At 45.8% G+C, this 71,445-nt stretch overlaps 2 protein-coding genes and 2 long non-coding RNA genes across 25 annotated transcripts; 3 read left to right on the top strand and 1 right to left on the bottom strand.

Annotated features, from left to right (window-relative positions):
• Positions 1-34,491: 34,491 nt before the first annotated feature.
• LOC135366631 (uncharacterized) lies at positions 34,492-38,182 on the bottom strand. 22 transcript variants are annotated; one of them, XR_010414238.1, is made up of 18 exons: positions 37,687-38,182; positions 37,009-37,080; positions 36,877-36,948; positions 36,745-36,816; positions 36,613-36,684; positions 36,481-36,552; positions 36,349-36,420; positions 36,217-36,288; positions 36,085-36,156; positions 35,953-36,024; positions 35,821-35,892; positions 35,689-35,760; positions 35,557-35,628; positions 35,425-35,482; positions 35,293-35,350; positions 34,764-34,835; positions 34,631-34,703; positions 34,492-34,571 (listed from the first exon to the last, which is right to left on the bottom strand). It is a non-coding gene; the product is annotated as an uncharacterized LOC135366631 (long non-coding RNA). The 22 variants fall into 22 exon arrangements; XR_010414242.1 differs by lacking the exon at positions 35,293-35,350; XR_010414244.1 differs by lacking the exons at positions 34,492-34,571; positions 34,631-34,703; positions 34,764-34,835 and adding an exon at positions 35,028-35,099.
• Positions 38,183-39,248: 1,066 nt separating this feature from the next.
• On the top strand, positions 39,249-42,867 carry LOC135379069 (uncharacterized). The gene is made up of 8 exons (XM_064612326.1): positions 39,249-39,287; positions 39,423-39,506; positions 39,712-39,873; positions 41,567-41,838; positions 41,971-42,036; positions 42,094-42,150; positions 42,209-42,557; positions 42,691-42,867. The coding sequence occupies exons 3-8, from the start codon at positions 39,802-39,804 to the stop codon at positions 42,865-42,867; spliced, it is 993 nt and encodes a 330-aa protein (XP_064468396.1). The 5' UTR covers positions 39,249-39,287; positions 39,423-39,506; positions 39,712-39,801.
• Positions 42,868-44,123: 1,256 nt separating this feature from the next.
• LOC135379063 (uncharacterized) lies at positions 44,124-45,041 on the top strand. Its single transcript, XM_064612317.1, has 3 exons — positions 44,124-44,223; positions 44,297-44,542; positions 44,839-45,041. The coding sequence occupies exons 1-3, from the start codon at positions 44,124-44,126 to the stop codon at positions 45,039-45,041; spliced, it is 549 nt and encodes a 182-aa protein (XP_064468387.1).
• A 20,211-nt stretch (positions 45,042-65,252) lies between these two features.
• On the top strand, positions 65,253-70,867 carry LOC135366624 (uncharacterized). Its single transcript, XR_010414234.1, has 5 exons — positions 65,253-65,341; positions 65,766-67,238; positions 67,372-67,468; positions 67,592-67,710; positions 68,902-70,867. It is a non-coding gene; the product is annotated as an uncharacterized LOC135366624 (long non-coding RNA).
• Positions 70,868-71,445: the final 578 nt, after the last annotated feature.

The raw sequence follows: 71,445 nt of genomic DNA, 5'->3' as shown, positions 1-71,445 counted from the left end.
TCTCAACTTTCTCCAAGAGCGTCTTGGAGTTCGGGAATCAATATAAATCACTGACATAAAGGGGGAATATTTGCAGGTATATTACTGTAGCCGGTCCATAAGGCAGATGATGACGGATGATGGCGAGTCAGAATGAGATTGAGGTCTGAGGGGCAGGAGCTTTTCTGAGAAAAGTTATTCTTGATGGCAGCCATCGCACTAGTGCCGCAGCTGTGGCGACTTACCAACACAAAGAAGCGTTCCTTGTCTGACTTGAGGAGTACCATATTTTTGTCGCGAAGGTCCTTGATAGCACGTATGTGGGCTTTGTCGCCACGAGCTACGTTTGAACCTTTCCAGAGTATCCCGTCAGCAGCACCGATCTGTGGTAATGCCGTACTTGCACGGTGTTCTCACACCCTTAGAATAGACGCAGCGCAGCATTGCAATGTTCCGTTCAGCTGTACATACAGGCCGTCACATATGATGCCGGCGATACACAGGCCGAGAAACAAGTGCCCCTTCTGCACAGTAAAACATAGGATCCCCTTCGTCCCGTTGGATAGGAATGTGGTTTATTCCATTCCACATCAGTGCAGAAAACAGTGCATAGGCCAGACGGACCAAGGTCTCAATGAATGGGTCGCTCGGCACCGCTGCAGATTAAACTCCAATGAACCACTTCCACTAAAACAACACCTCAGCTGGTGCCCTGGGTGCTTCCCTCTTTTAGAAAGGACGTCTGTAATGGACAAACATCGCAGAGACATGGGAGGGAGCTCGTGGAATCCCCCGGTGTTCAGGAGGCTATAAACAAAGTAAGCAGCAACTCTCTCGCCAGTCGGGAGAACGAGGTCACCTTTCTGAGAATCGATTTGACGGGTCAGGCAGTGTAGTTTGCCTTTGTAATATAGGCCATCTGAAGTTGGATGCTGTGTCCGTCTTGCTGTCGCGTTCGTGCACTATGTGTCAAATAAATGGTAATCGCCTGAGGCTAAATCAATCGAAACTACGTCAAGGTCACGTAATCCAACACGCTCGACTAGTCCTTTCTTTGTCGTTTGTTTGGGCCCCTTAAAGGCGCCTTGATAAAAAAAAACAACTTGGAGGGAAGACCTTCCACAAAGATGACGCTCTCCAGAAAGATGTCTTGCAGTGGCTACGAGAGTCATCGCACTTCTTCCTACGTCAAAGATGTCAGTGTCGCTGCAGCGATGGCAGCAGTGTCTGGGTGCCAGACTTGTGCCGGTTACTCGAAAAAAAGTAATTGATTACCGGTGCCGTTACTTTTACGGAAAAAGTAATTGATTACCGCTACCAATTACAGGACTTCAAATGTAATTGAGTAACGAGTAGAAAAGTAACGCGTTACTTCTGTCGTTGCTCTGCATTCACGCAAATTATACCCGTCTTTGTGTGCCTCAACAAAAAGAAAAAGAAACAGTGGAACAGCAGTTCAACAGTGGAACAGCTGAAATAACCCAAAAATATGTACGTCTACTGTAGTTATCGCCCGGGAAGACGTTGACCCGATTGTGGAAGATCATGCCTGGAACTTCCACATGACTCACTAAACCTCCAAAGCTACCACAAGGGTACCACCACACTGGTGTAGGAACAGATTAGGGGGAGAGACCCTGAAATTCCAGAACAAAGGCTGATGGCACGAAGATCTTGACTTGGGGCAGAACATCTAAAAGATGAGTTAGTCTCTGCCGGGAAAGTAATCAGTTACTGTGTAATCGATTACTCAGAAAAGTAATTGATTACTCGAAAAATTACTCAACAAAGTAATTGATTACAAGTAACGCAATTACTAGTAACGCGTTACGCACAAGTCTGCTAGGTGCGCACAACGAGTACTTTGAGAAAAATTCACTGGTCGATTACGATTGTCGGTACTGCAAAATTTGAGCGCAGCAATTGAGATTGAGTTTTACGAGCACACAACTGTTTTCATTTTCCACACATAGTACTCTCTCCGGGTAGCATCCCTATCCCAGTTTGTGAACAAATACCTTAGCCACACGGCGAACTTATGCATTAAACGGAATGGCATTTAATCACACCTCCTAACCAACAATCACCTCGAATGACAACGTTCTCTCCCCTGATTTGATGAAAACTGGAGCCGTACATCTTTTTTTGTGACAAATATGCAGGACATAATTGCAACAGAAAAGGCATTCGCCTCCTGTTTTCAACTAATCAGGGCAGAGAACGATGCCTTTCGAGATGATGTTTGGTTAAGAGGTGAAGTAAATGCCCTTCCGTTTAATGCATGAAGTCTGCCGTGCGGCTAGGGTATTAGTCCTGCAACTTTGCCGTTCCAGCCGCAAGTTGGAAGCCAAGCCCACCAAACTGGAACCATATGCGTACTGCCTTCCAAAGCATGCCATGATTCTTCGCTTTCCTCTTCGCGCCGTACGCTTCCCCGCTGTTTTCCCCTCACGCTATCCCGTACTTTCACCCTTCGCTTCGCTCCTCGTTCGCTGTGCCGGTTACAACGCCGACGCCGCTCAACGCAGGAATTGGGACCTAAGAGCAGCGCTCTAAAACTTTCGAAGTTTGGTGCTTCCCAAATTTTTCATATATTTAAAGAATTACAAGTCTCAGGCATCCTTGAACGACCGTTTTATTTGAGTTAACTTGATCAAATTACTTGGTATTTGGTAAACTTTCTTTGCATGTGAATGCCCTTGACAACATATTGTACCGTAGCATACTTTCTTATTAGAAGTTTACTGGGACACCCTTTATACACAATAATGGAGATATTTCTCAATTTTCTCCACGAAACAAAATCTTCATTAATAAAATGCCTTGTGCATTCAATACTTCCGAAATGAGCCACCTTCCATTTTCAGAATTTTTGCCAACAGTAGGGGAACCGTACTAGCGCCTCTGAGAAGTTCTAATACGATTAGGTGTCATGCCACGGGCTTCCGTACCGAATTCAGTTTCACTCATGTTACCACCGCAAATAGGCGCTAAACCCAAGCCTGCAAAGCACCTCACGTTTTGGCAACATTTAGAGGGGTCACACACCCTCTGCGAAAGCGCACTGTCTGCGTCCATAGAAATGACTGCATAACTACATTCAAGTAGTTTACAAATGGGAGAGCTCTAGCTCTAGAGAAGATTGAAGCACATTGACTGTAAAACTACAACGCTTTGGGTGAAAAAAGGTCGTACCCCCAAGAACACGCTGACATCCCTCACTTATCCTGAGGATGTCATTGCGGGACAGCGGTGACATCCTGGGAATATCCCCACATGATCCTCAATTTGTTAGAAAAGTGTTAGAATGAGACTCCAGAGATGGTCCTAGGGACAACATCTGGGGACAAGACTGGGATACTCTGAGGAGCACTATAGGATCATGTCCAAATTCTACAGTAAATCTGCTTTCATTTCTCACTTTTAGCAGTGTGCAGACGTTTACAGTGGAACGGGCTCCCTCTCTTGCAGTTTTCAACCTCGGCCAGCAGCTTGTCATTTTCCGTCTCTCATTTTTGATTGTTTTTCGATAACGAACAATGGGTGTCGTTGTATAAAAAGCAAAAAATATAAAAGGGTATGTGCCACTAAGTGTAAGACTAAGACAGCCGACTTTGAAAGGAATATCCAACAGTGGCATTTCCTTTCGCAGATATAACATATACTATGTATTGCTTATCTTGCGAACTCTCGCATGTGCGAGAGTCCTCCTAGCATCGCAGTCAAAACCAAGGGTGAGGTACCTGTTTAATTCAATTTCATGTATAAGTAACACACCAGTGACGAATTCCTTGGAGTATCAGGTTACAACCAAGGTAGCGTCCGTGTTTCCTACTTAGTTGATTTAAAACATCCAGCGAAAGTCAAGCACGCGCTTTAATATGCCATCACTTTTCTGTATCTTCCACGGAAATGCTCCGTGCAGAATCCTGTCAGGGACCCTGCACGGATGTTCATGGCAACAAGATCACAATGAAATGTGTAGCAAGCTATATTTTATCGCATATTGAACCCAGTGCATGAAGTATCCGTTGAAATCATTCAGTTTGTATCCCTGTATTTTTGTATTTTCTCTTTCTATTCTACTATTCTCTCTTTGTGGTATTTTGTAGTTTATACATGATTACTGCTGATTTGGTAGCATTTGGTTATGAGAAACAAATCGAAACACTAATTAATGGGCGCAGGCATAGAAATGCACATCGCATTATTAAACTAATTTACTTTTCCTATATATGTCCTCCGGCTGGCGGCCGCAGGATGTACGCAAATGACTATCACTGGAAGCTCCCATGATGACACTCTCGGGATCTCCTCCGTACATCCCATCACGGACGAGGACGCGATGACACTTTGAGGACGTCCTGAGGATCGCGAGTGTTGTTGGGGACGTATAGAAATTCCACTCACGTATGCGTACTTTTCTTGTAAAAGCGTATTATTCATCAGCCAGTCAGGATACCCTATCTTGCTTCCCATTCTAGCAACCTACACAAAAATATAACTGAAGAGGACAGCGAAGGAAATCATTAACTCCACACACCGTGTTTATAGCCTCTGCTCTTGTCTCGTCGTCCATCCAGATCTTATTGTTAACGAGTGCGTGAAACGTTAGCTTTAATTCTGTGACCAGAAAGTCCATCTAAAAGGAAAGCCGTACCTATATACAGGCGTGTGTGTCTCGCCCAACTTCGAAATGCCAATGCGTAGAGTGCAAGACAATACGTAAATTCTAGCTCGGCTGTTTTCCGTTCAATATATTTATGATCGCGTTGTAGCTGAGGTAAATGAAACATACAAAGTCGAATACACCACTGTAGGGTCTCATATCATCAGACACTGGCACCACTACATTAATAGCAATTTTTTCATCATCATCGGACATACAACATTTTGAAGCTAAACACTTTGTAGTTTCTACACTCTAAGAAAAAAAGGTATGATTTTCTACCCATTTCGGTAGAGCTGCATTGCAACCACATTTCCACTCCAACCAGTTTTAGCTTTTGGGTATAACTGCAGAGCAGAAACAAACTACAGAGTAGAATCTGTCGTTCTACCAGCTTGGGTAGGAAATTCTACCATTTTCTCTTACAGCAAACGTGAGAGAGAGGAGCAAGGGAAAGGGACGCCGCCGGTTTTACCCGCGGGGGAGAAGTCGAGTGTGGATTGGCACAGTACTGTCCTGCTGCAACTTTGGGTAGGAAATTCTACCTTTTTTTCTTAGAGTGTACCATTATCAACCATATGTTGCTAGGGGTAGCTAGTTGCCAATCCTGTACGTGCTAAACCCAGGCAAAATTCAGGGCCCCAGAATGGTTACAGTTGAATCTGGACTGGTTCCAGTTGAATGTATATAGTCCCAGGTTAATCCCCAAGACGGGTGGCTCGTTCCACTTTGGTGAAGTCAGTTGTACCACTTTGGCCTCGGATGGTTCCAGAAGTTTCATCTGGAGCCTCACAGGTATCATTTTGCACCCAGAATGGTGAATTAACCCACCTGAGATCCCAAGCTGTGCAGCTTCTCCCTTTGAGATCTCATGGTGGGAAGAGTCCACTCTTGCCGTACACCCTTCTGGTTTTGATTGATCTCTATTACTCTGATCTGTTTTAACATATGTGTGTTCTCCTTTTGTTGCTTTTTATCCATCTGCGTCTGAGATAAATATGTGCTGTAACTTCAATTCGTGTTCGTATTCTAGGTGAATATCACAAGCACCAGCGAAATACCAAAAGACATGTTCCAAAAATGACACAAACTAAACTAAATAATTCGGAAAAGAAAAAGCAAGAAGAAGAAAAGTAATTGCAGAAGCTGATGCACTGCTGATGCAATAACTATGAGGACGCCACGGTACAGCGGGCGGCTTTGAACTCAAATTCAAACGGCCAGAGGGCGGTAGTGACAGTTGGAACTTCGAAGCAGCGTATTGCAGCAAGTTTGTTTTGGCTTCGTTTGCCATGGCCGGTATCGTGTGTGTTTTGTGCAGTATTTGCGTGTGTATTAGTGCACTTTCTAAGGCGATGCGATGACAATGAAAGCTGCTGCAGTTTTTCTTGAGGGAGGCGCAGTAGGCATTTGAACAAGGTGTTGTAACTGTCCTTTCTGTCCACCGCTCTGAACATGAACGTGCCAGATAGCTCAGACCACGGCGACAAGTCATTGCAAATCGTCGACATCCTTGTGACACTGACAGTACTCCGTACAAGACTGACGGAAGCTCATGAATGCACAAGAGTTGCAGAAGTTATCAGGGTCAAGAGTTCTGTGCTCTCTGTGCATCTCGCGCAGTGAGAAAAGACAAAAGAGTCCCAACTCGAACTTCCACGCATGACTCATCAGGTTCATGGTACAGCCCACAGTCCAACTTACAGCATATACGGGACGGATTACGGAAGGATGGTTCACATGAATGAGGAGAGTACAGTGGACTCGAAAATACACTATGCGCGTAGCGGAAAAAAAAATCCTAGAGATAAGACGGCTGTCATTGAATTTGCAGAGGGCAGTTAGTTTTGTCTTCCAGAACAATGTGGGTTTTTGGTCTCAAAGTAATCGATACTTGGTAATTCATTACTGAAAATTGTAATTGAATTACTCAAAAACTTATTTGGGCACAAAAGTAAACGATTAAGTTACAAATTGCTCAAAAACGTAATTCAATACTAGTAACGCAATTACCCGTTACCCGTTACAACCAAGTCTGGGTGGAACCATCATGAAACCGGTTCCACATTCAACTGGTCCCAGTCACTAAATGGTGCCACATTCAAAGTGGTTCCTGTCCCATAATCCAATCTGAACTGGTCCCACTCCAAATTTTTGGCTGGGACTACATTTGTCGATCTCTTGTTCGAAATCCACAAGACATGTACGCTCCCTGTAATTTCAGGTCATGCGGTCACAAAGTCGTTAACCACAAAATGACGTCAATCGCGATTGACCACGATTGAAAGCGATCGCGTCAATGTTCTACCCTATGCATACAGCAATTTTGTATGAGCACATTTTACGTTGGGCGAAACAGGAGTGGGTAAGCTAGCTGGTGTCCTCTCGATGACGTTCACATTGCCCTGAGTTTGAGGTAAAACACAGGACGAGAAGCGTGTTGTTCTCCTCCTGTAGTTTACCTCAAACTTTTTTACAACGTTTTTGTTGGTGGTTAGTTAACTGTTAGTTCGGCAGGAGACCCCCACCCTTGTTCACCAGGCGTATAGTTGCCCTTGCGCCATAAAAACCCTCAATTACACACACGAGGCGTATAATTCTTTCGCGCTCTATTAGCACTCGAAATGCACTATTGTAGTAGATCTAGAACCAAACCAACAAGTCCAGAACACACATCAAGCTCGACCAGGGAAGCGATCAACGTTATAATCAACCGCATGAGGAAACATTTGAGGAGTCCTGTTATGTTACATCACGTGACTATCAAATCTGACAGCCTCTGCACACTTTCACGGGCTGACTACTGCCATGTTACGCAGTGGCGGTCGCGGTTCTGAGTATAAGTAGCCGTTTCTTACAGGCTAAGTCCTCTACAAGCCCGTAACGAAGCAAAAAGACAACGGAGCCGGTGGATGGGATGTCTCGGTAGTAGAACGGAACAATAAAACATGTGCAGGGAATAGCGCAAATCACCTCACCTCTTTCTTCGCTTCAGGACCGAACATTTTCTCCACGTAGATACGACCCAGTGCATGTTGTGCTGTCCTTTGAATGTCTTCCACACATCACACATTGTCCATCTCGCCTTTTGCCTTTTGACCCCCGTAGCAACCGTGTCGAAATTGAACAACAGGTCACGAAATTCGTCGCTCATAGTGGTCCCAGTGTGGAGACGACCTTAAGTCCAATGTAGTTATGCAGGGTAGTCCTGCACAGTTGCCTTTAGTTCATAGAAACGTAGCAGTTTTTAAAACCATACTTCATTAAACACACATGATGATTAAGTGCTTTTTCTGGGACACACAGTAGCATTCATAAGAGAAGACGTGAAATATAACTTTTCTTCCCATAGTTTCCAGGATGAACACTGTCATGTACTATCGCGTATTCATGACACAAACCTAACCTTGGTTCCTTTAGATCATACGGTATTGATATTCTGATCTCTGGTACTTGCGCATGCTGATTGAACCCACGATATCCAAGCTACTTCGCGCCTAGGAGGCGCCGTTTCTACACAGATGATGGTGTACTTCCTTCAAATAAGCAAAAATAATTGGCAAGTCGCCCTCGCCTCTCGTTTTTGTTATGTTTTTCTTTCTTTATTTATTTTATTTTTATTTATTTATTTAATAATATCACTTTGTTATCATATTTTCGTGTTAAGTACTTTTACTGTTCCACGTCAACGTCCACAGACCTCGCACACCGACGCTGCAGTGCTCAACAGCCCGCGGTTAAAAGAAGAAAACAGAAAAAAACAGAATCGGAAGTCGATCGTCCAAAGAACGGGTAAGGGTGTCACTAACGTCACCAACAGTGAGAAAGTGAACATCAGAGAGTTCCTTTTTCATCCTGGACTGCACCATGGTTGACCACAACCACGTCGCAGGCGACGATGGCAGCCATCGCCACGGCGGCTCTGTGTGGGGGCGCGTTGTCTCGATGCAACAAGGCCCGCTTATCACGTGGTTTTGCCTTCAATTGCAGTGCGAAGTAGTTGGTAGCAGTACGACATAATGTTAAAGCAGTAGCTTCGACGCATGCAGAAAGAATATGAGAAGACAACTGCCTACTAGCAAGTGACGAAGCTTAATATTGCGCAGCACTTAAGGGGCCACTAAAGTGCACAAATTTCTCTTCGTGATGTGAACAATTCCATCATCATGACAACAATGCAAAGGAACGAGATTGACCCGTTGCGCCATTTGTAATTAAAACGCGAATAAAGGTGCTTGTTTGGAGGTTCCTCTTTCCTTCCTCCGAATCAGCGCAAAACGTCAAGGGTACGTCATTCCCCAGCCCATCCAATTGTTGTGAAAGGAAATATATTTCTGGAACTGCCCCTTCCTGCATTCCTCTGTCCAGTCAGCGACGTACGAGGGGATTTCTACGTACGAGGGGACTTGGCTGTTACGCGTAGGGATACACTTCGCCGGGACGCATATCATACGCATATTGTGTAGTAGCGGAAGCTTTCGCTAATACCGTCATACACAGTAACAGTAACAGAATCAGCGCATCAACGTGAACAAACACGCTAATTACAGCCCACGCTCGAAAAACGAAACTTTACGAAGTCAGAGGCCACACAGTCACCGCGAGAAGCCAAGAACTCCCCTCCCCCCCCCCCCCCCCCCATGAGCGGAGATCACATTCCAGATGCGCGCGCAGCAGAAGCTAGAGCAGTATTGTGACGGTTATATTAGTGCCGTTATGTGATTAGGAAGTCCATCCCTTGTATTGTACGTTCCGCAATTCTACTGTTCCACAATGCAAATATGGTTTCTACCAGACAGTTCTTGAAAACAAAAAAGAGAATCGATACATTATCTTCATTGGCAGATATTTCATCATTACGCCATAATTCATTCGTCATTGTGATGTGAAACACCTCATTACACAGAACTCCCAATCAGAGCGTACCGCGAAATATCTTTCTTCCTACGTTGCATTGCCAGTGACATCGAAATAATGAGCATTGAGTACAGAATATGCCTACTTCTAGTAGACTATGAGACCCAGAAACGCAAACCCATACGCTCTGCAAGTAACCGAGCATTCTGCGCATATCTCCTCTCCCGGTTACTCCACTCGGGAAGCCCCATTGGCTATGGCGGCGCCATTAGTATAGTTTAAGACTGTATACGAACTGTTACGTACAACACTCAGTTTTTCTCATCCAAGATGGCCTATTCTAATCCAATTATAAGCCAAAATCCAGTTCTAAGCCAACACAATCCAGTTGTAATCCACCACAAGCCAAATCCAGAGCCATCTGATTGGCCGTCATTAGCTCCGCCCACTTCACCTTGATTGGTCCATGCAAAGCCTACTGACCATTGATTGGTCGATCGTAGCTTTGCTCCTTTATGCTGATTAGTTGGCTTGGCTCCGCCCACTTCACGGTGATTGGCGCATGCTAAGCCTACTGATCGTTGATTGCTCAATCATACCTCCGCACCTTTATGCTAATTACTTGGGTCCGCCCGCTTCACGTCGATTGGTTCACCATAGCTCCGCTCCTTTATGCTAATTACTTGACTCCGCCCACTTCACGCTTATTGGTGCACGCCGACCCTTTATGCTAATTAACCAGCTCCGCTGATTGGTCCTACTGATCACTCTCCCAGCGCTCTGATTGGCCCGCGCTGCTGCCTTCACCCGCGCGGCGGCAGCCCCGCTGCGCCTTTATCTCAGATGTTCAAACTTACCTATCTACTGGCTCTTGGATTAGTCTGTTCTAAGCCTACTGATGGCTGGCCCTGATTGGTCCACACTAAGCCTTCCGAACAATGATTGGCTAACTTGAATTTGTCGCTCCTAAGTCGGTCCAATCTCATACGTCCAAACTTACCTCGTGCCACCGTATGGCGCGACTCAAGTGCATCAACTCCGTGCGGTTCCGCTTCGTCGCGCCACACGAGCGAGAGAACGTCGTCTAGATGTGTTGCCACATATTGCGCTCCCGTTTCACAGCAAACAAGTTGCGGGACATCATACGCGAAATCTTTGACGAGTACCTGTCTGCTTACAGGGAGCAATCACTGCGCGAGCTTCAGGAACTATGTCAGGAAGAAATAAGAGTCGTGGAGACGATCATCAATCGCGCTAGGAGCTATGGATGAAAATAAAGATGCATCATACCTCGCTACACAGTCTGCTCCAGTTATTCCACGATGGGCATGCAGTTCCAGCACCCCGCTCGAATTCTCATCTCCGGCGCGTCCATGTGTGGCAAGAAGGTGCTCACGCAGAATATATTGAGACAGCCGGAGTTATTTAGCATTCCACCGCAGAAGACACTCTACGAACGAAAGTATGCAGCTGGATGGGAAAAGAATTTTGACGGTGTAGAGTTTATGGACAGGATACCCGCAGATTGGGATGAACAATATCCCACGGGATAATGTGCTAGTATATAGAGGGTAGCGAGTCAACCGCTCAAACATTGTGGCTCTCTTGAGCTACTTAGCACGTCGTAGCGCGCTCATCAAAAAACCCAGTTGGTACAAAAAAGTATCGAAAATTATAAGTGCTCTGAAAATGCCCGAATTGCTCACTGGAGCAAATATGGGGCCCTATAGAAAGATCAAGGAGAAAGGGTTAGGTGGAGTGGATCGGTACAGGCGTTATCACAAGCTCACGTGCCGAGAAGCCATTGAACAGCTGAAAAAAGAAGATGCTTACACCCTTCACAAGCCCGTGAAGAAAAAATTTAAGTGTCGCTCCATTATCGCAACTCACGTGAGGGATTTATATCAGGCAGACCTTCTGGATATGCGTAAATATCAGAAATTTAACAAGGGCTACAAGCACATCTTAACGGTCATAGATACGCTATCGAGGTACGCAGCCTAAGTTTGAGCGCAAAACTGTGAAGAAAGGAGGTTACATTGACACGCCACACGAGGGGGGAAAGGGTTACAAGCCTTACCCACGGAACAAACACCCGCGGTGAGTGCGGAATCAGAGCTATCTTATCAAAAATGAGGTCACCCGACGTGTTGGCAGGTAGGGAAGGAAATACATTTTTGGACCGTTTTGCACTCCGGTCTCAGTGAATGCAGTGAACAAGTAAACGGCAGCGATGGCAAGCACCGTGTATTCCAACCAAGAAAAGACAAGGATGATCATTGCTCTGGGTGCTGCAGGTATGGACTATGAGAGAGAAGTCCTCAAATACAGTGAAATGCTTCCAGGAAATAGGGTGGTGAGCTCTTGTACCATAAGGCGTGCATTTGTAAGACTGTCCACAACAGGAAGTTTCCATTCCGGTACCCAGAGCCGGTCACACCCAATCTCTGCCAGTGAGTCGATACAAACAGACCAGGCCCTGAAAAGAGTAGGAGATGATCTCCAAGTAAAGTCTGCGCACTCTGGCAAAGTGAGTACAGACATCAAAGTCAAGTGTGCTGAGGATACTGCACAAGCACAAACTCCACCCATACCACGTGAGCCTTCATCAACATTTCCAGCAGGGCGACAACCAGAAACGGCTGGACTTCTGTATCTGGATCCGATGTCGCACCCAGGAAAGCAGAAACTTTGTGAACAGGGTCATTTGGGCTAATGAGACACACTTCTGCCATATCGCTCAAGTGAATCGACACAACGCGCATTATTGGAGTCAAACAAACCCACACTGGCTACGGGACTGCAAGCATCAGTACGAGTGGGGATTGAATGTATTTATAACGGAGCCATTATTGGGTCAATCTTTTTCACGGGACCCCTAAGTGCCAATCGCTACTGTAGCGAAATTTTAAATGCCATGTTCAGCTTTATTGATGACCTGCCTCTTGCTGAACATACCCGCGTGTGGTTTCAGCACGATGGGGCTCCACCTCACAGCGCGCGGCGTGCAGTACAGCTGCTCCGTCACATGTTCCAGGAGAAGTGGGCTGGCCGATTTGATCCATGGCCCACCAGGTCTCCTGACTTAACGCCGATGGACTTTTACCTCTGAGGTCGCATCAAAGACGAAGTATATAAAAGCGAACCACGATCGCCGGCTGACCAGCAGTGGAAAATCACTGCTTTCTGCTCGTCGCTTTCCAGATCCGAAATAAAAAGGGCCGTGGAAGATACAATTCGGAGAGCCCACCTGTGCATTGCAGCAGATGGCGAACGCTTCGAACGCTTTTACGCTAATGATAACCTAATCAAAGTAAACAGGAAGTGTGTTGAATGTGAAGAAATCCGTAGCATGTTGAAACAAACGAATTGAAAAAATAGAGAGCTGACAGGCGTCCGTGCATACAACTCTCTCACACACACATACACAGGTTCATAACAATAAGGCGGTGCAGAAAAACCACGAGGCCGCTATCAGCGGTCATAGTGACAACTGCCGTGTACGCACCCAAAAGCAAACAAACACACTGAGCAAAACACGAATAAAGGAAAAAGAGCGCGACCCTGAAACTGACGTGGGCAAAGCTGATACCTGGCAGCGGAACTCTCCTGTGGGTTGGGTTTGTAACCCTTTCCCCCTCGTGTGGCGTGTCAATGTAACCTCCTTTCTTCGCAGCTTTGCGCTCACACTTAGAGCCGTCAAAAAAGAGGCGGTGCAAAGGGTGCCATTCCCACGATTTTCGGCGAATTTATTTCGGCAATTGCCATTGCATTACGAGTGGGGTTATGCGCTATACTGAGTAAAATGACGACAGGGAACCCATTTCCGCAAAGAATACGTTAGATTGCCTTGGAAAATTTCGGAGTTCAATTCAAGAAATTAACTTTCCGTCAATTTAAATGAAATAAAAATATTACAAATATGTGACAAAAGTTACTGGCAGAAAAAAATGCCTTCACCGCATGTCTCTCCAGGGCCTACGTTTTTTACTATAAATTTCTATCAGGGTTGGTGGACCACTCTGTATGAAGGCTACCATGAAGTCTCACTTCGAAGGGGCATGCGACTTTTTCATGAGTGACCATACAGATAAGTCATAACTCTCTTAGGCGGTCACGTTATGTTGTTGCATAAGGTAAAACCCCGAGAATAGGGAACACGATTTCGAAGTCGTGTTTTGAGCGCCACACTACCTCTTGTGGATTCGTTTTTCTGCCTGTTTACTGGAATAGCAGTCTCGTTTGGAGAGACCCTGTACCGCGTTTTCGAAAGCGCATGCAGCTGCTTTAATTTCGAATGACTGCAACTGGACACACGCGTGCTGTGTCGTGCCAAAGGTGCCATGTGCGGTGTTTTTGTATTTTCTTTTTAAACAAATGTTACCGCTGCTGGGAATGTCACGAGGCTTTCTTTTTATTCTGACATCTCTTGTTCTTAACAGCATAAAGCTCAATATAAAGCAGCCTTTACCGGGCTCCCAAAAGTCTGTGCGGCAGCAGTAATGAAGGAAGTACTAAGGAAGGAACTAACAAAGCAGAACAAACAAATAACAATCAAAAAGATCTATGATGAAACACCCGAGACTGGGGAAGAGACGAAAAATAGACGTTGAAATTGAGAGTTTCTGTGCGTCCTCTGTTTTTCGTCTTTTCCCCAGTCTCGGCTTTTTCATCATGGAGTTTTTCAAGAATTTTCAAAATCTTTCTTTCTCTCCTCAAAACGAAGCCAGGAAAACTGGAATCCCCGTGACTGTAGCGCGCCTTTGAAATGTAAAAGAAGGAGAAGCAAAAACAACAACAAAAAGGCACGACCTGATTGCAGCTGCGATTAAGTACCATCGTTGTGCCCAAACACTTCAGCTGTGAGCGTATCCTTCGATTCTGGCACCAGCGTCATACGGTTCTGAGAATCGAGTACAGGATCGCTTCAAGCACTATTCCCCGCCACCACCCGATCATTTCCGTAACGGTACATCTGCACTCTAGTACTTCGGGCTCCACTTTACTGATGCCAAACACTAACGTTAAACCTCACTGTGACAGTAACAACTGTCAGCACATTTATCCAAGCACAGCACGAAACCCTGTAAACAGTTTAATGCCGCGCAGTATCATTAGTACCAACTACTGACACAGTAGATAAACGCCGACGTCTCATGTTAACATGACGGAAAGTTCTTTGAGCCTCACGTGCACTGTAAAAAAATTCACCGTAAAAAAAACGAGCAAATGCAAGGAAAGTTGGCTGCCAAACATTGGCAGTATTTCTTACGGTGGCCCCGTATAAGTTGTGCCCGTGAAAAAATACTGCATTGGCCAGGGAGTTGCCTCAGGACAGAAGCCGCCGATATTTCGAACAGAGACTGTTCTTCTTCTGGGCACTGTCCTCATCATTGGCATGATATTTAAGGTGTGACGTGTTTAAAGGTTCGTGCGAATTGTGGGTCAACAGCCCGTCAAAGGTTCCGTACGGGCTTCTACGGCCGGAGTGTATGGCTGCTTTGTTAGAGTGTGGAGGGGATTATGTGAACGTAGTGATCTAGGCTATAGACCGGTTACAGAAAAATGGAAGGTTCACGAACACGCGGACGAAACGGGACAACAGGCAAGAATTGGCAAGCATAACGAAAGATAAGGAGGTTAGTGGTTACGTGGGGAAAATTCCAAAACGAGCAAAGAATTTTTTTTTAATTATATATTTGTAATACAAAGTTGTGGCATGCAATAAAGAGAGCAGAAAGCAGTGGCCATGCAGAACATAACAGATGATAATGAAGGTAGAAGGGAAAAGCATATTTTATTTGCGAAGTGTTTCTAGGGTGCCTTGTGATTTGTTGATACCGGACGGGTGAAGAGCGTTGAACTTGTATATGATCTAAACCCGGTGATAGGATCTAACCCCGGTTTCTAGAATATACGGTTTAATGTTGTCAAAATTGTGACCAGGAACGTTAAAGTGTTCGGCGACTGCTTTGGGGAGTTTGTTGGACGTGTCGGTTCTGTGTCCGTTAAGGCGGTTGTTCATTTGTTGGCCGGTTTCACCAATGTATTGCATAGAGCTGTCGCCGCATTCAATGCAGTATATGACATTGGAGCTTGTGCATGTGAATGCGTGGTTAACGGGGTGGGTGTAACTGCTCGCAGTGCTTTTGATGGAGTTAGCGTGTTGAACGTGCTTGCATGTTTTGCAGCAAGGGAGGTTGCAGGGTAGTGTTCCCGTGTACGGGGTGCTCGTTTTGCTGATTTTGGCATTGACCAAGGAGTCTGCCAGGTTTTTTGCGCGTCGGTATGTCACCTGTATGGGATTTGTGAATATATTGCTAAGTCAGTCACTGCTTTGGAGGAGGGGCTCGTACTTCTGTAGAATGGCTTTGATGTTTGGAAGTGCGTTGGAATATCTTGTGATGAAGCTTATTTGGCACGCGTCAGGATTTTTTCGGTTTTCCAGAACCTCGTCTCGATCGAATGTGAGTGCCTTGCGACGGAATTCGGTTAGGAGGGAGTCTGGATAGTCCCTTTGGGCAAGTGTACTGCAGAGTTCGTCAAGCTTCTCAGCGTAATCTGTGTCGTTTGAACAAATTCTGCGTAGTCTTACACTCTGCCCATTAGGAATTCCAACCTTACAGTGACGCGGGTGGTGACTCTTGAAGTGAAGGTATTGTTGTTTGTCAGTTGGCTTTTTGTACAGGGTTGTGATGAGGTTGCCGTTGTCTAGTGATATTGTGGTGTCGAGAAAGTTAATTAAGTGAGTTCACTGTTGTGATGTGAACTTTATGTTGTTATGCGCGGTGTTCAGTAGATGTATGAACTTTTGAAATTCATGTTCCCTGTGTTCCCATATTATCAGTATATCATCGATGTATCGAAGGTACACCGTGGGTTTTAACGAGAGGGCGCTGAGAACTTTGTTTTCTAAGAACCCCATGAAGATATTTGCGTATGTGTGTGCAACATGTGTGCCCATACCTGTACCGTGTACTTGTAGGTAGTATTCGCCATTGAACTCGAAGTAGTTCAGTTTAATTAGAGCGAGTATGGTTTCCGTGTCTTTTCTGGTGTTTGTTGTAGAAAGGGTATTGCAGAGGGCTGTGATTCCGGCGTTGTGTGGGAACATCCCACACAACGACGGAATCACAGCCCTCTGCACAACAATGTACAAACCACAACAATGTACAAATCACAACCCTGTACAAAAAGCCAACTGACAAACAACAATACCTTAGTAGTAGGTACTGGACTCTCACAGTGCACAACGCTCAACTGTCCTGAACGCGATTTAATTTGCAATTAGAGCTAATTGGGACCCCTACATTAATCAGCACCTCCAGGGAGCCACCACACTAATTGGGGAACGTCTAACTCGTGTCCAGACCAGCTGAGCGTTGTGCACTACGAGAGTCCATAAAAAATAAAAAAATAGACAGAAAATAAAATAAAAAGATAGAAATAGAGTGGAGAGAAACAATTTATTCGAAAATCAACGATGCCGCGGCGAAGAAGCCGCTCCGCAACACCCGAGTGACCAGCGCCCGACATGTTGGTAGTTGGCACCCAGCAGTTGCAGAGATCGACGACAGGTGGCCACTTAGTTGCAGGGCATCGCACCAGATGGCGCCACCATCATAGCTCTAGACGAGAAAGACAGACAACACTAGCGCCAGGTAAAAAAATCGCAACACTGCTGAACAAGTCTGGGCATGCGAGAGAAAAGGTCTACCCGCTACTGCTAAAACAGAAAACAGTACACATCGGGGAAAAAGGCTTACGGGGGCGATCGCTTAGGCCTAACCACAGCGTCACAACACTATGCAGCTAACACCAGGCGGGAACCACTGGGCACACATCGCTAAACATGCGTCAACACGAACAAAAGGCTTGCTCACCGCAAAACAAGTCTAAACATGCGAGAAAAGGCTTAACACGAGCGCGGTCAAATCACTCGTTGGTCACCGCTAAACACGGCAAACATACGAGAAAAGGAGCGCGTCAAATCACTCACCTTTTCCCCCGCGGCGACTGCCAGGCAGAAACTGAGCGAGCGCGGGGAACACACGTCTGCTCTCTACGACAGCCAGCCAGAAACTGAGCGAGCGCGGGGAGCACACGTCTGCTGTGCACGACAGCCAGAGAGAAACTGACTGAGGCGACGCGCAGCGGCAGCTATGGATGCGCGCGCGCGCCCTCTGCTTCACCCATCCGCGCATGCGTGCGCGCGCTCCTAGCGCCCTCTGCGCCGCCCGCGGGTGTTTTCGGTTTCGGCTCTCTGCTGCGCGCGCTCCTAGCGGCGACAAGTGGATTCTGAGTTTCGGTTTCACTCTCCGTTCTTTGCGCGCACGCGTTTATCTGTATAAAGGCAGCGCGCACAGCGCTCGCGTCATCACTACGTGAAGATGTTCAGCTACCACTCTTTAGAAAATTGTTCCCGCACCCACGCTTCTTGGGAAGAAGTGGAGAATGAATGTTTCAGCAGCGAAAGTCCCCGTAACCAGCTCGTCATCACTGCTTTTCGCTACGTGATAGACATGGTAGGCTTTGGCAATATAGGAGAGATCTCGCCGGGGCCGCTGCAGGAGATGGTGCGTCGGATCTACGCCCGTTACAAGAACGTCTGCATAACGGTTCCTGACGGACCCCTGGGACTGATGAGCGAATTTGTGAGCTTGTCCAACGCAGAATTCAACTACATCGCTGCAGACATCGTGGACCTTCTCGCTCGTGCCATCGCTCATATTAAGCACGCCCTACGGAAGCAGCGACATTTGCAAGCAGTCTATATCGCCAACTTTGTCATTCATTTATTGAAATACCGATTGGTTCTTGACATGCAACACATTAAACAGTCCGAATAACTTTGACGAGACTCTGTGTGTTCTTTCACTGAAACATTTTTATTGAATACAAACAAAAGAGTTGGTCAATAGATTCCTGCACCCTCCCTCCCTTGTCTGATCTCACGAAGAGAACGAGATGCTCAGACGTGCCAGAAAAGGGGAATCTTCATCGCAGCGTCGTCATTGCGCGGGTCACTGCACCAGCATGATGACAGAATGGTCATTCTTTTCGTACACCCATTCCGCTACCACACTGCCACGATGACCCGTGCTTCTCCTCTGCGAGAGAGAGAGAGAGAGGAGCATGTCTCGACTAGAACTTTTATTCTCGATTACATGCGCGTGCAGCTCTTTGTTCCACGGTTACTCGATGCCTGACGTCAACGGTCTCGGGCTCTCTTCCGGGTTTTCCGGTGCTGCACAAAGAGGGAGTACTATAGTAATGCGATACGCGTCAAAACACCAGTAAAGCTTACAGTATTCGCAGCTCCCATAAGGGAAGGAGTGTACGGCATCCACGAGATAGCGTTTGTCGTCGTAGGGGACCAAGCTCTTCTTGAGTCTCGAAATGGTGTACATCGTTTGCTTTATACTCTGGATGGTGCACTGCTTCTGAGAGACCATCTTTTCATTGAACAGAGAATCTCGGTACACTTCGTGCAATAAGTGTTTCCTCACCACGTCTTTCTTAACTCCTTTCGCACTCGCGATCTGTTTGTGTGACCCAGCCAAGAGAATGCTGTACATTTTCGCTCGGATGGCTACGACTTCCTGAATAACTCCGCCCCCCGTCTCGTCTTTGAAGTACCCCATCTGGTTCGCGTGCTCGTCGTTGAAAAGCGGGTGGTCCGGCAGATAGGAAGACAGATCTAACTCACTCTCAATCTTCATCAGCTGCTCTTCCAGTCTTTCACACGTGAGAGAGAAAATTATGCTGTCCGTGTCGCTATAGATCAATTGCACTGGACATGTCAAGCGAGAAAAGAGCGACTCGTAGATGAAGCTGTAGATTCGGACTTTGGATATTTCTAGAATGGCCAAGCCCACGTAAAGGGGGTGCGTGCATTTGATGCGGCGCTGTTTCATCTCGTACAAGATGCACTTGTCACTCAGAATGAGGAAATGCTGGCTGTCGACGAAGCTAGCCTTTCGTAGTGCACTTTCTTTGTCATAGGCTATTGCGTACCTTTTCATGCGTCTGACATTTTGTATCGACTTACCGAACGTGCTGTTCGACATGGTTTTGTACAGAAGTCTCTCGAATTTCGTGCTCGCGGCATTCCTCAACGCGACGTTTCTCTGCACGAAGGTTCGCAAAAAGTCGTCTTGGCGGAACGAGAGGATGCTGTGAACACGTTTTATTTTCATGCCCAACCTCACGTACAGAGCGAGCAATGCATAATGAACGACGTAGCGTTCTTTGTCATAGCACGTCAGCAAGAGTTTCTTTGTGGGAGGGGCGTTCAGCGCCAACACATCTTTCAGGTGTCGCTGGTAGGGGGACAGTTCGTTCTCGTCCACGCACCTGTGTTCGGGTGCCAGGAGAAAATCCCTGGTGAGCGCGTGCAGTTCTTCGGGATGCAACAAGTCTACCACGTACACGTAACCCACTTCTGAATCGTGAGGAATGTTGAGAAAATCAATCTCGCTCCACCTCGAAGGATCGACCCACTGAAAACCACCTGTCGGGAGATGGAAAGTCATCGCGTACGGGTACAAACTATTCACGTCGAGGTACTGGATAAAAGTCTTTTCTTGCTGGGGATCGTAATCGTCGCACCCCTCGTGATTAGCCCGACAGTATCTGTGGAAGCTGTTACAGATGCCTCCCCTGATTCCCTTCTCGATCGTTTCGTACATCTCGCGATCGCTCATGAGCTCGAGTTTGACTTTGGTGAGCTTCAGAGCGCTGCCCCACGCGTAGCTGGCGAGGGACACGGTGCGTAGGATATCTATCCCATCCGTCTCTAGCGCAATCTTCCTGAAATGCAGCACGACGTCGCAGAGCTGACAGGCGTCGAGCGTGACGTAGAGACGCGTGTAACCACCGAGGTTCTTACATTCGAACAATTCGAAATATTGAGGGCATACTGATAGTCCTCGTCCGTGATCTCTTGGTCGTTCAGGTCACTTTTGAAAGCTTCCTTTGGCGGTAGTGCGGGCAAATTGTATGCTTCGAAACTGTCGACGAAGGTGTACGGGTAAATGCCCTTCCTGAGGAGGCGTCGGAAACGGTCACCATACATTTGGCGGGTACAATGAAACGCGCTCTCGCCACCGCTGGCGTGCAGGGTTTCCACCAGGTTCGACAAGGACTGGTTGGAAAACTGCGTGGTATCGCGGAAATGGAGATCGCCAATGTTGAACCCTCTTATCTTTTCCGTACTCGAAGCTAAGATCCACGGCTCGCCCAGATTTAGAACGTGCATGTGGCGGAGAAGGGAGCTCAAATCGTATTGCAGGTTGTGCACGCACACGACGAGTTCTTTGGTATTACGACACGTAAGGTTACACGTATCACACAGCGTCGCGACAAAATTCGAAGAACCGGGCTCTCCGAAGCGGGTGTGGTCGTGATGCGACACCTTTCGCGTTTGTCGGTTAAATTCGATTCCACAAAATTCGCAGTGCGTAGCGCTCGCGTGCCGAAAGTGGTCTTCCATACTCATGACCAACGGTGAGGGACAACGGTTCTACCTATCGATTTGATCGCTAAATCGCTTGAGCGAGAGCAAGCATTTCTCTGCCACGTTGGGTCCCAAATAGCCATCTAGGCCTAGTATTTTTCCGTCCCAACTTCTCACTACAACGATGCAGTACGAGCTCATCCTGTGCACACTCACAGCGTCCTTAACGAGTGCGTCCTTTTCCAAGACGCTCTCCGTGTCCAACACCGCGAAATAGGGATAGGGATGCATGTACTGTATCTTGTTGAAGAAGACACACTCCACCGCTTTTGGCATTTCGAGAACGCGCGACACAGACGTTCGTGTTGCTGGAATGCCTCTCTCGTCCCGTAACCGGACGTGCATTTCTCGCAATAAAAGTAGTCACTTCGTCCCATGAAAGTGCTAAATTTTCTGATTCCATAGAAATGCTCTCTAACCTCGAGCAAGTGGACTTTATCTTTATAGAGCGTGCAGGGAACCCGTCCTGTTGTTATCGAACTCGTCTGCTCGTCGAACACGTAGATGTACACGGAGATTTTGTTTTTTCTCTCCCACAGGGAAATGTCTTCGTAAGTGACTGGGAAGCAGGGCGGCCAGTACGTTACGCGCGTCTCCGGATTCGAAGGATTCATGTATTTGCGGTATCTAGCATAATCGTTTGGGTTATTCCTCAACGGATGCAAGAGTGCCAGCACGCTATACTTGAAACACTCGTTTTCGTGATTCGGCGGAAGTTTGACGTTTGTGAGAGTCTTTCGTTTTTTTCTTAGCAGCTCGGGAAGCTCGATCGTGCACCCAATCCGCTTCGGTTTTAAGCGCGTTAGTTTTAAGTCGACACATTGGACGTCGTTCGAGGTGAAACCAGACCCTTCTGTCGCATAGTTTTCTACGCGTTGCGAGGACTCTGCGATGGCAGCATTTATCGCGCCTTCGATTTCTTGGCGGTTATGCACGACTCTCAAGTGAAGGTTCACGTGGAGGAGATGAGAAGTCAACCCGTCGGCTCCGTCCTTAATCATGAGCGCCTTCGAGCACAGACAAAATTTGAAAGGCATGGGATAAGCTTCGAGGACGCGCGTGATTACTGGAGCTATGCTCGGTAGATAAAGTCGCAAATCGTCGACGTTGTCGTCGTGTGGGGAACAGAGAAGCGTGTACCTAGTAGCCGTTCCATCAAATGCCTCATCTGTGACAAACAAAGGAAGGAATTGTCTCTCCGTGACGGAGGGATGATTCTCTACGACGTGTTCTCGCAATTCAATGATTCTACGACCCTGGACAGGCTCAGCTTCGTTTTGAAATTCTGGGCTTGCATCTGGTGATTCATCTCGAACCCTACCAGACAGAGGAATGAAATCTGCATACGACTGATCCCCTTCCCACATGAGCAATTCGTCTGGATTGTCACGTCCATCTAGTGGTTCGTCGTCGTCCGTTTCAGGTATTACGAAAGGCGGACTACTGCCTCTGTCGTCGTCGTCGTCATCTGAAAGGACGACTGCGCTATTACCGAGATTCTCTAATCTAGCTTCGTGCTCTCTTTCTACGGCCACGAGCATGGCATCGATGGGGTCGTACTGACATACGAGACAGCGTGGCACTGCGGTCAAACAAAATCAGTACGAGATTTCCTCTCACGAAACAATGCTCACTTTTCCCTTCAGTTGACGAACGCTTGAGATCAGGGTGTCGGAGCGAACCGAAAACCGGAACCGAAAACCGAAAAAAACCGTTATTTTGGTGCGAACCGGAACGAAATCGAAACCGTATACATTTTTTTCGCTCAGGAGGGAAACCGAAAAATATATTTAACGGTTTTCGGTCCAACAAAAAACTTCGTCGGTTTGGACTACGGATAGGCGAATGAGACGTCGTGTGCTCTGAAGTCATGTCATGGATACTATACGAGGGTTACGGTGGAATGTATGTCGGTATAGTATGACCCTTAGGCTCCCTTTGTAATGGTTTATCGTTCGCGCACGCACACAGACTTCGAGGTACATGTGACTCTCTAGCAATGTGCCGTAGTGTTCGTTTTAATTTGATCCCCCCAAACTCTCCTCAACTAAACAGCGACCCAAGGGGGCAGCATAACGGCGTCTTTATAGGTAATGTCGCGCAACGCGTCCCTTGTTTGAGTAGCTAAGTTGAATACATTTACGTATACGCGAGGGCAAGCCCGTGCAAAGTGGCAACTCTTTTGTGGACAGGACACGAAGAAAATAAAACGGAGCCGTCAAGCGCGTTTGTGAGTGAAGATGTTCCTCGATTTGCGTCGTACTGGTGCGGTGGTGCTTGCTGGTTAGACAGTAGCAACAGACATTCGGATGGGGCGCAATCGCTCCAACCCAGCAAGAAAGTACTTTACGTATGACATCACGACAAACAAGTCAGTTTGTAGCATGCGCTTCAAGAAATGAGAAAGCCCATTTGAACAAGAACCAGGAGCTACCAATTTCACAGCTGTCTATTAATATAAATACCATGTATGCTGAATAAACGGATTTACATTTTGTAACATTGATTTTTTTGTGGGGATGAATATTCCCAGCAGAAGCGGAACCGGTTAAAAACCGGTATGAACCGTTATTTTTTTGCTCCGGAGCAGAACCGGTACCGGATCGTTTATGGTGTAACCGGAACGAAAACCGGAACGAAAAACGTTTCGGTTCGACACCCTGCTTGAGATTGCTGATGAGAGAGGATGGGGTGAGTCCCTGTGTGTGTGTTCAGTGTCATGCGGTGACAGCGGCTATTGGTTCCTGAAAAAACAATGCTATACATAGAATACACTCTCACAGCAGAGACGGTCGACTTACATTTTGGTCCACGAAATGCCTCGTGTCGTGGATGGGTGCCCCTCGTGGGCTTTCGATCAATCGTCGTAGAACCAGCGCACCTTTTATAGTCGCTACACCGCTCTCCTCCTCCTCGCACTGCGACGGTGTCGTCTGTACTTTGACCACCCCGCCTTCCGTCTTTCGCGCCTTTTTGCGATGTCGCATATAACAATGACACCATCGACGTTGAATAACACATTACACTAATGTCTAACTAACACTCTGGGACGACTTGTACATGACGACGAGAAGACCCTGTGTGGGATTCGAACCCAGGAACCTCCTATACTGGACGCGACACACTAACCACTAGTCTAATTCGTGCTGCGTGACGTTTTTCGTATTGCGGGGTTCGTGTCTACACACGTCACAACATGTTCAAACACGTCCAAACATGTTCAGACATGTTCAGTGACGTCACTACATGTTCAAACACGTCCAAACATGCTCAGACATGTTCAGTGACGTCACAACATGTTCAAACACGTCTTAACATGTCCAAACACGTTCAATGACGTCATAGAGAGTGAGAGGCAAAGCTTTACTATAAATGTCGAAGCGAACGTTCGATCGTCATTCTCGTGCCATCATGATCAGCTTGGTAGATCCTCGTAAGTAATACCCATGACGTCATCATCGTCAAAATGTTTGAAGAGTTTCGTTTCCAGTGTACAACACTTTTGCTGCGCGTGAAGTCGGTTTTTTCCCGCCTCACATATTTCGGGAGATTGGCAGCGCCCGCTTCTTCTGCACCAATTGCGGTGGATTGTGGTCCAAAGGTACGCTTCCTGGTTATTTTTTAATACGTTCTATAACCAGTCACTTTTTTTTTTCAGAGCAAAAGCATTGGACGGACCGATTGATTCGCCCGTTTCTCGGCTGTCGGACAGTACCGTTCGACGTACGTTGCGAAGGACTTCGACTATTGAAGGAAGATGGACCATCAGTGTCACTCTGTGACTGAAGAAGATTGTACGTGTGTGTGTTTGAGATATAAAAACACGAGTTTCTCACACTCCTTTCGTTGCAGATTACGAATGGCTACTGACGGGAGATCTATCTCTGGTCCTAACCTTCAAGCCTCCTCCGAAGACCTTCTTTTTGCGGATCGGCGATCAACTGACCACTTGTCGCTGCAGTGGACTCTGGTCGAGAAACCCCAGCCATTGGTTAGACTCGAGCCTTCGTCCGTATTTGGGCTGTCTTCCCGGCTACGAAACCAAAGCTGCAGCCTAATTCATGTGTAACGAGAAATAAAAAAGATTGTCTACTCTCATTCCGTCTCAGTCATGACGCACGAGCAGAGGTTTGCAACCTTTGTGCAAACGCGAATGTATCGGGAGTTGCTGCGATTACGCGATTATATTGATGGCGATAGCTTCGAGGGAGACTTTCGCTCGATTCTCAAGACGATACCCGTACGTCTGTTCACCGTCAGTGGGAAGAATGCAAAGAAAATAAAGCGTTTCGTAGATTACAAGCTCGAGCTGCTGGAGAAGTATAGGCGAAGAGAGGCAGTCGACCCGTGTCTCATCAACGCGGGTTTCAACCGACCTATCGTCCGTCGCTACTAGCTTCTCCACACATCCCTCGACATCACGATGACCGACGACGAGCGTCGGGTCAGCACGTTGGAAGAGCGTCGGGTCAGCACGTTGGAAGATCGTCTCGCAAGCGTCTTGTGTATGTCGTGGAAAAATAAATAGACTATTTTTACGAAACGAGTTCGCTCACGAGGAGACGTTTTATTGTTTCGTCATTCTCTTCGAGGTTACAGGAAAACATGGATACACAATTTTTCAAGCTGTAGCGTTTCGACATGCGCGTGGCTACGTAGACACAAAAAAGCCCGCAGTAAGGTGAAAAGGGTGATTGAATACACTTGTCGTTATACTCGTTCACTGCAGGTAAAGTCCCTCGAAGGTTTGCTTCGATGGGGGGAAGTCCGTAGCTGTCGAAAAACACGCCAGACCCGTCGTAGTTTTTCAGGTAGAGCACCCAGTGCTGCCCGCGCTTTCTTCGCTCTTCCGTATTGATGATTAAATAGCCGGGCTTGCGTAAAACGAAGGCTTCGTCGGAAGCGCAAATGCCTCTCAGCATGGAGGAAGAGAGGGGGTTTAGGGACACGAGTTCCAAGATGTCACTCTCATACATCTTTTCTATGGGAAGGTGACCGTACGGTCCTTATCGACGAACATGAGCTTGGGACACTCGCAAATCAAGAGGACGGTGACCGCGTGTGGAAGGGCTTTAGCGAAGCGTAATTGCAGGCGAACGTTTCCTTTTCGCCACTCGTTCAAATGCGAAGGAGAAGAACACTTGTCCACGTCCAAGTTGAAGTAGAGGAGGAACGTTCATTTTAAATCGCTCGTAGCTATACTTGAAATGTTTCTCACCCAGTTCTTGCAAGAAATTAAAGTAGGGAATTTTGACGAGGTCGTTCTGAAAGTCGTACTCGGCTCGCACTTGTTGGCCGTCCACGGAGAGCATCGAATGAGACAGGTCGTAATGGCGGAATTTGTAGGGGTTCGATTGGATGTCGCCGAGAAAGTCGGACGTGGCGAGCAGGGCGACGCATTATTTGGAAGGCACCCTTTCGGGGTAAACGTTTTCAAAGTGAGCGTCCAAGCTCTCGGCATTCAAGCTCCGCACCTTGGTTTTCAATCCGCGTAGCACGTAGATGGCTGGCGTGGTCTGAAGCCGCCGCTCGTATTCCAAAAACAGTGAAGGTGCCAGCGTCACCCTTTTCAAGTGTAACGTCGTTTCTTTAGTGTCCACCTCGTAATTGTATGTTTTCTTGTCGTTGGGGACCGATATGAGTTTAAATTCATCGTTGTTTTGTCCACCTCGTAATTGTATGTTTTCTTGTCGTTGGGGACCGATATGAGTTTAAATTAATCGTTGTTTAACAGGAAAAAGACGCGAATTTCGACGGCAGGTAGCATCAGGCGCGGCTGTTGAAACAGGTCGGTATTGAGCTGACCGACCAGGTTAAAGTATTTTCCACCCTTCGTCGCTTCGTAACGTTGTTTCGGACCACGAGACGAGACGTCGTAATCGTTCTTTAAATGTTCGTCGTCCTTGACATAGAGTCCAGCCGCGTGCACTGTTCCTTGAGCCATGGGCGTGGACTGAAGCACGACGTCCAAAATACTCCTGTAGGCGTATAACTCGTTGGAACTGACGAGCTTGTTGTTTGCATAAACGGTGACCGTCTTAAACATGCCGCTCAACAGGTGGTTTATTGGGAAAACGACATCTTTCTCGTCCATTTCTTCCCCGTCGTTGCGAACAATGCGCACGGTCAAAGACACGAAACTGCCGTAGAGATCCAAGTGTGCCCTTTGCAAATTTTGAATAGAAAATTTGATCACGGAATTATTTACCCTGTTGACCGGATAAAAGAGTTGGTACGAAGTATCTTGCACGCCGTATTGAATGGAAGGGGGTTCGAATATCATCACGTCACTCGTAAGACAATGCGGTGACCGTTGCGTCTGTATTTTTGCTTTCGTTGACGTCATGATGGAGCGCGCGCAGCGGATGTGTGACCTTCACGGCGTACCAAAGATATCTGCAGGTGCGTCGTGTGTCGGCGCCTTTTGTTGTCTTTTGCGGCGTTTCTTTCCATTGTTGTTGTTTCCAGAGCCCTCCATGGAATCCAGCACGTCTCTCCCCATTGCTATGGCCGTCTTTTTTACTGCGCGCGATATTCCTTCGCCATCGGCCAAATTCCGCGCCAAGCGCTTCAACGTTCTCTTGGCGATCGGTTTTATTTGCTGCCAGATGGGAACGATAAACTTGGATATGTTGCTCAACACACCACCCCCTCGTTGGAAAAGGGGTCCCGTGTACACGGGAATTATTTTTGGGGAATTACGGTACATATTTGAAATGCAACGTTAGATTGGTTCTGCCTTTGGACCGCAACGGCAAACGTCTTCCCGTTTCGTCCGCGAGAACGATCGTCACTGAGGGAATTTCGAATTGAGACAGGTTAAAATACTGGATGTTATCTAACGTGTAGGTGACGACGTGCTTGTCTTTCTCGTAATAAAAGGGTAGTATTTTTAATATCGGTTTTTTCCCGCTCCCCACGTACGTGGGTTCCACGATATCCGTGTAGACGATTATGTTGTGAAACGGGGGTTCCAGGAGTACCTCGGCTGAGCTCGTGGCATCCTTCTCCTCCCCCGTAAACACGGTACGCGATTCGAAGCCCAAAAGCACGGCCAGGTACTCGGAAAGTCTTAGGGTGGAGGTGCCCTCGGAAAGCCGAATTTTACATTTCTGTTCGGTTCCGTCGAAGCTGAAGCGCGCGCGTACGCCTACGCGCTGGTTAATCGCATCCAGAAGTGCTTGCGGCGTCGCATAATAGCCGGGAGGCAGATGTACTTGCAAAGATCGAGGAATTTTCGTCTTGATCGTGAAAGAAAATTGGCGCGCTACGGGGAGAGAGACGCGTACATTTCTCCGTGTCCCTCGACGGCTGTGAGATGTAGCAGCTTGACAAAGGGTTCCGGTACGTGCAACCCTTTCGGCGCTTTCAGAGAGTAGACGTTATCCGCGAATTCTAGCGAGGCGTCCCGCTTGTGCGTCTGGAAATACTTGTTGAGTGTGTTCCGTAGGGACGTGGTTTCCAAATTCACAGTGACGTCGCCGAAAGCGACGGGTGCGGCGTGCTCCAATAAGATAGAGGTGACTTCGCGTTCGCTCAATTTGGGAGGCTTCACCGCACGACCTGCTTCGCGGGACGCTAGCGAGGTGTCGAGCGCCTGTGCGAGCCGAGGGTCCAATTCCACGGCTTTCACGTCCACGGGTAAGACGAAGTCGTATCGCGATTTATTGTACGCGAAAGAAATGTTAAATTCTGAAAGGGCTTTTCCCAAATCCCTCTCGAGATCCGAGGTGACACGAAAAGTTCTGCCGGCTTCCACCATGTCGTCGAAAGAAACCTCGATTTTCGCATCTTGCCTTTCGTGCCCGATATTTAAAAAATCGTTACTTATGCTGAGATCCATCAGACCGACTTTATACCGATTCGAGAGCTGAAGCGGACTATCGAAAGCTACCGTGAAGGCGTTGAGTTTATTCGAGGGAAACTTATCCATGCTGGCGTTCGAGAGCAGGTGGACGTAGATGTCTGACGTCATTTCCCAATCTTGACCACGTCGCTGCTCGGAACCCAACTGTCGTGTTCTTTGTCGTAACCGAACCAGCGAACCAAGGAGAAGCTCTGGCTGTTCACTTGCTTCTTTCTCAGCACTTTCGTTACTGGCCAAGGCTGATTGACGTCTCGGGTTACGACGAGTACCTCCTCCGGGTAGAAAGATCCGTCCACTTCCTTACCCCGGTAATCTTCCAGGTGCACAACGGGAGGGGAGGTGTCTCTCAGGCGGGAGACGGTGAAAATCTGAGGCGACCAACTCCCTTCCGAGCTCTTATGAAAACCTTTTCTGTGTAGTAGGACCCTCACTTTATCTCCCACTTTGAGCTTCTTTTTCATGGAGGGTACGACGGGCTTCCCATTTATCTTATTGAACAGCTCCAATTCGTTTTCGGGCGTGACTTCGGACGGGCTGATGCCCAAAGTCCTGTGTTTGGTGTTGTTGTAGTCGCGCACGATCTTGGGAAGCGCGGAAACGAAGTGGTATTTTCCAGTTACTCTAAAACAGCGGAATATTCTGTCACGTAAAGTGCGTATCACGCGTTCAGCCTGCGATGCTTTGATTACTGGAGAGAAGGTAGAATACATGTGTACCTTCTTTCGTGAGAGATACTCCTTGACGGTCGTGTTGTAGAATTCCCTCCTCTGTCGCAAAAGATGCGTGTAGGTACGTTACCTCCCCGAAAAAGTCTTATCATGGCCGTTTTCATTTCGCCGGGCGCTTCGTCTTTAGCAGGAGGGTGCGCAGAAAGCGGGAGAGGGAATCGATTGCCACGAGAATGTAGCGGTAGCCACCGTTGAATCTCTTGTATTTTGAAAAGTCGGCGAGATCCATTTGCCACACGTCGTTGATCTTGAGCGCGATGATGCGTCTCCTATTAAACTTTCTTCTGACCGGATGGTGTAGCGTGTAGGCATCCAGCTTTCTGAGAATGGCGAGAGCCTTCTTTTTGCTCAAGTGATGCGCTTTTCTATAGCGTTCCACACCCCCCAAACCACCCTCTGGTTTCTCATATCCCTCCATAAGTCGTCCACGCAATGGAGGCCTGCTGCTGCTGTTGAGGCTCGCGAGATTTGGGCAGAGAAATCAGACGCAATAGTTTCGAGACTTTGGGGAACCAGGAAGGTTTCTTTCCCGTCTTACGTTGCAACAAATAATTGACGAGTTCGTAAACGGAGGAGTGTCTGATGGGCTTGCCCGACACGGGGACACAACCCTCGCGATCCCAGGAAAGAACCTTCTTTAATTCCGAGACGACCCTTTCCGCTTCCTCTTCGTCCACCTCTGGAGACAGGAGCGAATAGTCAAAGTCATTTGTAGCGTCGGACGCCTTGTTTTTATTGTCGTAGGGGTCAAATCCGTACTGCTTGAGTATGCGATACAGTGCTTGCAGTATGAGTTTCACTTTGACGTCGTCACTCTCCTTCGAGGAAAGAATGTTTCCGATGGAGGAGGAGGTGGTCACTTCATTTCTCTTGGCCATTGGCGAAAAGGTTCAACACGGCGGAAAGCAGGATTGGAACCACTGATGAAAGAACGCCCTGTCCTGGCTGCTGAGACAGATAGCGCTTCAAACGTTGCGGATTCTTGTGAATCTTTTTGTAGGCGAGCCGTCGTAAAAAGCGTTTGTGCTTCTTCAAACGCGCGAACGTATCTGGAGCTAGAGCCACCTTTCCGTTCAATACATTGAGGCAAATTACGGAGAGGTGTTTTATGTCGGACGAGGACGAACGTCTCAAGACGTCGCGACGGCGTGGAGGGGGTAGAGTGGAGAGTACTTTGAGTAAAGTGAGGTGAGGACAGAGATTCATTTCGGAGCGTAGATATATTGACGTTCTCCCGGAAAGATATTGCTATGCAACCTGTGATCCTCGTGCGTATAGTTGTGAAGATCCACGAGTAAATATGCGTGGGGCGACGACATCGCTTGTTTATATGCGTCCGGAAAATACTCCAATCTTTTTCTCCCAAATAGCTGTTGGCCGAAATGTTCCATCTGGTGCACGCTGCGCACGGTGCGCCACAGGACGACGTAACTAGCGTTGTAGGATATAGTTCTAAAATGGCTACTGTCGAAAAAGCTGTTTTGAACGAGTAAGAAGATTGACGCGTTGGCGTGGTGAGAACCCCGAATGAAACGATCGGTCACCTCCTTCAAGGAACCGGCGTCGGTCATGTGATCGTCGACGACGATCAGCGTAGCGCGCGACGTGTCCCACTCTCGCGGTAGCTCCTTGTTAAATTTTACGGAGTCCCCGAATTCGTCCTGCATGCTCGGCGAAGCATATTTCTGCACGTAGAATATTTGTGACAGAGGATTGTCCACCACGTCGTTCAGGTTCCTCAGCACGTTAGCAACGAAAGTAGATTTGCCGCACATGGAGGGGCCGCTTAAGATACAGCGAAAAGGATGACGGAAACGACTCGAAGAGAAATGCATCGCTTTTATTTACACGTCGTCGTCGTCCTCTACATCGGAACTGCATTCCCAATACAGATTATCCAGGCTAAAGTTGGACTTCTTTTTTGTCAGTCTGTCCGCTGCTAAGATGCGGTCGAGCGTCTTCCTCTTGTCCTGACACATTTCTTGACGCGCTTGCAACCATTCCAGGCGGTGGACTTGAAAGGCTTCCTCCACGATGCCGCGAATAAATTCGCGAAGTTCTTCGTTTTTTGTCTTTTCCTTGCGACGACGAGAAACGCAGGAGAATAAACCACACATGGCGTTTTCCACGTATCGGTCAGAATGATGACGCGAGCGCGGTGCGCGCTGCCTTTATACAGATAAATGCGCGCGCGCAAAGAACGGAGAGTGAAACCGAAACTCAGAAGCCACCTGTCGCCGCTAGGAGCGCGCGCGCGCGCGCAGCAGAGAGCCGAAACCGAAAACACCCGCGGGCGGCGCAGAGGGCGCTAGGAGCGCGCGCGCGCATGCGCGGACGGGTGGAGCAGAGGGCGCGCGCGCATCCATAGCCGCTGCGCGTCGCCTCAGTCAGTTTCTCTCTGGCTGTCGTGGACAGCAGACGTGCGCTCCCCGCGCTCGCTCGGTTTCTGGCTGGCTGTCGTAGAGAGCAGACGTGTGTTCCCCACGCTCGCTCAGTTTCTGCCTGGCAGTCGCCGAGGGGGAAAAGGTGAGTGATTTGACGCGCTCCTTTTCTCGTATGTTTGCCGTGTTTAGCGGTGACCAACGAGTGATTTGACCGCAATCGTGTTAAGCCTTTTCTCGCATGTGTAGACTTGTTTTGCGGTGAGCAAGCCTTTTGTTCGTGTTGACGCATGTTTAGCGATGTGTGCCCAGTGGTTCCCACCTGGTGTTAGCTGCATAGTGTTGTGACGCTGTGGTTAGGCCTAAGCGATCGCCCGCGTAAGCCTTTTTCCCCGATGTGTACTGTTTTCTGTTTTAGCAGTATCGGTTAGAACTCTTCTCTCGCATGCCTAGACTTGTTCAGCAGTGTTGCCATTTTTTACGTGGCGCTAGTGTTGTCTGTCTTTCTCGTCTAGAGCTATGATGGTGGCGCCATCTGGTGCGATGCCTTGCAACTAAGTGGCCACCTGTCGTCGATCTCTGCAACTGCTGGGTGCCAACTACCAACATGGCGGGCGCTGGTCACTCGGGTGTTGCGGAGCGGCTTCTTCGCCGCGGCATCGTTGATTTTCGAATAAATTGTTTCTCTCCACTCTATTTCTATCTTTTTATTTTATTTTCTGTCTATTTTTTATTTTTTATGGACTCTCGTAGTGCACAACGCTCAGCTGGTCTGGACACGAGTTAGACGTTCCCCAATTAGTGTGGTGGCTCCCTGGAGGGTGCTGATTAATGTGGGGGGTCCCAATTAGATCAAATTGCTAATTAAATCGTGTTCAGGACAGTTGAGCGTTGTGCACTGCGAGAGTCCAGTACCTACTACTTACCTTCACTTCAAGAGTCACCACACGCGTCACTGTAAGGTTGGAATTCCTAATGGGCAGAGTGTAAGACTACGCAGAATTTGTTCAAACGACACAGATTACGCTGAGAATATTGACGAACTCTGCAGTACACTTGCCCAAAGGGACTATCCAGACTCCCTCCTAACCGAATTCCGTCGCAAGGCACTCACACTCGATCGAGACGAGGTTCTGGAAAACCGAAAAAATCCTCACGCGTGCCAAATAAGCTTCATCAAAAGATATTCCAACGCACTTCCAAACATCAAAGCTATTCTACAGAAGCACGAGCCCCTCCTCCAAAGCAGTGACCGACTTAGCAATATATTCACAAATCTCATACAGGTGACATACCGACGCGCAAAAAACCTGGCAGACTCCTTGGTCAATGCCAAAATCAGCAAAACGAGCACCCCGTACACGGGAACACGACCTTGCAACCTCCCACGCTGCAAAACATGCAAGCACGTTCAACACGCTAGCTCCATCAAAAGCACTGCGAGCAATTACACCCACCCCGTTAACCACGCATTCACATGCACAAGCTCCAATGTCATATACTGCACTGAATGCGGCGACTGCTCTATGCAATACATTGGTGAAACCGGCCAACAAATGAACAACCGCCTTACCGGACACAGACCCGACACGTCCAACAAACTCCCCAAAGCAGTCGCCGAACGCTTTAAGGTTCCTGGTCACAATTTTGACAACATTAAACTGTATATTCTAGAAACCGGGTTTAGATCCACACGTGACAGACGTGATAGGGAGTCTTATCTCATATACAAGTTCAACGCTCTTCACCCGTCCGGTATCAACAAATCACAAGGCACCCTAGAAACACTTCGCAAATAAAATATGCTTTTCCCTTCTACCTCCATTATCATCTGCTATGTTCTGCATGGCTACTGCTTTCTACTTTCTTTATTGCATGCCACAATGTTGTATTACAAATACTTTAAAAAAAACTAACCACTAACCAAACCCCACGTAACCACTAACCTCCTTATCTTTCGCTATGCTTGCCAATTCTTGCTTGTTGTCCCGTTTCGACCACGTGTTCGTGAACCTTCCATTTTTCTGTAACCGGTCTGTAGCCTAGATCACTACGTTCACATAATCCCCTCCACACTCTAACAAAGCAGCCATTCACTCCGGCCGTAGAACCTTTCTTCCCTCTGGGCTGTTGACCCACAATTCGCACGAACCTTTAAACATGTCACACCTAACCCTTTAATTACCATGCCAATGATGAGGACGGTGCCCAGAAGAAGAACAGTCTCTGTTCGAAATATCGGCGGCTTCTGTCATGAGGCAACTCCCTTCCTACATCTCAACCGGTTCGCTGGATTTCTACCCATCTGCATTGGCCAGTAATTTTAACAGGCATATGCCGTGTAGCATTACTGTGCTGTGATCGTTAAAAAAACTGCATTGGCCAGTAATTTTAACTGGCATATTCCGTGTACCCCTATCGTACTGTGCCCGTCCCTTGAGCCCCTCTTTTTTTTCTACATATAGTCGTAGCAATTAGAGCAGCGCAACACATTGTGCTGTTTGTCACATTGGGATTTATTTTCTATGTACATAGTGATGAAAATGCGCCAGCCACCTCTGGCATGAAAACCCTGCAAAGAGAAATAAATTGTTACAGAGAGGCGGGCAATTGACATGCAATTATACTCACCGTTTATTTTTTTCAAAGGAAGAACATACGCAGGAACAATGTGCACCCATCAGTCAGCTCTGGCATCAAAACACTGCAAAGCGAAAGGAAACTGTTACAGGGAGCAGGGCAATTGGCATGCACTTATACTCACCGTTTATTTTTTCAAATGAAGCACATACGAAGGAACCGTGTGCACCCATCAGTCAGCTCTGGCATCAAAACACTGCAAAGAGAAAGGAAACTGTTACAGGGAGCAGGGCAATTGGCATGCAGTTATACTCACCGTTTATTTTTTCAAAGGAAGAACCTATGAAGGAACCATGTGCACCCATCAGTCAGCTCTGGCATCAAAACACTGCAAAGAGAAAGGAAACCGTTACAGGGAGCAGGGCAATTGGCATGCAGTTATACTAAGCGTTTATTTTTTCAAAGGAAGAACCTATGAAGGAACCATGTGCACCCATCAGTCAGCTCTGGCATCAAAACACTGCAAAGAGAAAGGAAACAGTTACAGGGAGCAGGGCAATTGGCATGCAGTTATACTCACCGTTTATTTTTTTCAAAGGAAGAACATACGCAGGAACAATGTGCACCCATCAGTCAGCTCTGGCATCAAAACACTGCAAAGAGAAAGGAAACTGTTATAGGGAGCCGGGCAATTGACATGCAATTATACTCACCGTTTATTTTTACAAAGGAAGAACATACGAAGGAACAATGTGCACCCATCAGTCAGCTCTGGCATCAAAACAGTGCAAAGAGAAAGGAAACTGTTACAGGGAGCAGGGCAATTGGCATGCAGTCATACTCACCGTTTATTTTTTCAAAGGAAGAACCTACGAAGGAACCATGTGCACCCATCAGTCAGCTCTGGCATCAAAACACAGCAAAGCGAAAGGAAACTGTTACAGGGAGCAGGGCAATTGGCATGCAGTTATACTCACCGTTTATTTTTTCAAATGAAGCACATACGAAGGAACCATGTGCACCCATCAGTCAGCTCTGGCATCAAAACACTGCAAAGAGAAAGGAAACTGTTACAGGGAGCAGGACAATTGGCATGCAGTTATACTCACCGTTTATTTTTTCAAAGGAAGAACTTACGATGGAACCATGTGCACCCATCAGTCAGCTCTGGCATCAAAACACTGCAAAGCGAAAGGAAACTGTTACAGGGAGCAGGGCAATTGGCATGCAGTTATACTCACCGTTTATTTTTTCAAATGAAGCACTTACGAAGGAACCGTGTGCACCCATCAGTCAGCTCTGGCATCAAAACACTGCAAAGAGAAAGGAAACTGTTACAGGGAGCAGGGCAATTGGCATGCAGTTATACTCACCGTTTATTTTTTCAAAGGAAGAACCTATGAAGGAACCATGTGCACCCATCAGTCAGCTCTGGCATCAAAACACTGCAAAGAGAAAGGAAACTGTTACAGGGAGCACGGCAATTGGCATGCAGTTATACTAACCGTTTATTTTTTCAAAGGAAGAACCTACGAAGGAACCATGTGCACCCATCAGTCAGCTCTGGCATCAAAACACTGCAAAGAGAAAGGAAATTGTTACAGGGAGCAGGGCAATTGGCATGCAGTTATACCCACCGTTTATTTTTTCAAAGGAAGAACATACGCAGGAACAATGTACACCCATCAGTCAGCTCTGGCATCAAAACACTGCAAAGAGAAATGAAACTGTTACAGGGAGCAGGGCAATTGGCATGCAGTTATACTCACCGTTTATTTTTTCAAAGGAAGAACCTACGAAGGAACCATGTGCACCCATCAGTCAGCTCTGGCATCAAAACACTGCAAAGCGAAAGGAAACTGTTTCAGGGAGCAGGGCAATTGGCATGCAGTTATACTCACCGTTTATTTTTTCAAAGGAAGAACCTACGGAGGAACCATGTGCACCCATCAGTCAGCTCTGGCATCAAAACACTGCAAAGCGAAAGGAAACTGTTACAGGGAGCAGGGCAATTGGCATGCAGTTATACTCACCGTTTATTTTTTCAAATGAAGCACATACGAAGGAACCATGTGCACCCATCAGTCAGCTCTGGCATCAAAACACTGCAAAGAGAAAGGAAACTGTTACAGGGAGCAGGGCAATTGGCATGCAGTTATACTCACCGTTTATTTTTTCAAAGGAAGAACCTACGAAGAAACCATGTGCACCCATCAGTCAGCTCTGGCATCAAAACACTGCAAAGAGAAAGGAAAGTGTTACAGGGAGCAGGGCAATTGGCATGCCGTTATACTCACCGTTTATTTTTCCAAAGGAAGAACTTACGATGGAACCATGTGCACCCATCAGTCAGCTCTGGCATCAAAACACTGCAAAGAGAAAAGAAACTGTTACAGGGAGCAGGGCAATTGGCATGCAGTTATACTCACCGTTTATTTTTTCAAAGGAAGAACCTCTGAAGAAACCATGTGCACCCATCAGTCAGCTCTGGCATCAAAACACTGCAAAGAGAAAGGAAACTAGACTCACCGTTTTATTTTTTCAAAGGAAGAACATAAGAAGGTGCACACAAAACGCGGAGACGGCACGGAACTTTTTCTGGCAGCGTTCATAAGGAGATCTGATCATGACCCTCTCGTATGTGCTGCTTCATATGCGACACTATCTCTATATTCGTAGTGAACAGACACGAACTCGAATGGACGTGATATACTTTCGTGGTTTCGGAGAGCAAATCGATTCGAGGCGACCGCCCTGGTGTGTTCTTGTAACGTCCCAAAATGTGACATCTGAGTTTTGCATAGTTCGCCGCCGTGTACACACATAATGCGCATGCTCGCTTCGTGTACACCTCTACAGTGGTCAACTAGCCCATCAGAGTGTTAAAAACACAAGGGCACCTTCCGCAACGATACATTCAATAAGAGCGCCTTGATCACGCTACCAGCCAGGACGCATGACACACGGAGGTCTGAAACTAGGGACACGCTCCACAGCAAACGCGATTCAGGATTTACTCGTGTCTCATAACCTGAACAAAAACCAGGCATACGATGCACCACGCTCAAATCGCAAAGAAGAGGATGTACGAACAGAAATGTGCTTACCTGACTATACGTGCATTCACGAGATTTACAACGACCGCTTCGTCCTCCTTCGTCAACGATCGTCCGCGCACGATGTTCCGCTTCCGGACGGTTGCAACGTGTTCCAAGGGTTGTGCCATTTCGAAAGGCAGTACACCGGAACATGCGTCACGCTCCGGAACTGGCCTCGCTATTCCCCAGCGTTCTCCGGCTCCCCGGCTCCGAAGAAGAGGTGCGCAGGGTGCACCCGGGAACGTGCACCGGAAGTCACTTTGGAGGTGTTAAGTGATCCCGTGAAAGAGAAAATGTTCCCGGAGCACGAATCTAACGCGCCCAATGCGCAATGCCCCGTAGTTGGCTTGGCCTTGCCTCCGCATTGAAGTTTTTGGCCGGCGCATAATGATGGCGCCACCGTTTCACGTAGTTTTCGCAGTATTTGTGATTACGGTAACACGCCGTCGCCAGATACTATTAAAGTGACAGTCGTATCCGGGAACGGGTCTCTAGAATTGATACCACAATGTTAATGTTGAGCATCGCTCAGTGACCTACTTGGCCAATTTTCACAGCCTGAAACCGCTTAGATATTAAATAAACGAATTTCAAAGTTTCGCGCCGCCTCTGCAGCCGCCGAGGTTCCAGCGAGACCGACATCAATGTGACGTATTTATCTAAGCGAACCAGAGGGCTGCGAGCAGTCCACCAGGTTGTTATTGTTTCCGAGTTCGTCTGCTTTGCTTTCGACACTCCTGAAAAGTGAAAATACGCTGGCTATTCTTCCACTTCTGGATGCTCCGGAGTTATCATGTCGGGCGGTTCACGTTGCTACGTTCCTGGCTGCATGAAGACATGCATCGCTAACCCAGAGTTGATGTTTCACGAGCCGAGGGACCGTGAGACGAAGCGAAAGTGGGAGGAAGCAATCTCCAGTGCAAATCCTGACCTACCAGAATAACTAAACGTCCTTCGGGTCTGTTCGTCGCATTTTTTCGGACGACGCGTACAGGCTGACTGACATTATGCGGATCCGCCTTGGGTTTCCAGTGAAAAGAAAGCGTTTGAGAGTTGACGCCGTGCCGACCATATTCCCTGAATAAAGGCAACCACTCAGCATGCCATCGCCAGAGGTAAGTGACAACGTTTGTTTCATAGCCTCAATGCCTGGATGATCGAAGTGTTTATGTGCGAATGATATATATGCTGCATACAACGAAGTTTTCCCGCAATTCGTGTCTGCTAGATTACGGATCGTCTGTATAAAACAATAAAATGAGCAGCAGCTAACTAGACACTGCCGCACTACCAATGCGACAAAGTGCAGATGTCAGCCTTTTGCTGATGGCAACAGGAACATTTGTTCATGGTAACACATGTCGGGCAGATATTTCCTATATGGCTCTCTCGAACTTCGTGCGGCGCGCACATATCGTCATGGGACTGCATCCTTTGAAATCTCCTGTTTAGACTTGACTTGTAATTGTGTTTACAACTCATTATTTCCTTTTTTTCGGCTTTGTGACGCGGAAAATTTGGCATGACGCCCATGACGCAGTACTGATGACACGAAAAATGCTTTACGTTACAGATTCCATCGACCAGCTTCGCAGGATCAGCTGAGTCTGGTGCGTATCTTCTGCTAATCGCCGTCGATATAGGCAATCACATTGATGGATACGCAAAACCTTTTGTGCATTGCAATATATACACAAGTGCTGGGCTTTGCACGCTTATGCAGTATACAATGCTCATTTTTTTAGAACCCGAAGGAATGGAAATGGGAAGCGGTGGTGGAGCACATTTCATCCCACAGAACATCCCATCGTCAGCCAATGTAGAAGACGGTATGTGAATGTAACTTATTCATTGCGGCTGTTGACATTTGAATGTGTACCGTGCCTGTCAGCACAGTATGGCAGCAACGTTACTTTCTTGTTTGTTATATTTTTTGGAGGCTGTATGTTTTTATAGTACACTGGCATCACCTCACACTCATCACTTCTTATTATCCTACTATGTGTTCACTATCACTTATATCAAATTCCACAGTGCTTGTGCTGGACCAGCTGCCACTGGGACCTCTGGCGCCTTATCAGACAGTGAGCCAGTACGGGTTCCTATACACCTTGGTACCATACAATGCTGAGCACAAGGACCAAAAGAGAGTGCAGCACAGGGGGACACAGACAGCCATTCCAACCTGAACACTGGGTAGTACTGCATTTACGTTATGCCTTTTGTAGACAAGATTTGTGCGAGATACAAGATATTGCATGTCTGTACCAGGAACACATCTACGGGCGCCTTTAATGGGGTGAGGAAGTCCTGACCACACCCTCAATTTCTGTCAGTACATAGAGTTTCAATTGACCTTTGTGCACACTAAGAACAAACAGTATACCTTCTGCAGTGTAAAATCTTTGCCATTGAGATCACTCGTTCTTAGTGTAATGTCCACTACTTCTTTTGAAACCGTGTTACACTGTCACCCAGGAGTGTAACATAACACTACAAGGGAGTATAAATTACTCTGCGTTCATGCATTGTAAAATTACGTTACTGTCATTAACATACGATACTGTGCTAGTGCTTTTTGTCCATTGATGAAGAGTGCCTGTCATTCAGACCATGCGCCTGATGTTGCCCTGGCCATATGCACACTGAGAGGGGTTATATGGACAGACGTACAGATGTTGAGACTTGGACTGACAAAGGATGGCTCAGTAACATGCACATACTTGGTGATCACTCACAAGCAGTAATTTCAGAGTACAGGCTGTCAACAGGCATGAACCTGCGCTTTCAGCATGGTATGGCAACGAGACAGTTGTCATAGCAGGGTAAAGAGAGCATCGAAACAGTAAGGCGGGCTTGTCAGACTAAAAATAGGCAGAAAAGGGTATACAAAAAGTGTAAAAGTCATAGTTACACTGCATTTGCTCTTCTTTGCTCTTTCTTTTTTTTTCTTAAGAGTGTAGTTAGCATGCTGTCCAATCAGACTTGTGCCCGTTACTCAAAAACAGTAATTGATTACCGTTACAAATTACTCGACTGAAAATGTAATTGAGTAACGAGTATAAAAGTAACGCGTTACTCGGGCCGTTACTTTCAATTCATGCAAAAATTTCCGCCCCTGTGTGCTTCGAAAAAAGAAAAAAACCCAACTCGCAAATGAATGAGACAGCTCAAATAACGCGAAAGACCTGCGCGTGAGAAGTAGCAATAATATTTTTTCCGCTTACTACAGCGGAATAGCCCAACAAAGACACAGGAAATTTCTCACAAAGCATTATTTTGAGTCAGACGGGGGTTCAGAAGTAACTGAATGCTCGGTAATTGATTACTCAAAATTGTAATAGAATTACTCGAAAAATTACTTGTTCAAAAATGTAATTGATTACTCGAAAAATTTCTCAAAAAAGTAATTGCTTACAAGTAACGCAATTACTTGTAACGCGTAAGTCTGTGTCCAATGCAGTACCCTCATCAGAAAAATGCGGAATTTGTCACACTCACAGATTGAAATCGGGGCAGAATGAACTGATAATTTCAGCTGAAGCCACTGATCTTAATTATGAAATGAAACCATTTGATCAGATTAGAGGTAACTTTTGCAAAACTGACAGCACTTCAAGTGCGGAATGATTCCACATATTGCACACAGCATAAATAATGCGCATAAAGCACATTAGCATGTAGCAACATTTCTTGTTCAGAGCAATATTGCATTATTGCTGCCCAAACTTGATTACTAGGCTAAATAGGCGAACATTTTCATTGTACAATATGATGTCTTACAAATATTGTACTGCCATTTTATCATGATACTTGATGTGATATTACGATATACTGAGCTTACAGCTCCATCGTCCTGTACATCTAAAAAAACCGCAACTGTTCGCAGCCTTGCCTTCCAGGTACTCAGACCCGCTACCTGATGCCTAGTAGGACAAGCCAGACGACCCTGAGCCTTCCACCCTCTAGCACACTCACTCTTACATGGCCTCAGTCGGTCTTGGGGTGTGATGAAACTAGCACAGCTGAAAGTGTGGAGCCGGGTGTCTTGGAAGATCATCTGCAGCATCAGGATACTCTGGCACCTGATGATGCGTTTGTTGCAGGTATCCGCTCTTCTACCCCAGCACGAGACCTCGATGTAACAGCTGAGTCGACATGGTATGCTGATGCATATGTAATTGTAGATCCATAATTATTTTGCAGTTTTATTGCTGATGTTGTGCTACATGCCGCTGCGCGTGACATGTGTAGGCAGTACTGACAAAAGCAAATTAATTTCCCCTGATCCAGCCCGCCCGACCCTCAGGATCTGACCTTCAACCTTTCTGAACTAACTGGGAGCTCAGACACTGAGGAGTAAGTTCAAGCCCTGTGCTGGCAATGAGATCTCATGTATCAATACATCTTTTTCAGTGAGGAGTACGAGAAGCACTCGCAAGCGCAGCACTCAAAATCTCGTGCATGTGAAATGTAGGTCATTTTTCTGCAGTATAGCCACAAGCTACACAAATACTTGTCCACATTTCAGATTAAATCCAGAAGAATGCTTTTATCTGGTAGCGGAATCTAGACTTCAAGAACTCTTGTCGAGGTGTCCATCTTGCGCCAACAGCTGTGCTCAGATCACGAAAACAACAAGAGGCACATGGCTGAAAGCAACATCTGCTTGCTGTTGCGGCATCCAGAGCACGTGGACAAGCCAGCCATGGGTAGAAAACAGGCCACTGGGAAACATCCTCCTGTGCTCAGCCATTCTCTTTTCGGGCGTGAATGTTGCAACGGCGTTTCGCATGTTTGCCATCATGAAGGTGGCCACCCTGACGAAGTCCCAGTATTTCAGGACACAAAAGCAGCACCTCTTTCCTGCTGTGAATGATGTGAGTATGTGGCACATGCATGTAAACTTTGGACAACAAAAGTGAAATGCTCATAACTGTTTCTGACGTGTCATAATTAAACACACTCAACGGCAAAACATTTGATACTATCATATATGTCTTCTGTTGAAAGGTTTACATGAGCAAGCAGGCAGAGCTCCTGGATCAGCTTCGTCCGGTGCCCCTGACCCTTGCTGGGGATGGTAGATGTGACTCACCAGGTCATACTGCACTCTATGGCACTTACACGCTTCTAGAGACTGCTGCCAATCGCATCATCCACTTTGAGTTGGTCAAGGTATCCTACTAAATCCATTAAAAATCTTTAGCCCTTTTTCAGTTGTGCCTTAAAACCATAATTGCACATGCATTTAACAGGAAAAGGTTCAGTTGTTTTCCCCACAAAACTGACGTGTTTTGTTTTAGTTATTGCCCCTCCCCACTGCGGTGCTGTTGAAAATCTAGAGCACATTCTTCTCCATTGCCCACACTACCAATCTTCCCAAACCGTACTCTCCACATCCCTCAACGAGCTAGACTCCCGCCCCTCTCTCTCACAAAATTGCTTGGTCCCTGGACACATCCAGCACATCAACGCTATGGCCTCAAGGCTCTCTTCACCTTTCTGGACACCAGAAGACTTAGATCCTTATTGTGAAGGGGCTCATTATTTCATTCCCCGCATCACCACCAGCAATGGGGTAGAGTATCGACCCCAGCGATGAAACTCCCCAGCCATCATCTCGTAATACAGTTGTTTTTGTTTTAGTCACCTAGAAATTTGGCATGGGTGTGCTGTGACCGTTAGTATTGAACTAGTGAATAACCATTTGGCATGATTGGCTAATATTCAAGTTTATATAGCTACCGCCTTCAGTCATGTTGTATGACGCATATGCCAAGGGCTATGCTATATGGCAAAGCATACAACTGTCATTTCATTTGAGTGCAGCGGCTCGCATCATATTGGTGTTAATATTGCCTTGAGTTTGAAGCCAAGCATCATATTGGTCATGTATAAAACAGCGCTACCCACATAGGTAGACCTGCTGGGAGAGATACTACATTGGTATCAAACACAGGGTTATTCTAAAAAAGTTCATGACACCTGTTCCATATAGGCTTTCTATTTGTGTGTGTAAGACATATTGCATGTGCGTGATTTCCGCCTGGTGTTTCTCTTTATAGAGTCAACTGAAGTGACAAGCAGCAACGCTATGGAGGTTATGGCCACGCCATTGTTTTGATGTATGAAGCGCCGTCAAAGGGCACATCACACGGCACTTCCGGCGTAAGATAACAGAGGGGTGGGGCATTTATCAGATATATAAGCGAGGTGCTTGGGAAGTGTGGTCTCCCTTTTTCTTGAGTTGGTTGGCTGGATGCAGCGCAAGCTCTGTCGCTCTCGTTTGTGAATAAACCCGGTATGTTGGTTTGAATCTCTGTTGTGCTGCTTGTTCCTTCGCGCACGGAACGGACGGGCTGACGCCCCGAGGTTGTGGGAACTTAGGTTTCCACAAGGTGTATGGCCTGCAGAAATGCCTAGCGTTTCTTGAGGTTCAAGACATGACGGTGGACACCTTAGTGACTGACCGCCACACCGGAATCAAGGCCATGTTGAGGGATTGCTGCCCCCACCGACTCGATGTGTGGCACGTCACTAAGGGTGAGTATTGGCATCAAAGGGGAAAGCTAGCTTGTTTTGGAATGTTGTAATCCCACCTGATGGCTCTCAACAGGAATCAAGAAGAAACTTCTAGGACTTGGGCGCTCTGCGAGGCACCAGGTTGTGCGGCTTTTGATCGAGAGCCTTATAAGACACGCATACTGGTGCCCGAGAACAAGTGGAGATGACGGTGACCTTTGCCTGGCAAAGTGGGTGTCGGATGTGAACCACATTGTCGATATTCATGAACATGATGGTCCACTCTACCCTGTGTGTTACCATGGCAGTGTGTCTGAACCACGTGAATCGCTGAGAGAAGGTAAAGGACAAACAAGAAGCCCTGTTGCAGTTTGTGAGAAATGGTGAAGCACAAGCAGCCATCAATGTACCAGAAATGAGTGGGTGGGGGTGTTGCAAAAAAGGCAATTAACTATGGGAAGCCCGTGTAAACGACAGCCAGTCACAACACAACTACTAAGCACAACAGTGTTGTCGTAACACTGTTGTCCTGTCAATGACTGCTTGTCATTCACTACATGTCAACCAGGCACGAACTGCACCGCAGTGCAATTTGTGATTTTGTTTGCTAATATTGTGCACCTCATACACTTTCAGAGAGCGAGACCTACAGAAGGGTCAGGGACATCTTGATGGCCCCTGCCCTCCTCAAGGACATCCCGATGCTTTTTTCTGGGCACCAGACGTACGGGCTAGAGGCATTTCACAGCCGGATGATTCACTTTGTGCCTAAGTCCTGCTCATTTTCTGATGAGGGAGTGCTGGCCAGGTACGAAGCATGCCCGCTTTGTGACAGCTAGGGAGCCTGGAGGGGAGCACTTACATTTCATTATCCTCCCTGCCACAGGACACAACTGGCTATCCTTCATTATAATGAGAATGCTGACCGGACACAGTGGAGGAGGATGGTTCCAAGCAGTACCGGCTGAAAGCCTCCAAGATAAAGAAGACATGGCTGCCTGTACCCGTGAAGGAAGCTGCTACTTACAGTATGTGCTTGCTATTATATGCTGTCCAGTGTACTGTCACTATGATGATTTCATCAGAACATATAACTGCAAGTTTTGGTGTAACGCTTAATCCTTGATGTAATGATTGATTTGGTGTGAAATGAATACCATGGATGAATGTTGCTCCTGCCAAAAAAAAATGTTGCTCCTGTACTCATGCAAGTTTATTTTCTTTTTACTCATAATCAGTGTGTGCATAAATTTCTGCAAATCCTCAAGAACAGAAAAAACTTGGATGGACATTTCATATTTTCTAATTCTATAGATTATACCTCTGAACTGATCACTGAGGTCTTCAGTCGCATACGTGAGCATCGAAAGTCATCAGCAGCTATGGAGACATTGCCACCACGTTCTTCCATGTATGGGGAAAGGCCAGTTCTTGCTCAAGCTGTGGAGCAACACCAAAAGAGGCATGTGCATATTGGTTTTGGCTTGACAGAATGGCGTAAATGCAGGCTAGCTGGTGGATAAATTCCATGATAGCCAAGCCTGAGCCTTCGTGTTTGTGTTTGTTTACGTGTCTTGCCCATCGCTCAGGCTTGCATATCATGGTTTTGGCTTGTTCTGCACGTCGCTCGCTTAGTCCTGCATATTCGCTTACAATGTGGGTTTTAACGTTGGTTAGAGAAGTAAAATCAGTCCAAGCCACACGGTGTGCTGATCTCAAGACAAAAGACCCCAAGAACAAAACAAAACGTTTTACGCTGAGACACGCACTGCGTAATGATCAACCCATCTCACAATGCTTAGAAACAGAATACTAGAAAGCAATTGCCACACGTATTGCACAAAGAACGACTTTTTGAAACAGCATGCTGACTGTAACTGAAGTGATGCTGCGCTTTCTTCCCTCCCATGCTTTTTTTTTTTTTTTTTCAGTGTGCCTTCGACAGACATGGAGAATTCTGGAAGTAACAAGAATCCTAGAAGGCTCAGCACCGTCTACACGCAAGGGGAGCTAAGTATTTCCCCACCATCTTGCTTTACTGGTGTTACAGAAAAAAGTGGAAGTCAAGGTTGATACTTTTTGTAATGATGTCACAAGTGACACATTCCCAGATGAGAAATGTCTGCAGTCTCAAGTGGTTTATGAAACATTTTCCTCTAGCAAACAACTTATGTAGTACAAATGAGGGAAGAGCCTGGGGATGGGAGCTGCCGATATTTTAAACAGAGACTGCTCTTTTTGGCACAATCTACATCCTTGCCATGGCACATAAAAATAGGTCTACAAGTGCTGTTTTCAGGGATTTTTTTCTTTTTTGTTTTTGTTGGCCAGCAGGTCGGTGGATAGGACAGATCTTTTCCAACTTTAATGACATAGGTGCTTTGTTAGAGTGTACGAAGTGGATTATGTGAAGGAACGTTTCTTTACCACAGAGCCGTTACAGAGATACGAAGGTTAAAATGAAAAGTAACAACTACAGGATAAGACCAAGTGAACAAGTGGACATAGACGAACATTTCAAATGAGGAGGGCAGGGGTTACTCTGAGAAGTGTGTAGAGCGTGTGAGTTTTAATTTTATAATACATGTATGTAACACACAATAGGCGATTTCAGATATTGCCCTTGTGCTCCGCACGGGGGCCCTCCGTCGCCCAAGTCACGCGCATCGCGCAATGCGTCGTGGGAAATGGTTTGCATTCGTGCTTGCCTGCCTGTTGCTCGAAGAAAGGAGGGAAAACCGAAACCGTTTGCGCTCTTCTTCTTCTGTCTGACCCATGAAAACTAAATCCCAAGGTGCAGTGGGGCATTCGCAGTACGGCGCTCTCTGGTGGGCCATCCATGCAATTTCTGAAACCGTCTATTGTGGCATGCAGTTTAAGGGGCACTAAAATGCAAAAACAAGTTCACTTCAAATTACGTTACACGCTATGTTAACGTCGGTCTTGTTTTCGCAATTGAAAACTTTGATCTTGTTGCGAAGCTGCAATCAGAGTTATACCGAACTCTTTCTTGAAAAATGCAAAAGTGAAAAGCTGATGTACGATGAAAGGCAGAAAAATAATTCGTAGGAAGACATGATAATGTTTCATTTCCAACGTGTCTTTAGGGTGCCTTGTGGCTTGTTAATGCTGAGCTAGTGAATAGCGTTAGATCTTTATATGAGATGTGACACCCTATCACATGTGGACCTTCACTCGGTGTCCTGTATGCATAGCTTAATGTTGTGACTATGGTAACCAGGGAGGTTACATTGTTCTATCGTCCTGTGACGTTTGGTGACAGATCACCTTTGCAGGTGGCGTGATATGCAGCTGCATAAAGAAAGAGCGCTCGCCTAAGTATTGACGGGACATGTGACATTGCAGACTGGAAGCCGAGGAGAGCAGATTTTCTTACCCACGATATGGAGGGTTCTCTTGTGCTCCAGGAGTATATGCTGCAATTGTAGTTTTTGTGCAAATGTGTGTCCTAGGGTTGGTAATCCCAATTTCTATAGTTAGCCCAGCATATTTGTGCCATTAATGAAAACAGTATCAGAAGAACAGTTGAAACATTGACAGCTCTCATCCAGATGCACTTCAATTCACGTGTTTTACCTTTATGCTGGATTTTCTGCCACTTTACATTTATATACAGAGGGTCAAGGTGGTCTCTGGTAGAAATTGTTTCATAAACCACATGCAGTTCGAAACATTCTTCACCTGGGTTAGTTGGTGTTTCATTTGCCTCTCACTTGTGCACATTTCAGGGACACATTCTGTTGCCCTTCCCCTGTATGCTTGTGATGCTACTTTGGATCTGCTGGCAGCCTGCCAGCACTTTATACATCAACAATAACCCGTGCCACAATAAAAGGGAAATACATGGCCCTCTACCTGAAACTGTCACTGTGAAGTTGAACATGGTGGAGAACGCACAGTGACAAGGACAAGAAACACACACACCATTCAACTAGCAACTGATTTATTTGGAGGCAGAAATGTAGTCCAAATAAATCAGTTGCTAGTTCAACATTATCCGTGTTTCTAGTTCTTGTTCCTGTGTGTTCTCCATCATGTTCAGTCGTACCTGACATGCTCTACACATTCTTGCACTGTCAAGTTCTTAGAATAAAGTTCCCAGTCATGCTTTGCTAATCCTTTTATTGTGCTTATGCTCAATGTACATCACACCACGACCCAAGACATGGACAACAGGAATGATAACTATGCGTCTATGCTGCACGACACATGTTTGAACTGAACTGATCTGAAGGATTTACTTACAGCTTTGTAGTTTGCTGTATGAAAATGCTGGTGCAAAAGGGTGCAAACAGCAGCAGTTTATTTGAAAGAAACCTCCTTGAAATCAAACTAGTGCAAGCACACGTACACTCACACAGCCTATAAATACAGACAGTAGCAAAACTCATGGAGATTATGAGCCTTTTTTCAGCTGTACTGAGTATTACACTGCGCAAAAAATACAAAGTTCACAACAGATCTCGCAAGGAATATCAAATACAAAAAGCTTTGGTATGCAGAATAAGGGAAATTGGAACGTGTAAACGGAATATGTTGCTGCAATCTGTGGTATCCTGCATATGATGGCGACTGAAAGTGTCTTGTGATTGCCCAAACAGCTCATCCTGGTATGTGCCAGCTATTTCTTGCGCCAGGGTAGCCCCAGACCCTGCTGATGACGAGGAATAGACAGTGAACCTTAGACACAGGTATGAAAAGCACTGCCATGTCAAATGCTAATACAAGAAAAGGTAAAGTCACAGATGTAGCATATGCATACACCAATCATGCCACCAAAGTGCTGTGTATGTGTGTTGCTTTGTGCCCATGATCTGCATATGTATTTTGGTAGCTTTATCCTAACTAATATGCAAGACCAACATGCCCTACGAGATGTTTGATGTACCGGGTGCAAATTATTCACATGAGACGTTTTAGTGGATTCAGGCGATAAAAATTTCGGCTTCGATGTGAGGAAACATATGCATTTCATGTGAACTACAGCAAAAAAGGAGGAGATAGATGTGACACTGGCAATACCTTGAGCGTACGCTGCTGCCAAGCACTATTTACATTCGACACGCACACAGACTGTTACTAAATCACATAGATATTTAATGTTCACACTGGAGCACATATCACATAGATATGTGCTCCAGTTTGCAACCTGCGGATGAAATTTGGGAAGGCTTGGTTTTAGCTTTAGTCGGACACAAAAACCCACTCCCAGAGGAAATCGCGAGGCATCTTGCAGGTTCTAAAAGATGATTTTCACAAGCTCTTTACCGGAGGCGTAGAACGAAGCTGCGTTGACTGAACTGATGGACATGCACCGTTTGAAATCGAAAGCCAGACTGTTCCGTCAGCGAAATATGAAAAACTACCGTTGCAATATACCTGTTTTCTGTTAGACCCAGAAGCATTTAGAGCCAGCAATTCCCTCCAAGCACCGCACGGCAACACAAATACTCGTCCGGCTCTTGATGATTGCGATCTCAGTTGTCTCGCGACGTAAACACCCAATTATTATTAATTATTATTGATGACTGCTCGCAGATGCACCTGTTGTTTCTGAAGTGGGCATTGGTCAACCACTGGATCGAAATTGACGAACGTAGTGACCGTCGATCGCAAGGTTTTCTACCTGAAATCGTCGTGCTGCGAGTAGTCGCGATCACCTTCGTCTGTGTCGCTAGCCCAGTGTCGTGATAACGGATACGCAGGATAGGGATCGTCGTTCACTATTACTGCTTCACTGCTTGCTTGCTTGTTAGGGGTTCTGTCCTCCAGGAAATCGCTGGACAGCGACAGCAGATCACTTTCGCTCATCAGACATATTGAATGTCCCGACGCCTTTACAGACGACGGCGGAGCAGACGGGTCAGATTCTCGAGGCCGCGCCCTGATTGGTTCTTAGATAAATACGTTTTCATGCTTTTCCAGAAGGGAACTTCCGGAATACTCTCAACATCCGGTGTCTGCTCTAGTCATGTATTCCATCGAATAACAGCTGAACTACGCCACAATTTCGCGTGGGGTTTTCGATGGCGTGCTCAGCAGTCCACAAGGAATAAAATAACACTAAGGAATAAAATAACACTAGTAACAATAGTTTCCGAATCGCCAGAATCAGATGCGACTGTTACTTTAAACGGCCGTAGAAATCACAGTATTTTTTTTACAGTGTGTCTCCTAGTGACTTCAAGACACATGAGGCCATGTGGGTCCTCATGAGGTGAAGGTACGTGAGGCCATGAGGGCCCTCATGATGGTGAGGGCACGTCAGGATGAGGACTCCTGAGACCATGAGAGCCCTCATGAGGTGAAGATACCTGAGGCCATGAGGGTCGCGAATAGCCTCATGAGGTGAAGGCATGTGAGGATGATGAGGCCTTTCGGGATCCCGATGCCCTGAAGTGAGGTTCGTGAGGGAAAAATTAGAAATGGAATGTGAGGGTGAGGGTGACTGAGATTAAGTTACTGGTGAGGAAAATTTGGTGAGGGTGAGTGAGGCTGGATAAAGTCCGTGCTCAGTGAGGCGAGGATGAGTGAGGCCGCAGGAAAATACCCACCTATGAGCATGTGATCCCAGCTCCAATGAAGAGCGTCCATACCACTCACGTCACATAGTGACGGGCGTTGCGGCGCTCATCACGGGTCTATAGTGAAGGCGAAGGAGGCTGTTTCGCGCACGGGAGATTCGGGGAGCTATTGCAGGCGTCCCAATTTCGCTACGGTTGCACTAATTGTGGGAAAACTGTTTTCGGGCGCCTAGCATTCCATAACGACCAAAAACAGAAAAAAAAGTTGTGTGCCTCTAGACTGCTCCTTCAAAGATCGGAGAAATTCAACACCGAGCTTTAAGCCGTTGAATGATGACGAATTAGCCGTTTGAGTGTGATATTTCGTCATATTTAAAGACAGTATTATGTTGCCAATAAATTATTTTGTTGGAAGTCTAGCACCTATCCTGTCGTCTCTCCTCCCTGTCTCTTTCCCAGTGCTACTTCATCATGCAAGATCAACACCAACATGCCCGGCTTTTTACTTTCATGACATATGTCTGACAGCGCCAAAGGAAAACCCAGGAAAAACCGCAGACAGCACAGCCGGTACCGGGATTCGAGACACGCGAAACACAGCACGCGACTAGCCCCGTGTTTTCTCCTGTTTTGACCTTCTGCTGTCGTCTTCCTAGCGGATTTACATCGACCAGCCCAACTGCTGCTTCGATTTACATAAATGTTCCATGATTCGCGTGGCGTTTTAACCCAGTTCCCGAACGCTTGGGTTCTAAGGTGATTGGGCTACTACAAGCTAAAAGCAAGACTGAAGAAAAATGATGAGCACTGAACCCTTTGGCAACAGAACTACTTTAGTTGGCTTGCAGACCCGCACTTTCGCGCACTGGATTTCATTCTTTATAGATTTGGGAAATCATTCATACGTTAATACCCATTAATCAACATTAAACATTAATGTTTATTAACGTTTAATGTATACATTAATTAATGTATTAGTACATAATTCACGAAACTAACAAAATTAATCCAACATATTTTAGTCACTATGCTCTCTTTATTCCCTTTTGACCACATGTTAGCGAAGGCATCCCATAAGTGCCGTGTTTGCGTACTGGTCGTCATCAGCAATGTCTTCGTTATTTAAAGTGACAGTCGCACCCGTTTCGGGCGATTTCGAAACTTTAGTGTCATTTTATTCCTTATTGAGTGCTGAACACGCCATCGAAAACCCCACACGAAATAGTGGCGTTGTTCGGCTGTTATTCGATGGAATACACGACAAGAGCAGACGCCAGATGTTGTGTGCATTCCGCTAATCTCTCTCTCAAAAAGTGTGGAAACGTATTTATCTAAGAAACAGTCAGGGTGCGGCCTCCAGAATCTGGACCGGAACACTTTTGATCCGCCGTCGTCTGCAAGCTCTGCAAGGCATTTGGATGTCAGCATGTCCGACGCGAGCGAATGTTACCTGCCGTCGCTATCCAGAGATTTCCTCGAGGACAGCAGTGATGCAGTAATAGAGGACAATGACCCTTATTCTACGGATCCGTTGCAACGACACTGTATACTAGAGATACGGAGACGAAACTGCTGGTCGCTACGATCACGCTGTTTGTCAGTTACGAGCAGCTTCTCGATTCAGTGCTTGACAGACGCCCACTTAGAAAACGACAGCCCAACAGCTGCCTCTGCGGATTTTGCAGTCAGAGGACCCGGACGTGTATTGTGTTGCCGTGCAGTGGGCCCAGTAGCGACGCTGTGCACTAGCACATTGTTCTAGTGTGAGCATCCTCTTTTTTCCGCGACCTATGCTACCGGCTGCAACTTCCTGTTCCAACGGACAACAGGTACAGTAACGTGGTTTTTCAATTTCTTTGAGGGGCACTGGTTATCACTTTCAAACGATATCTCGATAGCTAGAAATCACGCAGCCATCGCTTATGTATTCGTACAGTTATACCAGTACCGCGTTAAAGTGGTGTCGAAAAGTGAAAGAAACTACAAATTCCGTATCAAATCTTGCGTCTATCTCTTCCTTATGTGCTGTATTTCACATGAAATGCATGTTTCTCCACAACTAGCAGACCACTTTTTATCTCCTGAATTCAGAAAAGCATCTCATCTGAACAAGTGCCGCGCTGCTCAACTCGTGAAACATCTTGTTGGACATGTTGGACTACGATATTAAAAAGGGTAAGAGTGCTAACACTACAGGAGAAACACTAAGAAGGGACACACACACACTTTGGTGGCATACTTTGTATATATGCTGCATCATGTTTATATCCTGCGTACAGTTTAGCTTGGTTGTTTTTCATGGCACAAGGTATATTTTACTGCTTTTACCCTTTTTAATTGACACAGCAGATTTAAGGATTGTTTTGTCTCAGAGGTGTCTAAGGTTCACCAGCTGGATCTGGGGCTACCTGGACGTGCTGTTGCTCGTCCCATCGCCATATGAGGGTACTAGTATATTTAAAAGGACAACGTATTCCATTCAAATGTTGTGCCTCACTATAGATATTTTTTTTACAGTGCAGTATATTGTTAACACTATGAGTTTTGCTACTTGCTTGTATTCGGAGCAAACTTGCGAAGTGGTGTAGTTTGTACTGAGCTAGCATACTCCAACAGGAAGAGACAGGGAGACACACATGCACAATAAGGCAATCTGTTTACTAGCAACTAAGTAAAAGATTACTAGAAGAAGTGCTCACAGTTTTTCCAGAAGAGTGTGCTGATTTTGCGCATGTGACCTTAATTGTTCTTCAAGTAAAAGAAATGCCTTTGTTGTATTCTGTCACACAGTTGCTGTAGTGAGGTATAGAGTCTTCTTGTGCATGTTTGTGTCCTTGTCTCTTGCTGCTTGAAGATGATTGCCTGTATTCGTAGGACATGGTAATTATGTGAGGGTACATGTGTTCGCACACTTATTTCATTTTATGCAGGTTTCTTTCCTATGAATTTCTGCTCCTTGCATCTTTTTGCTCCACAGCAATCCCGTGTTGTAAACTAACAAGCTGCAAGTAAATCTTTGTGATCAGTCCAGTTGTAACTCATGTCATGCAGCATAACATTGAGATCTGTCTCATTCCTGCTCTCCATGTGTCGTTTCAGCTCTGTAATGTGGTGTAGACGTACATTGAACTGCGCAATAAAAGGATAAGCAAAGCATGACTGAAATTTTCCTTTATCTTGAGAACTTTACAGTGCAACAATAGAGCATGTCTGTTTGGACTGAACGTATTGGAGAATGGACAGGGACAAGGACAAGAAACACAGAGAGTGTTCAACTAGCAACGGATCTATTTGGACTAGGGGTGTTTGCCCAAAGAAACCAGATGCTCGTTGAATGCTGTGTGTGTTTGTTGTAGTTGTCCCTATGGGTTCTCATGATTACTTCTGAGCTTCCAAAAGTGTAAGCGTCAGCGAATTTCCCATTATTCCTAAGTGTCTAAAGCAGAGCAGACGAACTTGGAGACAATAACAACACGGTCGACTGCTCGCAGCCCTCTGGTTCGCTTAGATAAATACGTCACGTTGATGTCGGTCCCGCTGGAGCCTGAGCGGCTGCGGAGGCAGCTCTGATCTTTGAAATTCGGTTATTTAATATCTAATCAGTTCCCAGTTATGAAAATTGGTCAAGTAGACCAACGAGCGATACCAAACATTATGGTATCAATTTGATAGACCCGTTTTCGGATGCGACTGTCACTTTAAGAGCACGTAAAGATGTATTTCGAACGCCAACGTCGAACATGGAGCTCATTTTCTTTCGGCACTCTCCTCTCCCAACGGCGACGATCCTAGGCGGAGGGGCTTGCAGGAACGGCTCTTTAGCTCTTATCCCGCGAAACGTACTATGTGGGTCGCCTGCTGCTATGATGATGAGTGGAGTCAACGCAGATTTGCGAATCTGCGATGTGACGCGTAAACACGCCCCTGACAATTCAACGGTCTCCCACTCCGCGCAGGCGGAGGAGGAGCGATAGCGAACTTGCGGAACTATGAAATAGCGGGGAACACGCCCCCCTAGAGAGCTTTCAATAGTGTTTATTCGCTTGAGGTCGCCCGCAGGAGAGCACCACCGTCGCTAGCAGATTTGCCGTCATAATGTAGGACCCTCAGGTTTTGAATGTCCAGTTTCCATCACATGACATTCACCGTTCATTTGGTGTTTCAAAGTTATTGTACTGTGTTTATATTAGTGCAGCAGCCCACATCAGGGTTAACTTGAACGCCATTCCGCCATCCCTTGTCCGCGCCCTTGTGTCACGTGCTAGCACTGTTGTCTCTTTCTAATACCGTTACGCAATCTTTTCCAGTCATGGTGTGAAGACATACGCAAGGAGAAGCTGAGAGAAATGATTGAATACGACACCCACGCGCCTCCAAAGTACAGGTAACATTTACCACACATTTACTACAACGTGACTTTGATTTCGTTTTACTCGATAAATTGTCACAAAAGGAGACGTGCATTATGTTCTATTTATGTTTCTCTTCCAGGGTTACTGTGCCCCTGAGCAACATGGACGAATTTTCTGCAGCGTTTGGCTGCTCAGGAGGCGCATCAGGGGATCAGCGCGCGAAATGTGCAGTTTGGTGACATACATAAATGATTCATATCCGCATCCGTATTTTTAATGTTACTTTCATTAAAAATAGTTGAATACTTTAACTGTATGTTTCAGAAGTACTCGAGAACACGCCAGCTCTAGTGATAAAGCGCTCATAAATGAATACGTTAAAATTAAACCACTTGCTGCGATAGTTCGACCGCAGGGAGCCCTTTTGGTTGAAAACGGATGCTGAGTGATAAATACCCAGAAAAATGAACAACATGCACAATTTAACAGTGATTTTAGTCAATTTTAGTCAACAATTTAGAAAGCGGGGTCTACAAAGAGTTGTCGGGATGGGGTAACTTCCAATCATCCTGGGTACACGGAGCGCCCCCATAAAGGCTACTAAGTTCACGTGTTTTCATTACTGGATAGTTCTCCACGAGTATCCGATTCGCAGAGCAACGAGGACTCACACATCTCCTGTACCACGATCATCTTTTACCCCTGCCGTGGGTTGACCGAGGAGGCTGAGCTAGTGCATCATGTGGCTTTACCCCTTGGAATGTGCTGTAGCTTGTGCCACCTTGGCCTGTGGCTTGCACCTTACTTGCTCATTGTCTAGTTTCCGATTCTCGAGTCGTTATGCTTTTCTTCTTGCGTACTCGGTCAAATACTTGGGAGACGGACGCCTAATCCTTTTGCGCCATTTTTTTGTGTTTTGTCTATGTTGTTTAGGTATATATATATATGATAGTACTTTCGTAGAGCCCACCTCTTTTCTTCTAGCCCACATACGCGTATACCGCACGTTCTGTCTATATAATATGCGAACATTTAGCTACATAGGTATTTGTTCTTAGCACCCGTGTTCTTGCCTCAAACAGCCGCGCACTGCGTCTAGAATTGTCGCGAATTCCCTCCGATGGTATTTCCCTAGTACTTTCCTATACCCCACTTCTTTTCGTTTAAATTCCTCGGGGGCTTCATATCTAATCCTACGAGCATATTTTGCTTCTCTCCCTTCAAACGAGGATTGCCCCATGTCCCCCATTACCCATCATTGGGTGCATTTCCGCGTGCAACCTAGCTTCAACTCCACTCTGCCTCCTATCCGTGAAGGACAACATATCTAGGTATTGACAGATTCCTGCATTTCTAAATGTCAAGCCTGGAGCCATTATCCCTTTCCAAGTCATACACATTACCTTATACCTCGTGTACGCCCACAACGGCTTATTTTTGATAATTGCTGGATGGCCTTTTGGTTTGGCCTTTTTTTGCTGGTTATTGCTGGTATGGCCTTTTTCATCAGTGTTTGTTTTTGTCCCTTTAAACGAGCAGACTAGAATTTTGTTTCCAATTTTGGTCGGTATGGAATGTTAGGCGCCCAAAAATAGTTTTCCCACAATTAGAACATTCGTAGCGAACTTGCGACGCCTGCAACGGCCCCCCGAATCTCCAGTGCTCGAAACACTCTCCTTCGCCCAGGTGGGAGTAAGTCGCCATCTTCCCATGCATTTCTCCATATTCAGCGCGTCAAACGGCGGCGGCAGCCATCAGACGTCCCACAGTTATTAGCACAGAAATATCTCTCCCCATACTTGGCGCAAAGTATAAAGTGTCTGGGCACACTGTGCCTAAAGTTGGATGATTGTTTGGATCCAAGTGGATTACAGACTCAATCCAAGCCATCCAACTGGCAACTTGTCCAAGCCAAGCCTAAATGCTCCTAATGTCAACAAGAAGCACTGCGAAGGCGAAGATAATGCGAAATCGTCGGTTTGTGAATTGAGGAAACGTATTTTTCGAAGTTCTTGATCTACAATATGCTGCACAGTTTTGTGAAATTGGTGATTTGTGGCTTCCGGGCTTCAAGCTCTGTTTACGTCGTCGCGTTTGTTGGAGTAGTGTTGTCGGTGCTGTGGCCTTTATATTTGCGTGCCAATTACCACTTCTACCGTGAACGATGACCTGCGTTCGTTTTTGTGAATTCGTTTGAAGTTTAGCGAAGTGAAGTACGCAGCATATGATCATCGTGCTAGCTGCATCATGCAATTGAACTATTAACAGATGCATCAAGTTGTTTGCATCGAATGAACTGCGCATGTTGACGGTACTTGGCACAGAGCTCTGTAGGTCGATGTGCGATATCACAATCTGCCGTGATTCAGGCAGAATAGCGATTCGAATGCACGAAGTAGAGGGAAATGTGTAGGTGAATGAGAAAGCAACATACAACTTTGTTGCAACAAAGAAAATCCGTTTATTAATGCGAGTCACGATTTCATTAGAGAACAGTACAGTAAAATTAAGCTGTTTCACTGGGTAGTCAACAGGCATGTAGCTGCTGCTGCCAAGGAGCATGTAAAAACGTAGTTGTGGATGGGATGCTGTTCTACAGCGCTACGTCTGAGTAAACTATACTTGCGTTTGTCTTTTTTTTTTAAGTATGCTCCCTAGAAAAGCGAAGAAAATGTGGAGGTACAGTCTTTCAGTTTTCCATCTGTAAATCAGGATGACATCAGGTGCTGCTGATGCATTTGGGTGTTACAGTCTTCATAATTTTTCTCTTTTCTCTGTGCAAATAGACCTCAGGTAAAGGAAGTCCAATACACAGTTGTCACAATTAATGGTCACAAATGCTTAATGTTGTGATGTCAAACGTGCCTTGCATAGTTTATTTTTGCACTAAAATAATTTTACATCATACCTATACATTCATATTGCCACTAATTAGTAGATATGATTGGAGTTCAGACAGAGATCATGTTCAACCAAAATTGGGGCTCAACTGATTCGGGGTAATAATCAGTGGGAGATGAGTTTAACCTGAAAAAATCAGACCGTAAATATAATGTTGTAGGTACACAGGCTGTTCGACACAGATACACCTCTATATTAAAAGAATGGATGGTGATCATGAGTGGTCTACTTTATTGTACCAAATACAATTAACACACAATTTATGAATGGTCAATATTCCTGCAAACTATTATAATTAATTGAGATTCATAAAGCGAGGCTTATAATTTTGCAATAAATAAGGAAATGGGTTTTGTTTGAGAGGGCACTGTTAATAAAATAAAGGAATTTGTGAATTTCATCAATCAAGAGAGGATTCTATTTTGTTTCAGTGAAAATACAGTTGCATTGACTTTCGCTGTAACAAGCTGTGACTCTATTACACAGGAGCATTCACCACGCCACGCTGCACTGTCAGTGTCGGTACTCCCCATATAAAAGAGATGATCGACTGAGCAGCCACGATGTAGAACATGTTGTAGCACATAGCTGCTTGATGTAGACGGTCGTAGTGCCCGCGCACTTTGCTGGAGATTCTTCCTTGGTTTTGGTATAATTGCACAAAAATTTAAGCCATAGTTTTGTGGTTCGTACATGAATTTTAGTCATGTAACATGTGCTAAATGAATATGCCTCACACAAACTATCTGGCCACCGTTTTTTGGCTTTTCTGGCTTTTAAAAATTACATTTATGCAGCAATCATGTACTTTTAATTAGTACTTTACTTTTTAAAGGATTTGAAAACGCTTGCTCAAGCAAAAAGTACTCTGCAAGCAGACTTTCAACTGAATGGCCCATGTCAAGCCGTTCCTGTGTCATGGCTTCATGGCAAATGCTTGAAGAGATTTGCATCTGAGACACACTTTGCTGTTGGTATACTCTTGCATGACCTGCACACAAGCACAAGCAGGATAAAATTGAGAAAACTCACAGAGAAGTGCAGTGGCACACTGACACTAAAAGGAATGAAACAGTGTAAGCTCCATCACCTGAAGATGTATACTTTGTTGACCTGGTGCCGGAACGCTAGGGCATGCACCAGGCTTCAGCACAGCTCGACTGTGTCCACCATAAAAGGAGCATTGCTGAAAATGAGTGGAGCACATGAGGTCGTGTTTGCAATCAGTGTAGGATTTCGCATTCACTCCCTCAAGAAAGCTGAACCCATTTCGAATATCGTTCGTATGTTGTTGTGGGCGCCACAAATTTTCATTAACAATGTTACAGAAACAACAGAAGTAGTGCCCTCTTTATCTTTATGTAGCACACGCATAATACACCTTCAAATGTGTCGGAAGAAGCTATAGGATCTCCAGCCGCAGGTGCATGCATCCCCAGAGCCTTCCCGAGTGGAGCTGTTACTGGGGTGCAGCATCTGCTTGCCATATTCCCAGAGTGAAAATATCTGAGTGCTTGTATTTCTTGAGGAAAATACAAGGTGCTCCTATATGTGCGTGTACTTGTATCTGAAATGCAATTATTTTCTTTGTAACTTGCACTGCTTCTTTCGGTACCTTTTCTCAGATGGTTGAACAAAGACATGGCAGATGGGATCAAACAAATATAAGTAACTGGGATAAGGTGGGTGCTAAGCGGCATGCTACCTTGCGGCATGTGCCCTCTAGTCAATGCTGTGTTAGTAAAATATTTCTGATGTTGAAATTTATTGGTTTGGGTGAATATTACAAATATAAAGCTATGTTTGTACATATTGGCAGTCTGATGTACAAAGCTGCACGGCCAGGGAAAGACAAACTTAATTCACTCAAAAAGAATTTCACACACATGAAAATAGGAAAAGCAGGATACTTACTTTAGGAAAGATGCTCCTCATCCCCCCTCTCTGCACTGGTCGCAGTTCTCTTTTATGCATTTATTGGGCAACAACAATAACAACTTTATTTTAAGATTATGAATGGGGAGTTCCATCCATATGGTTCCATCGCCAGAGGCCAATGGGGAGTTTCATGCTTATGTTGCTGACTTCCGAAACAGAGCGTCGAAGCTCTCGGATTTCGGCTCCGTTTAAAGGCATCGGTAACCACGATATCTTTGAAATCGCCAATAAACTCATTAATTAAAGACACGTTCACGTGTTTTGGCTTGACAGGTTTGACAACCACGGAATAGAAACCGAAATCTAAGTAGGCTCGAGTTAGAAAGCTCAAAGGTGGAGGCTAGTCTAAAAGAATACATTGGAACACTAAAACGCACAAGATATGACCCCACTCTAGATTTAATCGCTTTTTATCACGTTTCACGCGTCTTTGTTTGGTACACATAGTGACAAAACGACAAACATGAACCAAAACCATTGTTCAGATTTCCTCTGCCAAAACTAGCGGGCTCCGTCAGTTCTGGCCTGGCAACACGGGGACGCCTAATGGCGGCTTCCTTAGTTTGACGGCAGTTTTGGATGAGCTCCGGTGACCTGCCTTCGCCTTCACGACAGACACGTGATGACCGCCGGGACGCCCCTCACTATGTGACATGCGAGGAGGGGACGCTCCTAATTGGATCTGGGATCACATGACGGTGGTGACGTCGACCACCATCGGTCAGCAACACCGCTCAGGCAGGAGCGCCTCCTACCGCTCCTAAGCCGCCAGGCGTTCTTCGGTTACGTGATGTCCGAAACGAAGGATTCAAAGGCCGCCAACGACCTCGAATTTTTGGGACCTCTGATAGCATGAGAAGAACGGGTAGTGCAGCACGAATCCATGTGTGCGTTGTACAGCGACACCCAGTTCCTCCCGACAGTGTGCTGCTCTATGGAGCTGTCGCACCAGAAGTGTTTTCGGTGACGCCACAGGGACGTGACAAGTTAAGTCACCGGAGCTCATCCAGAACTACCGTGAAACGAAGGAAGCCGCCATTAGGCGGCTTCCTGCTTTTTTATTTTATTTTTTAAAAGATAATACAGACTCGAAGAAGTGTTTGTTAGTATGTGTCTATCACCTTCGTAGCGCTGTGCAAGCTTTATTTTCTTTGCAAAAATTCAGACTCTATGGTATTAAGCTGTTCGAGTAGAAGTGACTTTCCGTGCTCGCTTAAGATAGATTGTGTATCCCTGTCCTGTGCTTTCTTCACGCAGGGCCAATGCAAATGAGTATTTAGCATTATGCAATAATTATCTGATAGCAGAAATGGGTGTCTTTGTCACAGTTTATTAGCGTGTGTGTCCTTATTTTATTTATTTTTTTTCTCTTATAGCTGTGCGAGCAAAAGTGCGTGTAATATTTCGCTGCTCTTTTCTTATTTTCTCTACTTTTTATGTAGAAGAAAGCCTCATGCGTAAAAGCTGAATAGTGTTCTACCAGTGGAAGTGGGGTTGTTTGTTTGATTTTGTTGGGTGTTCGATATCTTGACGAAGTAAGCAGAGCTTAATTTTGCAGGTTTTTGAGCAGAAATGCTGGTATCTGAGCACGAAGTACAAATTTCTATATTTCTCTGCTCCCTAAGAAAATTTGTACGTCGTTTTCCAAGCAGACAGCGTTTAGTTTACGCAAAATAGAAAAATTAAGTTGTGTATGCTCTATGATGATCCGCCGCAGGCTTAGGCCTTTTCCCCGATCACCAGTGTTTTCGCATTCGATGTCGCATGTCTAGACTTGATCAGTAGTGTTGCAATTTTTACCCTTCGCTAATATCTTGTTGCTGCCGTCTTGTGTTAGACGTTGAGCTTCGTAGCGATGTGCGGTAACGCTACGATTATTCCTGAGCGCTCCGTGTGTTTAATGCGTTGTCCTCTGTGCGTGCATGCGTGTGATTTTTCCTGATTTGTGACGTCATCGTGGCATGTCTGGACTTGTTTAGCAGTGTTGCAATTTTACCCGCTGCTAGTATGTTGTTGGTGTCATGTTGTGCTAGCCGTCGAGTTTCGTTGCGATAAGCGTTGATTCTCCGGTTATTTCTGAGCGGTTCGACTAAAGCCTTTTCCCTGCTCACTTATGGAAATTTGTGTATCCCTGTCCTGTGCTTTCTTTACGCAAGGGTAATGCGGCTGTGTATGTGGCATTATGCAAGAATTATCTGGTGGCAGAAATGGGTGTTTTTTTCTCAGTGTATTGGCGTGCGCTACGGTTTCTTGCAGTTACAGCTATTGGAGCACAAATGCGTGTAATTTTTCGCGGTTCTTTTCTCCTTTCACGGCTTTTACTCAGAATGTAGATGAGGGGAAACAGTCAGCATCCAGGTAGAGCAGGAGAAAGCCGTTCGGCAGAGGAGAGTTCATGAGAATGGAATTTGTTTGTTTTTTGTTATATGTTGAGTGTCAGTATTCGCTTTCCTCGATATGTTGAGGAAGTCAGCCGTTATAAGTATTTGTGCAGAAATGCTGGTATCTGAGTGTGTGGAGTAGAAATTCCTATAAAGCACCTCTCCTTGTGCATTCCTGAGCTGCTGTGTGCGCACGCGTGCTTCTTTTTCCTTTTTTGCGACGTCATGATGGCATGTTGGGGATTGTTTAGCAGTGTTGCAATTTTACCCGCCGCTATTATCTTGTTGTTGTTATCTTGTGTTAGCCGCGTAGCGATGTCCAGTGACTCTGCTATTATTCCTGAGGTCTTAAGCCTTTTCCCTGCTCACCTAAGGATATTTGTGTATCTCTGTCCTGTGCTTTCTTTACGCAAGGGCAATGCGTCTGTGTATGTGGCACTATCAGATACCAGACATGAGTGTCTTTTTCTTGGTTTATTGGCATATGCTTCAGGTTTTTTAAGTCAAGCAAAAGTGCACGCAATTTTTCGCTGCTCTTTTCTTATTTTCTCTACTTTTTATGTAGAAGAAAGCCTCCAGCGTAAAAGCTAAATAGTGTTCTACCAGTGGAAGTGGGGTTGTTTGTTTGATTTTGTTGGGTGTTCGATATGTTGAGGAAGTCAGCTGTTAAAGGTATCCGTGAAGAAATGCTTGCATCTGAACGCAGGATAAGAATTCCTGAAGCACGGCACCATCAGTGTAAATTAATTATTTTGGATGTGAGTCTGCTTCCCTGCATGACAAGGCTGAAATGGGAAGAGAGAAAAAATTGGAGCGCTTCATTAATAGCGCCCCAAGTAATACGGCAATTATAGTTTCCATAGAAAGTAGAATTTTAATGGACTCCTAAAATTATAGTTTAGTTGTAGTTTTTCTAAACTGCAATGCAATAATCATTAATATAGTATAGGAATGCCATCGTGTTCCCGTAAAGGCGTTCTGTCTTGTGCTTTCGCGCCTTTTTGCTCGCAGGTGTAGCCTCAGACAACGAATGTATGAGCATAGAAAGGGTCATGTCTTACATAAGCCTGGAGGTGATGTTGAGTGGTCTCACTTATTATTTTAAAAGAGCAGTGGCAGTTTACTGTAATTCTAATGACCATGATGAGCCTTTGAGGTGAAAATCGTTAATATGCGGGGTGCTTTTTTGTTGAATTTTAATGAGAGAATCAATGTCATTAAGAGTAGGACAAAGGAAATAATCTTGCGATTCAATAAATAATAGGAGTCTTTGCCGGTGTCTTCTTCAGACAGGATGTGATGACGTCACGCAGTCTGTAGCAATGCATTGACCGTTACTGGAAAAAAGTGTGGCTATAGAAAAATAGTGTGTATTGTCCTGGGCAGATTTATGATGCGCACTGTTTTTGAATAAGAGGAGTGCGTGTGCTTAGAAATAGTTTGATGCTGGTTTCCTTCTTTGTTTCTTTTCGCTTTTTCCCCCCTTGTCTGACAAACATGTGCTGACATGCCAGGGCTTGTTCTGACATGCTTTCCTTCTACATGTAGTTTTTTTCTTTTTGTACAAGGAATATTCTTGACGATAGTGCTGCCTTGAATGGGAGTAGAGCTATTCTTAATAATTTTGCGATTCATTTAGTTCAGAGAGTAACCGCGAGGGGGACAGGTGTGTGACTTTATGTCTTGCTGAACCTTTTTTTTTTTCCTGTACAGTAAGACTTTGGGAATGAAACGCTACAATCTCCTCTTGTCTATGGTGTTTTTCTGCAATAGTTCCCTATGCAATCATTATAGTAGAATAAAGGAAATAATCTAGGGATAGTGATTCAATAAATAACAGGTGCCCTGTCTAGAGCGTACGCGTCCTTGAGCCACGCACCGGCATGATGACGTCATACCGAGAGACTATTGTTTCAGGTTGACCTTGTCTAGAGGAGCATTAGTGGAAAAAAACTTTGTAGCCCTGAGACAATAGGATGACGTCACGACCAATGAGAACGGCCTGCAGGGGGCGCAAGGATTCACTTCTCTCTTGGACACTGACGGGTCTCGACACGCAAATTCTGCTCCTGGTAATTGCGTTGGCCGTCAGTGGAAGAGCGTGGCTTCGGTGGGGTTCTGTCTGCCTCTGATGGGGTGCGGATGTGTGGTTCGTCACTGGTGAATGGGGTTCGACGATGCAGGTGGATTTTGTGACGAGCGGATTTACAATAAGGGAATGCTGTGAACGGGAAAAATGATGGTGAGTGCCTTTTTCACTCTGTTCAAGTGTTTGTTTTCCTCTGTTGCCCAGCAGTCGTACGATTTGTCCTGACGTGTCCTGACATGCCCCGATATGCATGCTTTCCTTTGTTGACGCTTAGTACTTTCTCTTTTGACAAGGAACATCGTTGTCTTGACGATAGTGCTGCCCTGAGTTCTGCGCTCCTGGTTACCCGTACTCTGTGTTGATTTGTTGAGTGCCTAATCCTCTTATTTGTCGTTGATGGAGTTACGTGTTAGGATATTTTGTTCTTTTGCAAGTCTCATTTAGTAAGACTTTGGAATTCCTACGATCAGCTTTCATGCATGGTGCTCTTCTGCAATAGTTTCCTATTCAATCGTTATAGAAGAAGAAAGGAAATAATCATGGGATAGTGATTCAATAAATAATAGGTCCCCTGTCTAGAGCGTACGCGTCCTTGAGCCACGCAGGTGCATGATGACGTCATACTGTGGCTTCATTGTAGCTTGACCAAAGGAGCATTAGTGAAAAAAAACAGGGTAGCCCTGAGACAATAGGATGACGTCACGACCAATGAGAACGGCCAGCAGGGGGCGCAGGAATGCTCTTCACTATTAGCCTGTCGGAGGTGGTCGCCCCAGAGGGCGCTAGGAGCGCGTATGCGTAGCGGCCGCGGAGCGGCGCCCCAGTCAGTTTCTCTCCGGCTGTCGCGGAAAGCAGACGTGCGCTCCCCACGCTCGCTCAGTTTCTGGCTGGTTGTCACGGAGATCAGTCGCATCGGTCTGCGCTCCTGCTGTGGTGAGGTGATTTGTTGTGTAACTAATGCTCTTGCCAACTTGCTTCCCGCTTTGTTTGCGATTTTCGTGCTAGTGCACGTTGGGTGCTGGTTGCTGTTGTCCGGGCATTCCCGCCATTTTCTATCTTCTTCTGCCTTGGGAACGGCAGTAGCGCTGGCGTGATTCTTAATAATTTTGTTGTGAGATTAGTTGAGTAAGTACCCGCTAGGGGATGCAGCTGCGGGGCTTTATACAGGAGAAAAAAACCATTACGAGTCAGTTCTCTGCCTGCCTCGCGGATGGAGCAGTCGCATCGTTCTGCGCTCCTGTTGTGGTGGATCATTTGTTGTGTAACTAATTCTATTTTCTTGTTAGCTATTGATGGTTTGCATACTCTTGCTTTCCCAGCCTCTGTATTACGAGTGTTATTCTCCTTGCATGTCCAGAGCTGTCCTAACCTGCCCAGACATGTTATGATGACGTCACAGCTGACGTCACAGGATGTCCGGAACTTGTGGTCATAGCTGCGATGCTTTGCAACCTGCACTGTGCTCCGTTGCCCGGCGACGGTCAGCGGCCGTTCCGGGCCGCTTTCTTCAAGATGACGTCGTTGATCTTCAACTAAACTCCTTCTCTCCACTCTATTTCCATCTTTTCATTTTATTTTCTGCCTATTTTTTTATTTTTTATCAGCTCAAGTAGCCGGCAACTCACACAGTGGTCTGGACACGTCCTAGATGCTCCCCAATTAGTGTAATGAGTCCCTGAATTATCCTAATTACTGTGGGGGGTCCCAAATTTCTCTAATTGCTAATTAATGGCGTCCAGGCGACTGTGTGAGTTTCCGGATACTTGAGCTGATCCACTAGTACTTTTCTCAAGATACACATAAGTAAGGCCGGGAAATCTAGGCCATAACAACGATGGGAATATATAGGCTGGCAATTAGGCCCTCAAAAAGAGCAAAATGTGAAATAAAATACAAAAACGAAGTATGCCACCATCGAGAGAGAGGCGCTGGCCTTAGTATGGGCAGTCCGTAAATTTCATTGGTACTTATTTGGACATGCTTTTGTGGTGCAGACAGACCACCAACCATTAGAATATGTACGCAAAAGCAAGTGTCTAAACTCCCGCGTCACGCGGTGGAATCTCTCGCTACAAGAGTACGATTTCATGATACAATATATTAAAGGTCAGATATGCCGATTTTGAAGTGCCGCAGAACCGAGCGATACTCGCGCTGTGTGTTCATTAGCGAATACTGAATATGTGTGCGTAATATCTTGTTCCAACTGTTCGTAGTTTTTTAGAAAACATTTTTTTTAGTTCCCACGCCCGCCCGTCAGACCGTCGGCAAACCCAGCGCAATGGCGCACCGACATCACTGCTCTCGGTTTATCTGTCTTTGGCTTGGCATGAACTCTTGACTTGGCCGCTTGGCTTCTTTCGTTTCGTCCTTTGTGCATCGTGCATGAGCGAACAGCTGATATGTTATTGCTAAGCCGGAAACAAAGCATGTGAATATTTTTTTGGCACGGCGTCGTTTGGAAAGTGCACTTCCTTGTTCTGACCTTGCCTTTTATGGGCTGGAGCGATATGATAGTGATATGCCACGGCGAAGTTGTCGCAAATGCGACGGTGCTACGCTGTTAGAACAATTCATCGGAGCATTCAAGTGTTACCTATAATAAGCTCCCAAAAGAACAAGCAGTGCGAAGCTCTTGGCTGACAGCGACAGCGGTACCTGCTAAGTTCCATTCCAGGGATTTCGTCCACGAATGCTATCATAGGTTACGCGCGACTCCAACGGCAATGTGGAATCTCGGCACGAAATCGTCTGATGAAAATCTGAGGTGCCCGACACACAAATTTTGAACGTGCCACAGAGGATCAAGGCAAAAAACGAGAGCAAAAAGGTAAGTCGAGGTTCAGATAGAAAAATAGCAAGCTTCATGAATCGATTGTGCAGCTGTCCTACTGCGCTTACTCTGGTATAACCACGATTAACAACACAACAGTACTGATAATCTCACTTCTGAATTAACACAGGTGCATGCTGAAGGCGGAAATGAAGCAGGATGTGGCTTGCGTCTGGTGCATGAAGAAATTGCTGACACGTTAGTTGCAGTCTACCTGTCACCAACGGGTATGACAACGTGATGTTATAATTTGAGTATTCACCTATGTTCCACTTTTCATGTGCGCTCTCATGCAGACATCTTGACACCACTCTTAAATCTGCCCTCAACGTTACAACCTGTGCTTTCAGGGTGGAAAACAAAAGTCGCCATTCCGATTAGCTGCTGTCTCCCAGTTCAAGCACTTTTGCTGTCTGGACACTGGTTCCTGTGGATGGGGTGGTACAAGCTTCACTGTCTGATATAGAAGGTACGTTACATTCCGTTAATTTGTTAGTTAGTTCAGTTAATTTGTCTTTTGCACATTTTTGTTACTGTTAGCTGGATTACTGTTGGACATACAATCCTTTCTGACACGCAGACGCTGCTGTCGTCTCTGATAACGTTTTAGAATATTCACTGTCATCAACGTCCATTGAGGAAGGTGCCTTTACTATCTGTGAATGTTTGATTGAAGAATAGCCCAGAATTCATCATTGTCTACTCTTATTAATTCACTGTCTGCTCTGAGAGCTAAGAAAAATGGGAACTATTTATCTGTCACAACTTCAAACTGGATGTGGCACTGGATTGACATGTAAGCTAAAATAACTGGATTCTACAATACTTGTGTTGAACTTGGTGCATTACTGTGGGCAATGCCACATTCATTACATTTTTAGTGGGTCCAGTGCACAAATACTGTGTGCATACTGCATACATGCTGTTCGATAGGCAAAAATACCCGAGCAGTGCTGTGTAGTCTTTTTATCCAAAGTCCATAATCTTACTGCAAAGTCACAGTACGTAGAACAGCAATGTGCAGGTATGCTGCGATAGAGATTCACAACAGAAAGAAGACTGTTCAGAGCATCTAAATTTTAATGAGACGAGACTTTCGTGCACAAGGGTGTTCTTGTTAATGTCTAACATGAAGTTACAAAATCCCAGAATATATAAAACATGTTGTAAGATAGAGAGCGAGGGTTCGTACAGACCTAAAAATAAATATACAACCATATCTAATAAAATAAAAAGGGGGTACAACTCCATCGGTTTCAAGCCGGCAATGGATGAGTTGACAAGACACTGTAGCACTGTTTCCCTGAATGTGTCGATGTGTCGGCCGTGAATGTCTTTTGTGCCAAATACTTATCTGGCTGCCGTGGTCATTCATGTATTATGCTACACAACTCATCCCTTGTCTGTTTGAAACTGATGGCGTCGTACCCTCTTTTATTTCATTATACGATGTTGTATTTTTATTTGTATATTTGTACCAACCCTTGCTCTACTTGTTCTCTACCTTACAACATGTCTATATATTCTGGAATTTTGTAACTTTATGTTAGACCTCAAGAAGTACAGCCTTCTGTGCGAAAGTCTTCTTTCTATTGTGCACAATCATTATCAAGTAAACATGACTATCCATTTCTTGTCATTAACTTTTTTTTTTCTGCAGGGGTGAGCAACCGTAAGGACACATGCAAGAATGTGAGTCTGTTTGAGATGACAAACCCTCATCACCTCATGACGATACAGTGGTTGAGGAATGGTTCATGTTCTCAAGCACATGGAATCTTCAACAAATAATTCATGAAAAAGCCAGTCAGTGCCAGCACCAGGAATTGAACGTGGACCGTCCTGCTACCAGTCAGAGATGTTACCTTTCAGGCACTCTTGACTTTTGGTGAATTACTTGTTGACTTTGTCCCAAGGTGGAGCTGGCCACAGCTCATCTGACTATCTGTTAATGTTGTGGCGCGTTTTTCTCTTGGTGTGTTCCAGACTCAGAACGTTACTTTGATCAGGTCAGGTACGTTTCATTTAGACATGGCAAAGTGTGTTTCTCAACACAACTTAGCAGTGGCCTTCATTCATTACTGCTGCGGCCATTAAGCGTGAATGAAAAGTTGCACATTATGTTCACTCTAGTTTTATCGTGTGCTATGTAATCTTGTTCAAGTTCTGTCGAACGAGCGTATAATGCTATCAAAAAATTCAGTACACTCTTTAAGTGGGATGAATGGTAGTGTATGAATGCAGGAAGGAAACTGTCATGTTATGGCAAGTGTTTATGTATTGTACATTTAACTACTAATTTTATTTCTTAGCTTTCGCCGTCGTATCGTGTCAAGCCATGTTATATTAATCTGGAACATGTTCTTCTTAGTGGCCAGAGGAGCTGATACACAGGGAGAACATAGCCCGTGTGTGTTTGTCTTTTCCACCGCAGTGCCTGGTTTTCCTCCCTGATGGCTACACATGTCAGGGATAGGTTTCAGAACCGCTAGTGAAACGCTAGTGATATGAAACGCATGGTTTAAATTATTTGCAGGACAGGAATTGCGTAGCTTCCCACAAATACTACTACGACGACGTAAGAGTGGTTTCAAATCTAGCTTTTTTGTGTTCCTGACATTATCGCACAAGATGTAGTGGACACTATGATCTTTTATAAGGGGGGTATGTACAGTGCAATCAACAGGTGCTATTTATAAATCTGTGTTACCTACTGTGTTGAAATGGGGTACTTTGTATCTGAGAGCCATAGTGAAACACAGGCAGCCAAGGACAGACTTTTGATGCCCTCGAGAAACATGGCAATACATTGCAGGGACTCTGGATGCTGCCTAAATTTCCAGAACACAGAGCTCAAGGCAGCGTTGAAACAACAAGTGGTTAGAGAAATCCAAGACAGTTGCATGTGTAAGCAGTCCGCTGTTGGATTTGCTTCTGTCCGAGATATGTTATCTCAAAGCGGACGCACGGGCACACTCAGAATGATACTAGGACTGCCTGTGAAATAGAATGAGGAGAGGGGGAAGATATATAACCCTTTTTTCTTGTCTGTTATTCTGTTGGTTAAATTGTCATTTGCTTAGCAGCATGTATGTGTATATTCCAGAGTCTGCTAATAAATATATCAGTTGAGAGCTAGCAGTCGCATAGTAGATGTCTCATCCTGTCCTTGGCTGCTTGTGCTTCACTATGGCCATGTTTGCTATTGCAAAAATATAAAATAAAAAAGACAATAGAAAAACACGAAAAGAAAAAACACGGCCTGGAAAGCTGCCTGTTTTAGTGCTCACATGGAGGCAGTGCAATGAGGTAACATGTTCCATTCATGAACTGTGCGTAGTAGTACATATCACAATGGCAACTACTTTGTCTTTTGGACGTTTGATTGCCCAGCCTATTATTGGAGCTTTATGTGATTCCCCTCTTGAGATACTTTAAGATTGATGATGCTGTGCAGTTTGTTAATTTTGACACTGTACCGTGCTGAGGTACGAAAAGAGAATTGTCATATCTGCATTTGAGTACATAGGAATAATTTGTAAGTACTTTCCTTGTTGACATTATTATTTGCACCAGGTCACAGCATTGTTGATTGATGGAAAATGTAAATAAATATATTTATTTGCTTGCCAAACAATGCACAAACGTCATCCTTTCTAGTGAGATATTCCTTGTTCACCAGTCATAAATATGGAAAAGTTAAAGGGGCACAATGATGGTAGAGTTGCATTGCATGGTAGCATTGTTTTTTGCCACTTCACATATATTCACTGTTATTCGTGTGCACATGTAGGAGTAGGAAGGTGGAGCATGCGCATAAAAAATAATTTCGTATGCAGCCACAGTAGTGAATAGATTAACCCAGCAGCCAGGAAATGACGTCATCAAGGACGTATGACGTCACTCCAGGCCGCAGCCGCTCCGCCCTCATATCAGTGAGGTCAGTGGATAAGATAGTTAATCAGTGACGTCACATAGTTAATCTTAGTGATATGATATCAATGATAAGATTAAGTAACAATAATGACGTCATGGTGAAACACACTAGGAATCGAACTTGGGTCCTTTCGGTTGTCAGACGAGCGTCTTAAGCCACTGGGCCACGGGCTCTTCATGTTTACTTTTGTCGCTAATCAGGATAGAATTGTGTGGGGTGGAGAGGTTGTTTGATTTCTTTTACGCCAGGTGGCGTCATGGGGAGTTG

This window comes from Ornithodoros turicata, chromosome 1 (genome assembly GCF_037126465.1).
Source record: "Ornithodoros turicata isolate Travis chromosome 1, ASM3712646v1, whole genome shotgun sequence".
NCBI lineage: Eukaryota > Metazoa > Arthropoda > Arachnida > Ixodida > Argasidae > Ornithodoros > Ornithodoros turicata.
The sequence above is the reverse complement of the archived record's forward strand: the minus strand, read 5'-3'. Positions and strand labels throughout refer to the sequence as shown.

Excerpts from the sequence above, each read along its gene's own strand:
- LOC135379063 (XM_064612317.1), top strand. The coding sequence starts at position 44,124 with ATGACGGTGGACACCTTAGTGACTGACCGCCACACCGGAATCAAGGCC. Across the intron at positions 44,224-44,296 it reads TGTGTGGCACGTCACTAAGG|GAATCAAGAAGAAACTTCTA; the intron begins GTGAGTATTGGC and ends GGCTCTCAACAG. Across the intron at positions 44,543-44,838 it reads ACGTGAATCGCTGAGAGAAG|AGAGCGAGACCTACAGAAGG; the intron begins GTAAAGGACAAA and ends ATACACTTTCAG.
- LOC135379069 (XM_064612326.1), top strand. The coding sequence starts at position 39,802 with ATGCTGAGCACAAGGACCAAAAGAGAGTGCAGCACAGGGGGACACAGA. Across the intron at positions 42,151-42,208 it reads AAATCTCGTGCATGTGAAAT|ATTAAATCCAGAAGAATGCT; the intron begins GTAGGTCATTTT and ends TCCACATTTCAG. Across the intron at positions 42,558-42,690 it reads TCTTTCCTGCTGTGAATGAT|GTTTACATGAGCAAGCAGGC; the intron begins GTGAGTATGTGG and ends TTCTGTTGAAAG.